Consider the following 72089-nt stretch of genomic DNA (forward strand, 5'->3'; position numbering starts at 1 on the left):
CTACACAAATGAGTCAGTCACTAGTTTTTCCAGAGCGTCGCAGGCAAAAATTGCTCAGTCCACGTGGCTTAAGGCACATGACGATCCAAGCGCTTTACTGATAACGCAAACAACATGAAATTAAAGAGAAAGCTCCAAACTAGACACTTTCTAACGTCAATAAACACCATCAGATTTTCAGACACCCTATGGAGCAAACACAAAAGAGATTTCTGAAGCTCTACAAGCCTTTCCAAAGGAAAGGTAAGCCAACTGCAAAGCCCTGGTGAGAACTCACCTGTAGTAGCATCCGACCTAAACCTCCCTGACGCAACTTCAGGCCATTGCCTCTCGTCCTATCGCTAGGATCTTTGGTGACATGGCTCTCTCCTCCACAAGGTTTTTCAGGGTAATTTCCAGCTCTGTGATGATTTCTGTGGCTCTGCCCACCAAGATAATCCTCCCTATGTCCCTGAGCATATGGTGAGTTTTCTCCTCCGGTCCCAGGTGTACCAAAGTCATCTGGAGAGAAGTTCTCTCTGTTTACTGGAGCTTGGCACTGAGTGCCAACAGCATAGCCCTCATAAAACTTTTCATACTGTTATGCTAAGGAATAAAAAGAGGAATCAAAATGTGAAATGCTAACTCAAATTAACCAGACTGTTGCTGCTATAGGTATTTTTGTAAAGCCCTGCCCTTACTAAGTTTAAAATAAACTATAGAGACTAAGAAACAGGGTTTTGAACAACGTTACTGTTTCATAAGAAGGATGTACCTGTCCTAAGGAAAACCAGAGAGCGATAATTCCTAGGAATAGCTAACGAGGTATGAAAAGCTGCTGAGATTACCAAAAGAAACAGGTAACTAGGGGAAAGGCAACTCCAGCAGGGGGAGATTGATTGCGACCACAGACTCACGGACCACCTACCCCAATTCTACCCCAGACTCAAAAGATGAAGAAACCAAGCATGCATACTAATTTACATGCTGGACCAAGAGACTTTGACCAGATGCAGACAATCCAGCAACTACACCTATTTGGTTTCCAGCCTGCTCACGTTTGTCAGGAGGTGAAGGATGTCATTAGAGGGAAGCTTTAGTTAAAGAGACACCTGGTCCTCAAATCCTGTTACCAAATTGTAACTATCCTTTAACATTGATCACTGCCATATTTGATCTGGTAACCTGCACAGGAAACATCAAGTTTGGACTTTCTCTTTTCCCTGATAAAAGAAGTTTGGCCTGTAGTACAGTTATAGTTTGACCTGTATTACAAAAGGACATCAAGAAACAAAACATGGCCAATATGGGAAAAAGCATGCTGCAGGCAAAGGCAAAAGGTGAACATCCTATTTAAGCAAACCCAGTTCAGAACTCCTACAAGTTTAAGGAAAGTTTTAGAATTACATTTGTCTCCGTTTCGTTTGGCATGTTTACCATCTGCAATGAAAAAGTGTATGGGGAAAAAGGCTATGTCATTTTTGCTTGTGTTAGAGGCACTTAAACAGAATCACAGAATCACAGAAGGAAGGGACCTCTGTGGGTCATCTAGTCCAAGCCCCCTGCCAAAGCAGGGTCACCTAGAGCAGGCTGCACAGGACCTTGTCCAGGCGGCTTTTAAATACCTCCAGAGAAGGAGACTCCACAACCTCTCTGGGCAAGCGAGAATGCACATGCACAGCCCTTGCACACCAGCTCTGGGGAAGACCCTCGTAGAGCCCCTCACTCACCTCACTCCTGCCAGTCCCCCAGTAAGTGGTTTTGAGGACAGGCACTGTTCCTGCCCCAGTGCCTGCTGGCCCACACCCCCACTTGCTCCAGCAGCTGCACTGAGACCCCCCCCTCTGGCACACAGTCCTTTCAGTTCACACACACACAGCACAGAGAGCGAGATGCCACAGGGAGATAGTCAAGACAAGATTTAATAAGAAGCTAGAAGAAGACAGGACAGATGTCATCTGTGTCCTGCAACCAGTCACTTGCCTCTGGAGACTCTGGTGTCATCGGGTGGTCATCTGAGACTTCTTCAGCAAGATTAGAACTGTTGACTTCTGCCATTTCTCGCATGCCTTTCAGTTGTTGCTCTGTCTCTTCCAGCTGGATCTGACGACAGACGTTTGTTCAGGTGGCAGAATCTCACTCCTCTGCCACTCGCCTTAGGGGCCCTATCTGCCAAACCCATCTGCCCATGGAGGCAAGTGATTTCTTCAGCCAGTTGGGTGTTTTTGTTTGTCGTCTCCGTAAGCTGCACCTGTAACTCCTCACAAGTTGATAGCCCTCTTCATCTACAGCCACTTGTGCCTGAAGGTCCTCAGCTGCCCTCTGTGAGAAGTCATTCTGCTCGTCCTGTGCCAGCACAGCTCCAGTGGGTTCTCCCATTTCTGCAGCCCTCTGCTGAGGAAATGATGGCCTGCACAGTTCCTCAGCGGAGCTTTGGATGGGCAGTGGCACTTGAGTATTGACAAGTTGCCTGGCTATTCCTTGTAGCTGCTTGCTAATGAGACCCAGCTTAACCGTATTCTGCTTCAGCCTCTCCAGTACCTCCCAGTCTCTAGTATTGATCAGGGAAATGATGTTCTGCAGTTGCCTGGCTGTGTCTTGCAGCTGCTTGCTAAGGAGATGCACCTTAGTAGTCTTCTGCTTGAGCCTCTCTTCCTCTTCCTGCACTTCAGGAGAGCTTGCCTTCCTCAGAAGACTGTTTTCCTCTTGAAGGACACTGCATTGCCTCTCAAGCTCCTTTAGGGCACTCTGGAGGTGGGCGTTCTGCTCCAGCAGCCTGCTGTGACGGCCACAACGCAGGCAGTCGTCCTGCTGCCCGACAGTCTGAACACCCACCTCTGCCACAGACCGCTCGCTGCCGGCCCTTCCGTGTGGCAGGGAGCCAAAGCTGTGTGGCACCAAGTCTTGCCCCACAGCTTTCAGCAAAACCTCCACGCTGTTCCCTTCCTCCTGGAGACAAGCGTCTCTTAAGCTCTGGTGGGTTTTCTGCTGCGCATCTCCATCACAGGAGGAAGATGCCATGAGGCTCTCCAAAGAGCAGGGCCCAATGGCCCCAGTGCCCAGGAGGGTCGGTAGGCAGTGCCAGGCTCTAGCCTTGGTCCTGGCCTCGTTGCAGGAACTGATCTCCTCAAACTGCTCCGAGAGGTACTTTTGGAAGAGTCTCCTCCGCAGGAGCAGTTCCTCTTGGGGGCGGAGGATGTGAGCAGCCTGCTCGCCATTGGTCTCGCCGCACAGCTTTCTGAGGACGCCCTGGAGCTCACCATGGGCCTCGCTGCTCCCCCCGGCTCTTCTCCCCAGCTCCTTGGCCAGCTGCTGCTGCAGGTGCCGTGCCTGACGGACGGCATCATCGCGTGGCTGCTCCAGCTCCTTCTGCAGCTCGTGCAGCTCAGCCTCCTTCGAGCGCAGCAGATGGCAGATCTCCACTGACCGCTGTCGCCGGTTCAGCTCCTGCAGCCACTGCAGCTCCAGCTCCTGCCACTGCTCCCATGTGGCGTGCAGCCGTTGGGCCAGGAGCTGCTGCTCCCGCTTCACCGCATCCTTCATCTCGCGTGTCTCAGCGATGAAGCAGCGGAGCCGCTCGTGGCAGCGGCGTCGTTCAGCCTCCAGCTCAGCCCGCAGCCTCCCCAGCCGCTGCTCGTGCTCGTCACTCTGCGCCGGGCCCTGGCAGGGCGAGGGGCGGCTGCGCGGCGCAGAGCCCCGTCCCACACTGTCCCGGCTCATGGCTGCAGGGATGGCCAAATGCTGCCACCGACAGCCACCGACGTCGCCTGTCACTGCCTCTCACATCTGCGGCCAGGTGTGGCCGTGCAGGAGCAGAGACAGCGTCTGCAACCAGCCGGGGTGGGCGAGGGCGGCTCCATACACCTGGGCTGAGCTCACAAAGGAGGGGTGGGACACGTGGCCTTATGAGGTGTGCCCTGGCCATGAGCTCACAAAGCTGGTGTCACCTAATGCCATCTCCTGTAAATGTACAGTTGTGTTCATTGTCCTGTGAAGTCCTTTTGACTCGTCTGGCTTGGAACATCAGCAGACATTTTGGTGAATTTAATTGAAAATGCCATCTGCCGGGTTGTAAGAGCTGCCAGTTCCCCTCTCCACACCCTCAAACTCCACTGCCATGTCACATCACCCCGGGCCCCGTCACCTCCTGGGGCTCCCTGGGTCAGGAATGGTGGTGCTGGGACACCGGTGCCCACGGGGACCTGGTGGCCATGACATGTTGCAGAATCACAGAGTAGTAGGGGTTGGAAGGGACCTCTGTGGGTCATCTAGTCAAACCCCCCTGCCCAAGCAGGGTCACCTACAGCAGGCTGTAGAGGACCTTGTCCAGGTGGGTCTTGAATATCTCCAGAGAAGGAGACTCCACAACCTCCCTGGGCAGCCTGTTCCAGGGCTCCGTCACCCTCAGAGGGAAGAAGTTCTTCCTCATGTTCAGACGGAACTTCCTCTGCTTCAGTTTGTGCCCATTGGCCCTTGTCCTGTCACTGGGCACCACTGAAAAGAGCTTGGCGCCATCCTCTTGACACCCAAATGTTGGCCGCAATGGGGTGGGCCTTAGCCCCAGGCCTGGCTGACCCCATCGCCACAGTCCCTGGGGCCTTGCAACCCCCTCCCAGTGTCCACAGGGTCCTGACTGCCCCCTCCCACCACAGCATGGCCCCTCTGGGGACCAGCCGGGACAGGCACAGGGCACAGCACGGGGACGCTCCAGCCCTGCCACCCCTCTGGTCTTTCCCCCAATGTCCCCACAGTGCCAAGACCGCCTGCACCAGGCAAGAACATGGCAGAGAACTGAGGACACTGTCATGGCTGGAGAAATAGCTCAGGGAGGTGCAGGAGGAGCATGTGGGAAGGGGAGGAACGTCCTCCCGGGGGGGGCAGGAAGAGTTGTCTGTATAAAACAACCTCAGCCAAGGGCTTGGAGAGCAGCTTCTTACCCGTGACCCTGCAATTCCCTCCTGCCGACCTGCAGGAAAGTGCTTGAGGATCAGGGGATGCTTTGGGGGTCCAAAAGCAATGTTCTCATGGGCTGCAGTTTTCAGCACAGGAACTCATCCATAAGCCACTGGAGGTACTCCTCACCACAGTACGCACAGCAGGGAGAAAGGGTTGTAGAAGGAGGCCACATATTTTCTGAAGAAATCCACTGTCTTTGGAGAAAGGATGCACAGGTAATCTTTAGTTTTGAAGCCACTGTGAAATAATGAAGGCAAGTCTATTTGCTGAAAGGAGGAATTAAATAATACTTCAATCATTCTGTTATAGTATTTGCTGGCTTCATATATTTCGTGAGCCCTTAGTACATAGCTTTCATTTTGGTGAGCAAGTCCTAAACACATCACAACACTTCTTACACCTTTTTATAAAATCAAAACTAGCCACTGGCCAAATTCATCAAGATTATGAGAAGTTCGAGTCGTCCTCAGTAATACACAGTGCAGTCACTGACGCCTATGGATTTGGACAACAAACACTGAAACACCACAAACTGGAAGTATTTACCAACGTGACAGCCTAAGTTTTCAGCGCAGCAGGACCTGCACAGTATGAGCACCCTCGGTCTCAACCTGCCATCTGGTTCACCTCCGTTTCTATCTTGTCTCCTGTCTCTCCGTGCTCTTCCCTCTGCCAGGCACTCTTCCCAGTCACTCCATCACCTGCCAGTGCCTTTCTCTGTTCTCGTGTTTCGGTGGCAGGTGGTACCTTGAAAGCACTGTTCCACCCATGGGACCTGCACCTATTTCTCTCCTCCCGCCTCTTTGTGCTCTGCGTGACACTTTCTTTGACCTCAGAGGCCCCTTGTTCCTGGCTCTCTCCTGCTGCTAAAGCCTGTTCCTGCAAGAGAAGAGGCAATTAGTTGGTGTCTCCTCCCTGCTATCTCACCTGCATCTCTCTGGCCTGGGCAGCTGGTGGGAACTGTCACCATCAGCCCCAGCTGTCCTAGAAGTCCTCTCCTGGCTCTGGGTGTGCTTGGCATCGAACGTGGTTCCTGAAGGAGAAGAGCAAAACTCCAAGTAACCCCTGGGCACCAACCTGCTGGGAGAGCTCATTTGAAGGCAGGTTGGCAGCAAGCCCCAAGGCTGGTGCAGGGGTGCTCCCTGTCCCGAGCTCAGCCACAGGTCCCACACCCGGCTCTCTTGTTACCAAGAGGGATTTGCTTGCATTTTCCTTTTCTTCTAATTCATGCGCGGGCGCTGGGAAAAGAGGCAGCAGAAGGACACACTGGCTAAAACCCCTTCTTACTGCCAGCCATAAAGGTGCCTCTCAGCTGGGAGCACGAGAAGGACACCGTGTTACCACTCTCCATTCCTTACAGGCAGTCTGAAGACTATTCACATATTCATTTTCATACACCACCAAAGTTTTAGCCTCATGTCCCAGCAGTTTTTTTAGAAAAACGAACATTTTAAAAACGTTTCAGAATATCAAGACGCCATCTGAAGTCTCCAGCGATGTCTGAAATGTTTTGAGTTGGCTTTGTCCTGTTCCCTTAGATGCTGAAATGTAAGTTATAACAGCACCACACTCGATCACTTCTCTTTTTTTCACATGTCACACAGTGGAATAGAGACGAGAGATCTCCCAGGGAAGTGACAAAAAAGCGGGTCCTGAGCTGGAAGCCACGTGTGGCTGTGTCAGCATGGCACTGTGCTCAGAGCTAAAATCAGTACAATACATAGGCAACCAAGCAGCTCTTTCTGCAAGGTACAATTCCATGTCATACTGACTAAAGTAGATCGTGAGAGTGCCTTGCAATTCTTAAAATGCACAATATTGCATGGCATAGACATGTCTGTTGTCTTTGCCTGCAGCAGAAGGCTGGAGTGGAAGGAAGACACAGAGGGGACTCCTCACAGAGTCAACATGGAATGAGTAAGAAGAGGGGAAAAAAAGTCCCAGAAGGAAGGGTCAAACACATCACCAAGGCATTAAGCTTATTGGCTTGCGGTGCGGTACAGACTGCTTGTTTTCTTTAATAACACTTGATTTTGATTGTGATAAACCACAATACAAACCAAAACACCATACAGCAGTCAATGCAATAAAAAATACAGTACGTACAATAAACGCAACGCCAGGCCCTGCAATACATACCGTGCAACTCAACACATACGATACGTACAATACAACACATGCATTGCAATAATGCCGTAGCATGACATACAACACAATATAGGATACAACACCAGCACCACAACACGACACGCACAGCACATACAATAGAAAATACAACACACGCATCACATACAACACGTGCTACAGCATACACTGTGTACTGCATACAGTCAAATGCATACAGTACTAAAGACAATACAAACCAAAATACAATGCCTACAGCACAAACACAGGATATAGGCAAGGCAATCTACGCCGCACCATACAACACCGTATCATCCAATACCATACAACACACAGTAGGCACCACACGATGAACAATACAATACCGACACAGCAGGCAGCACATACAATGCCTGCATACAGTACAGTGCATACCCTAACCTTCATCAAATAGAATACAACAGATACAGTGCAGAACATAAAATACAATACACCATATACCATACGTGACACACAATGCAATGCATACTAGACAATACAAATCCCAGTAGTCGAGAAAATACAGTACAAGAAACACCATTCCATATATTATCTACAGAATAATACATACAATACCTACAATAAAATCAATGCCATACTGTACAATACATTAAAAAGAACACATAAAACACATAATGACACATAAAATCCATAAAATGAAATACAAAATGCAGTGTAACGTTATACCATACAATACCATACCATACCATGGATACCATACAGTACAATATAATACAAACTACAATACAAAGAATACAATAAAAACCAGCAGACCATACCATAGAATACAATAAACCCCATACTGTATATACCATGCAGCACATGCAATACTTACGAAAAATAAATACCATGCCATGCAATAGAATACATACAGAAAATGCCATACCATAAAATAAAGCGCAAAATCCACTCAGCCTTCTCTCCCTAGACTCAGGTTTGTGCCTGTGGATGGAGGCTGCCCATGCTTCACAGACTCCCATGCCCCATGGGCCAAGTGCCCACCCCTCCTCTGCCACTCCTTGGTACACTTCATGCTTCACACTTCTGATCTTCAGAGCACTGCACCAATATTAACTAATCTTCTCTCAAATTTCTTTTACCTTCTTCCACATACGCTTCCTGTGTTGTTGCCTCATGAAGATGTCTTTGGCCTGCTCTTGCCCCTGAATTGTTATTTTTTTACTTTGAATTTGATATGTTATATAATCTGTGGGGTTGATCCCGGGGTTTGATTTATCTTGAAGATCTCAAAATGCAATCCACCCTTACTATCGATCTATAACAAATGAAGGACTATCTTGACATTGCAATAATAGATAAAACAGACTGTCTGAAAGAGGCTTGTGTGCAGCTTGGGTATTTCGGAGGACTAGACTGAAGAAATTCAGAACTGTCATAACATGACTGCACTAACTTTTCTGGTAATTGTCTGAACCAGTATCAACTAAATTTTGAAAAAAAAAAGCATGTTGGAGGTTGATCATAGAATCACAGAATCACAGATGGTAGAGGTTGGAAGGGACCTCTGTGGGTCATCTAGTCCAACCCCCCTGCCCAAGCAGGGTCACCTACTATAGGCTGTAGAGGACCTTGTTCAGGTGGGTCTTGAATATCTCCAAGAAGGAGACTCCACAACCTCCCTGGGCAGCCTGTTCCAGTGCTCTGTCACCCTCAGAGGGAAGAAGTTCTTCCTCATGTTCAGACGGAACTTCCTGTGCTTCAGTTTGTGCCCGTTGCCCCTTGTCCTGTCACTGGGCACTACTGAAAAGAGCTTGGCCCCATCCTACTGACACCCACCCTGCAGATATTTGTAAGTATATATTAGGTGCCCTCGCAGCCTTCTCTCTTCAGGCTGAACAAGCCCAGCTCCCTTAGCCTCTCCTTATAGGAGAGATGTTCCAGTCCCCTCACCATCCTCGTAGCCCTCCACTGGACTCTCTCCAGTAGCTCTTCATCTTACTTGAACTGGGGAGCCCAGAACTGAACACAGTTCCAGATGGGGCCTCACCAGGGCAGTGTGAAGGGGAAGAAAATCCTCCCTCGACCTGGTGGCCACACTCCTCCTAATGCATCCCAGGATCCCATTGGCTTTCTTGGCAGCCATGGCATACTGCTTGCTCATGGTTAACCTGTCGTTCACCAGGACAACCAGATCCCTCTCCGCACAGCTGCTCTCCAGCAGATCCACTCCAAGCCTGTACTGATGCATGGGGTTGTTCCTCCCCAGGAGCAGGACTCTGCATTTGCCTTTGTTGAACCGCATCAGGTTCCTCTCTGCCCAACTTTCCAGCCTATCCAGGTCACGCTGAATGGCAGCACAGCCTTCTGGTGTATCTACCACACCTCCCAGTTTGGTGTCATCAGCAAACTTGCTGAGGGTACATTCAAACTCTTCATCCAGGTCGTTGATGAAGAAGTGAAACAAGGCTGGGCCTAGTACTGACCCCTGGGGGACACCACTAGTTACCGGTCTCCAACTAGACTCAGCGCCGCTGACTACAACCCTCTGAGTTCTGCCATTCAGACAGTTCTCTATCCACTTCACCAACCGCTCATCTAGCCCACACTTCCTGAGCTTCCCTAGGAGGATATTATGGGAGACTGTGTCGAAAGCCTTGCTGAAGTCAAGGTAGAAAACATCCACGGCTCTAACTTCATCTAGCCAGCCAGTCATGCCATCGTAGAAAGCTATCAGATTAGTCAGGCATGATTTCCCCTTGGTGAAGCCATGCTGACTACTCCTGATAACCTTCTTTTCCTCCACTTGCTTGATGATGGCCTCCAGGATAAGCTGCTCCATCACCTTTCCCGAGATGGAGGTGAGGCTGACCGGCCTGTAGTTCCCTGGGTCCTCCTTCTTGTCCTTTTAGAAGATTGGAGTGACATTGGCCTTTCTCCAGTCCTCGGGCACCTCTCCTGTCCTCCAGGACCTCTCAAAGATGATGGAGAGTGACTCAGCAATGACATCTGCCAGCTCCCTCAGCACTTGTGGGTGCATTCCATTGGGGCCCATGGATTTGTGGGTATCCAGATTGTTTAATCGATCCCTCACACAGTCCTCCTCAACCAAGGGAAAGTCGTCCTCTCTGTAGGTTTCTTCTCTTACCTCCAGGGCCTGGGATTCTTGAGGGCCTGCCTTGACACTGAAGACTGAAGCAAAGAAGGCATTCAGTAGCTCTGCCTTCTCTGCATCCTCTGTCACCAGGACACCCACCTCATTCAACAGCGGCCCCACATTGTCCCTAGCCTTTCTTTTGCTGCTGATGTACTTGAAGAAGCCCTTCTTGTTGTTTTTGACATCCCTTGCCAGCTCCAATTCCAAGTGGGTCTTGGCCTTCCTCGTCACATCCCTGCACGCTCTCACCACGTTTTTGTACTCTTCCCAAGTGGCCTGCCCCTCTTTCCACATTCCACGGACCTTTCTCTTCCACCTGATCTCCACTAGAATCTCCTTGTTCAACCATGCAGGTCTCCTTCCTCCTTTGTTATACTTCTTTCTCAGGGGGATGCACCGCTCCTGAGCGTGGAGGAAGTGACATTTAAACAGCGACCAGCACTCTTGGACCTTCCTGCCTTCGAAAGCCCTGGCCCATGGGATTCTTCCCAGTAGCTCCCTGAAGACGCCAAAGTTAGCCCTTCTGAGGTCCAAGGTTTTGATCCTGCTTATCGCCCTGCTTCCTCCATGCAGGATTCTGAACTCGACCATTCCATGGTCACTGCAGCTGAGTCTACCTCCGACCTTCACAGCCTCCACCAGTCCCTCCTTGTTTGTTAATACAAGGTCCAGCAGAGTGCCTTTCCTTGTGGGTTCCTTCACCACTTGCGTCAGAAAGTTATCGTCGATGCTCTGTAGGAACCGCCTGGATTGTGCCTGCCTAGCTGTATGGTCTTCCCAGCTGATGTCAGGGTGGTTGAAGTCCCCATGAGAACCAGGGCCTGTGATTTTGAAGCTGCTTGTAGCTGCCTGTAGAAAGCCTCATCAATTTCCTTCTCCTGGTCAGGTGGCACTGTAATGTCACCCGTGTGAGACTGTCCCTTAATTCTTACCCACAAGCTCTCAACTCGTTCCTCATTTGCCCCCAGGCCAACCTCAATGCATTCCAGTTGCTCCCTCACATATAGAGCAACTCCACCACCTCTCCTTGTTGGCCTGTCTTTCCTAAAGAGTCTGTAGCCATCCATGACAGCATGCCAGTCACGCGAGTTGTCCCACCACGTTTCTGTGATGGCGACCAAGTCGTAGCTGTCCTGCTGTATAATGGCTTCCAGCTCCTCCTGTTTTTGCCCATGCTACGTGCGTTGGTATAGACACACTTGAGCTGGGCAGCAAATCTCACCCCTGACCCTGGCACGCCAAACCTGGGCTCTTCCCTAGTGAGCTGGGTGATGTCCCCTTCCCCCTTTGAACCTCGTTTAAAGCCCTCTCAATGAGCCCCACCAGCTCTGTTTAAAGCCCTCTCAATAATCCCCACAGCCTGTCCGACCTTCTTCTTGAGAGCCATTCCACATCCTTTTCTGCGAGGCCCCGATCTGTACCTGCTAGAGGGGTGGGTCTAGCGGCCTGGCTGCTGGCGATGGCAGAAGGGAACACAGGTCATAGGGACCCCGCAGTTGGAAAGACCGAGTGTCTCGGGCCAGCTCCTGGTGGGAGCGCTGTGTGCGTGCGCAGTTCACTAGCAAACCTGAAGCTGGCCTAGCTCTCGAGCAAGAGGACAGAGACCCTTTCAGTCCCGTGGGTGGCATGTGGCTGCAGCCTACCTGACTGATCAGCCCCAGCGTTCACAGACCTTACAAGAGGACCAGGCCTGCCAACCACCGGCCACATCTCCGCCTGCTGGAGTCAGGAAGGACTTGGAGGTGCTTGACCACGCATACCCCGAGCTGCTTCCCACCTAGGCACGTCCCCTCTGCACTACCTGTTTGGGGGCTGTGGTGATTAGGGACAGGGCTCAGCCAAACAAGCAAAGCTGTCTCTGCCAGAGTGCTCTCCCCAGAATGACCCCAGCTCTTCCTTCAGATATTGCTGAAGTGTGGCCACCTCTCACACCATTCCCTCTTAACCACCTGCAAAATCTGCTGCTGGCGTCACAGAGTATCCACAGAAGACAAGTTACGTTCTCGAAGGCCATCTTCTGCCTGCTCTAAGCAGATATCGGGCACCACCTTCAGGTCAATTTTTGAAAACCAAAGCAGCGTGGAGTGCGGTTTGTTTGGGGACGTCTTCTAGTGCCTATGAAGCCATGCTGCTTCCAATTGCACATCTGTGACCACGCGTAGCAGGCAGTGCAACTGCCCGCACCAGTGTTGGCCCAGAAGAGCAATGTAGCTGGTAGACAGCAAGGACATGGAGCCTGTCAGAGGGCGTTGCGGTGGCAGACAGAGCCAGTGTGGAGCGTGCTCCATCTGTGTTTCGCTGTGCTTTGTGCAGGACAGGATGGCAGTGCTTGGCTATGCTTGGTTGATTTGGCTTGCACATCCCTGCTTGCCTGCCGCGGCTGTAAGCAGATTGGCTCTTTAGCCCGCAACCAGGTGCCTACTGCCTGTAGTAGTTCCGTTCTCCAGTGTCAGTTTCTTTGGCAAGGACCTGGTGGCAAGCGGCTGCGCAGAGCGGGGTGGCAGTGAACTTCCCAAAGAGGCTATGGTGCCACACTTGGTTTTCCCGGCTAGCTGTTAGCAGGCAGCACTGGGAGGCAGGCGCTGCTGCCTGCCACGAGGTCTGCAGAGCCTCGTCCCGCAAGCAGAGCATTCAGCGGGGGTCTGTTGGGGGTGTCCGAGCCCAGCTTCTGCCTCCCCTCCTGCTCGGAACCCTCCATGTTGCCCGCCCCCCCCTAGAATCCACCGTGCCCAGCACCCGGAACCAGCCACTCTGTGACATCAGCCACGGGGCCAAGGGTTCCCTGGGCAGCGGGACTGCTGCAGGCACTACGTCGGCTGCTGCACTGCTGGCCACCAGCTCTCGCTTCTTGCAGCTGCCACGTGCCGCTGGCAGCCATGAATTTTCTCCCCGTCCTGGTCCTGCTGGCCGTGTGCTGGCCGGCGTACGGCATGTGGGACAACTGTGGGTAAGTGGCCCGAGGCTCTGGGAGGGAGCTGGGGCAGCCCTTGTGGGCTTCACTGGCGGGTGCTCGCTTTTGCCCCTGGCCACACCAAAGCTTCCCAAACGCCATGTGGGAGCCTCAGTTCCTTGCCAGCAGCCAGGCCGCTGGCACAACTCGCCTATGGGGCTCAAGCACAAACAGGGGTAGATGGACGCATGCCCCACAGGGTTCCGCGGTCCTGCTGTCCATGCAGCGCCTGGTGGGGGGGAAGGGGGCTGACCTGCAGCCTCAACAGCAGCAAGCCACCGAGCAGGACATTCATCAGTTTCTGCTTACAGAGGGACCTGCGGGCACCGGCCCATGGATTCTTACTACGGCATGTCACGCGTCGTGGGTGGCACCGATGCCCAGCCAGGGGCCTGGCCCTGGATCGTCAGCATCCAGGATCCCAGCATAACAGGCACGGGGCATGTCTGCGGAGGGTCGCTCATCAGCCCACAGTGGGTGCTCACCGCAGCCCACTGCTTCGTTACGGCCAGGTAAGGAGGACCAGGGAACAGCCCCACAGCACTAGCACATGCCCGGTCCACAGCACCACGTGCTACTGCCATGCCGCTTCCTTGCAGCGCACCCAGTGCCTGGGCACTCCCAAGCCCAGCCGAGACACTGCTTGGGAGAGGGCTGGGCTCACGCCACGGCTTCCTCGCAGCCTCCCGCTCGACACTCCTTGTGCCCAAGGCGTGCTAGGGCAGTCGCACCCTCCGTAGCGCTGCCTTCCTCTCTGCCCTGTGCAGCACAAGGCAGGCAACTGCTGGGCTGCTTGCAGCACGTGGCTGCGCTCCCTCTGACCCCTCTCTCCACCTGCCTTGCAGGCACATCACCATGTGGCGCGTGATGATCGGGGCCACCCAGTTGACTTGGCTGGGCCCTGAGGCCCAAGTGCGCACTATTAAGCGGCTGCTGGTTCACGAGCACTACAGCAATATCACGCAGAGGAACGACATTGCCTTGCTGGAATTGGACCAGCCTGTCCAGTGCAGCTATTACGTGCAGCTTGCCTGTGTGCCCGACGCCTCGTTGAGAGTGTCGCAGCTGAGAAGCTGCTACGTCAGTGGCTGGGGTTCCACGATTGCAAGAGGTGAGTTCCCAAAAGGGAGTGGTGTCCTGAGCGCAGGCCGGGCACACTGGGGAGGAGGGGTGGGCTTCCTGACAGCAGAGGCGAAAGCCAGAGTCGGGCTGCGGGGTGCATGCCGATGGAGAGGTGGGCCTGGCCCATTACCCCAAGCAAGACAGAAGGGAGACAGCGGCACAGTGCGTCTGGAGACGCAAAGCCCAGCGCTAGGGCAGGGCTTCAGCCAGACGCGAGGGTGGGGGTGGGGAGAACTGGCAGCGGGCTGCTGGCTGTTAACTCCTTTCTGTGCTGACAGCTGGGGGACCAAGTGATGTCCTGCAGGAGGCCAAGGTCCGCCTCATCGATGCTTGGCTCTGCAACAGCAGCCGCTGGTACGGAGGGGCCGTCCACAGTCACAACTTGTGTGCTGGCTATCCGCAGGGCGGCATCGACACCTGCCAGGTAGGAGCGTGCTACAAGTCCACCCCCAACAGCACAGGCAGCCCTGTGGCAACCGCCCAAACCTGCCCCAGCGCGTGCTTTGCCTGGCAAGTCACCCTGCCACTGCTGGGTCCCCTCCACTCTTGGGGTTCACCTCCCCTTGCCCAGATGCAGGTCCTTGCCCAGGGGTGCCCTTGTCCCAGAGGCCTGGCTCTCTGCCCACAAAGCCCATCTAGTGCTCTTGGCAGCCCACAGCTCCAGAGCCCAATCCTGCAACATCCCCCTTCCACACATCCAGGATCACTGTGCAAAGAGGACAGAGAGAAAGCCCTGCCTGACTGGCCCACCACCCCCTGCCAGACAAGCTTCTGTAGGCTCCAGCACCTGAGCAGAGCCTTTCTGTGCAGTGAGGACAGCTCTGGCAGGTGCTGTGGGAGAGAAGGAGCCAGCCAGAGTGCTGACAGGGGCCACCCAACACCACCTTAACCCTCTCTCCTCCGCTGCAGAGTGACAGCGGTGGTCCTCTGGTCTGCAAAGATAACACCAACGACTACTTCTGGCTTGTTGGAGTGACCAGCTGGGGGAGAGGCTGTGCCAGACCAAACCAGCCTGGAGTCTACACCTCCACTCAGCACTTCCGCCACTGGATCCTGGTACAGATGGGACTGCGCCCAGCACTAAGGCCTACTCCAGCGCCACAGCCAGTCTCCACCTCAACCCCCTTTCAGAGGCCAAGGCCAAGGCCAACACCAACACAGTCGGGCAGCATTAGCTCCTGCCCATTTCCACGTCAGAAGCTGCTGCAATTCTTTAAAGTGCTGCAGGAGCTCCTGCAGTTCCTCAGGGGAAAAAAGGCTTGAGCAGCAGGATCAACAGGAGCCAGCGCAGGCTGCACTGGACCACCACCGTTTCCTTCTGGGGCAATGCCTGCTTTTCCAAAGGCAGCCTCAGCATCAAAGGCCTGCTCTGTGCTGCCCGCTCTCCTCTGAGTGCACACAAATGCTGAAGCTGACTTAGTTCTTGAAATTAAGTTGCCAGTTTTCACAGCTAACCATGTTGGAGTCCAATTCAGCCTCGTGTGCAAGGGCAAGGACTTCCGTGCCTGGCAAAATGAGGCTGCAGGCAGTCAAGGAGGGCACAAAGGGCAGGAGTCGGCTCAGAAGGGCTGGAACCATGCCTGGTCAGAGAGGAGGGTGTGGGTGCGGTGCAAGAAGTGAACACAGGTGACAGGGGACTAGAGGTCTTGGGGAGAGTATTTGGGAGCACAAAGTGTCCTAGGCTGGCTACTGGTGGGATCCCTCTGTGTGTGTGTGTGTGTGTGTGTGTGTGTGTGTAGAATTCCCTAGTGTGGTGAATGACTTCACGGACCCCAATCCTGTGCTTGATCAGAATCCTTTTATTGCTCAAGTGAATACCTTATGTACTAATACAACAGTTACTAGAGCCAATCAGCTTTGGATTCGTGGCTTTGTGAATGCCAGTTCACAGTTGCTGTTTTCCAGGATCTTTGTCAGGTGGATGTGTGAAAACAGCTTATGTCCCGAGAACAGAGAAGGGAGGCGCAGGACGCGCTGATCTTTCCGGGTCATGAGACAGTGCTGTTCTGTCTCGAATTATATGGTTTCCCACATCTCCCCCTTTTTTGTTTAGCCAGACGCTGTTGATGATAAGAGCTGACATAATTCGGCCTTCAGCTTGCTACCACTTTCTCAGAGGCCCACGCAAACTACAATACTAGAAACAGACATAAGAACACAAATGCCAATTGAAGACATAGAGATGTGAAGTGCATACCATAACCTGATGGGTGTAAAGAAAGATCAAATAAACTTTAGAATGATACATCTTGATGGCAAATCTGTTACCTAACATACGGGTGTAGATTGATTTACTTGCATCCAATTTTCTTCCTGTGTGGACGGTGGGACCCAAGCACCGCCTGACCACAACGTATCATTATTGCCAATTGGAGGGGATGCAACCCACTGTGTCAGGCGTCGAAATAAAAGTGGATCAATGATATAAGTTCAGTAAATTTGCACTTGGGTTATAGGCATACTCATCACACGTGCAAACATCCATAACAGTTAGTATTTGCTATTCATATTAATCACCCAGGCTAAAATCAATATATCTAAGGCTATAACTCATTAACTATACACAATCCCTGCAGAACTCACCAAACCAAAGACGCAAAGGCAGCTACTTCGTCCAGACAAATCCGTTAGATCACAGAAACCAAATAAATCCATCAGAACACAGAAATACAAACACTATGACAGCAAACACATAAAACCACACAATCATAGTTGCGACCGCACATGCACAAGCACACCAAGTTTTCAACATAAATCTAAATATTACAAATAGACAGAGACTTACAATAACATTCAACATTTAACAGACAAATTCCCGAGCCTCCGTTTCAGGAAGAGTACTCTCTTTTTAGTTTGCTTTAGGAAGGGTACTTTCTCTACTCCCCAGCGATATAGCCCAGTGCTGTGAAGCTTTCACTACAACTAACAGGTAAGCAACAAGAAATAATACTAGAAGTATGCCTTTACCTTATTGATGGTCCTTGCTCAGAACATCTCGGTCCAGGGATCAGAGGCTCTCCCCGAGAATCACTCGGTGCCGACGGGAGGTCCTGTGATCCCTCGGATCGTTGAGGTTCAGGAGCAGGGTCCCATCTGGGACGCCAAAATCTGTTACCAGAAAGCGGCAAAATAATTAACTCTCTAAAACTTAATTTTGGAGTTCTAGAAAGCAGGCATTCTTTACTGCAGTACTGGACGCACAGGGGATAGTTCTACCCAAATGCGTGTACTGAAAAGACACTACTACTAGATATTTATGTCATGTTAACATACATAATCATTACATTTCTGAGAAGTGCTTATCATTTTTCTCCCCCCTTTTTTTTTTTGGTATATATATGTGATAAATGAGGTAGTCCCAAACAGGGTTTCAATTAAAGTATCCAATTTATTAGCCGAATAAAGGCAAGCAAACAGTGCTGGGTGTGCCAGGAGTGTCTGCTCGAGCCGATCACCACGCGCCACATCGCTCACTGCCCCACGCCAAGGTGCCCGTCTCCTCCCCGGACAGCCTCACGGCGTCCCAGCCCCGGCCCCGGCCCCGGTGCAGCTGGGATCAGCTCGGGCTGCCGGTGGCCACCAGCCCTCTTCCCCGGGACCAGGGACTGGACACACGGGGTGAGCCCACAGCCCCTGGACCCAGGACGCGCTGAGGGCCAGTCTCTGGGAAGACCCCGCCGGCGGCAAACTGCCCTCGGCCGCAGCACCCAGCGGCCGGCTCAGCTCCCAGGAGGCCGCCGGCACCAGGCACCGAGCTGTGGCCCAGCGCGGTCCATGCCCGCCCTGTCCCATGGTGAACTACGACTCCCGGCATGACCCGTGGCGGTGCCGGGTCACGTGGCTGCCCGCTCCACGCCGGTGCCTGAGCTCTGCCGGCCGGGGGGCTGCCGGCTCTGAGTGGCGCGTGCCGGGCTCAGGCCGCACCCCATACTGAGCACGAGCGTCGGCGGGCCGCTGGGCCTGCCCGGGCAGCAGCGCCATGGAGCCACGGGGCCGGGGCCTGCCGTGGGTTCCGGTGCTGCTGGTCTGGTGTAGAGCGGCCGCCGCCCCCCTCCCAGCTTCGTCCTGGTGCTGGCGGAGGCACTTGGGCTTCGGGCTGCTTGCTTGTCTTGCCACTTCAAACTTCTAACGTAGCTTTGGGGGTCCGTGCAGGGTGCCTCCGTCAGCCCTGATCCCAAAATGCGAAAGTCTGAAGACAGCTTGCAGCCAGAAAGAGCTAGCCTGGAAAGCTGTTGCTCAGCCTCATCTGCCCATGGCACTGCTCGCACAGAGGCACAGAGACTGGGGCTGCTTGCTTGTCTTGCCCCCTCAAACTTCAAACTTATATTTGGGTGTCCATGCTGGTCGTCTGCGGCAGCCTTGCTCCCAAAATGTGAACGTCCGCAGATAGCTCGCAGGCAGAAAGAGCTAGCCTGGAAAGCGTGCGCACAAAGATGCCAGGTGGTCTCTATAACGCCATGTGCTCACTCAGATAAATGCCAGATGCCCACCAACATGTCAGGTGGCCACCAAATAGTCATGTGCCCAGGAAAATAAACACTGGGTGCCCAGCAAGACGCCAGGTGCCCACCAAAATGCAACATGCCCACCATAAGAAAGGCTTGGTCCTTACCAAATGTTGGTGCTCTCCAAAATACAGGCTGGGTGCCCACAAAAATGCCAGGTGGCACCCAAAATGCTAGGTGCCCACCAAAAGAAACTCTGGGTGCCCACAAAGAGGCCAGGTGACAACAAAAAAGCCATGTGTCAACCAACTAAAGTCTGGTTGCCTGTCAAGATGCCAGGTGGGCACAAAAAGAAACGCTGGGTGCCCACCAAGATGCCAGGTGGCCACCGAAAAAATGCCACGTGCCCAGCAAGATGACACCTGGCCAGCAAAAGAAATGCCAGCTGCCTACCAAAAGAAATACTGCGTGCCCACCAAAATGCCATGTGGCCACCAAAACACCAGATGCCCACATGAATAAGCGATTGGTGGCCAGCAAACACAATGCCAGGTGCCCACCAAAACAAACGGTGGGTGCCAACCAAGAAGCCAGGTGGCCAACAAAATAAAAGCTGGCTGCATACCAAGATGCCAGCTGGCCACCAAAAGAAACGCTGGGTGCCCATCAATATTCCAGGTGGCAATCAATACGCCAGGTGCCCACGAAAAGAAATACCAGGTGGCCACCAAAACACCACGTGCTCACCAAAACCAATGCTGGGTGCGCACAAAGATGCCAGATGGACACCAAAAAGCCATGTGCTCAGGAAAATAAATGCTGGGTGCCCACCAAGATGCCAGGTGCCCACAAAAATGTCACATGCCCACCAAAAGAAACACTGGGTGCCCATGAAGATGCCGGGTGCCCAAATAAATTACACATGCCCACCGAAAGAAACGCTGTGTGCCCACAAAGATGCCAGGGGGCCACCAAAACAAATGCCAGCTGCCCAACAAAATGCCACGTGCCAACCAAAATCAATGCCACGTGCTCACCAAAAGAAAACCTGGGTGCCACCAAAACACCATGTGGCCACCAAAACACCACATGCCTACAAGAATAGACGATGAGTGCCCAGCAAACGAAATGCCAAGTGCCCAACAAAACGCCAGGTGCCCACCAATAGAAATGGTGAGTGCAAACCACGATGGCTGGTGTCCACCAAAATAAATGCTGGCTGCACACCGAGACGCCAGGTGGTCACAAAAATACCACGTGCCCACCAAAACTAGTGCCGAGTGCCCACCAAGATGCCAGGTGGCCACCAAAATGCCTTGTGGCCACCAAAAGAAGTGCCAGGTGCCCACCAAGATGCTGCGTGCCCACCAAAAGGAACACCGATAGGTCACGAAGATGCCAGGTGACCACCAAAATGCCATCTGCCTGCCAAGAGAAACACCGGGTGCCCACCAAGATGCTATGTGCCCACCAAAAGAAACGCTGGGTGCCCACCAAGATGCTGGGTGCTCACCAAAATAAAGCTGGGTGCCCACCAAGATGCCAGGTGACCACCAAAATGCCATGTGTCTGCCAAGAGAAACACCGCGTGCACACCAAGATGCCATGTGCCCACCAAAAGAAATGCTGGGGGCCCACCAAAATAAAGCTTGATGTCCACCAAGATGCCAGGTGACCACAAGAACACCATGTGCCCACAAAAATAAATGGTGCGTCCCTATGAAGATGCCAGATGACCACCACAAGATGTGCAGGCTGCCCACCAAGATACCAGGTGGCCACCAAAACACCAGGTGTAAATTAAAAGAAACTCGAGGTGCCCACCAAGATGACAGCTGGCAACCAAAACACAACGTGCCCAGCAAAAGAAATGCCAGGTGCCTACCAAGATTGCAGGTGGCCACCAAAATGACACATGGCCACGAAAACAAACGCTGACTGCCCACCAAGATGAATGCCACGTGCTTAGCAACAGAAAAACTGGTTGTCAACCAAAGGACCACGTGCCCACCAAAAGAAATGCTGGGTACCCACCAAGATGCTGGGGGCCAATGAAAAGAAATGCTGGGTGCTTGCAAAGATGCTAGGTGGCCACCTAAGTGCTTGGTGGTGACCCAGAAAAATACCGGGTGCCCACCAAGACGGCAGCTGGCAACCAGAATAAACACCAGGTGTCCACCAAGAGCCCAGGTGGCCAGCAAAAACCAGGTGCCCACCGAAAGGAAATCTGGGTGCCCACCAAGATGCAAGGTGCCCGCCAAAATGCCACGTGGCCAGCAAAAGAAACACCGGGTTACTAAGAAGTAGCCAGGTGCCCCCCAAGATGCCAGGTGCCTACCAAAAGTGGCAGCGGATGTCCACTATGATGCCAGGTGGCCACAAAAATGCCCCATGCACACCAAAAGAATTGCCAGGTGCCCAGCAATCAAAAACCTGGGTGCCCACCATGATTAATGCCACATGCCCACCAAATAAGACACTGGGTACCCACCAAAAGACCACGTGACCAGCAAAATAAATGCTGCGTGTCCAACAAGATGTCAGCTTGTCACCAAAACGCCACGTACCCACCAAAAATATCACAGGGTGCCCACCAATATTCCAGGTGGCACCCAAAATGCCAGGTGGCCACCAAGAGAAACACCAGCAGCCCACCAAAGTAAATGCCACGTGGCCATCAAAATAAATGCTGGTTGCCTATCAAGATGGCAGTTGGCCCCGACAACGCGACATGCACAAGAAAAAAAATGCTGGGTTCCCACTGAGATGTCAGGTGCCCACCGAAGGAAATGCTGGGTGGTTAAGGAGATGCCAGGTGGCCACCTGGTGAAAAACTCGGCATAAGCATTTAGGTGGCCATCAAGATAAAGACTAGGTGCCCACCAAGATGCCAGCTGGCCACCAAAAGAAAAGCTTGCTGCTCATCAGTATTCCAGGTGGCAACCAATACGCCAGGGGCCCATGAAAGGAAATGCCAGGTGGCCACCTAAACACCATGTGGCCACCAAAACTAATGCTGCGTGCTCACAAAGATGCCAGGTGGTCCCTATAACTCCATGTGCTCACTCAGATAAATGCCAGATGCCCACCAAGATGTCAGGTGGCCACCAAATAGTCATGTGCCCAGGAAAATAAACACTGGGTACCCACCGAGATGTCACGTGCCCACCAAAGTAAATTCTGGGTCCTTACCAAATGTTGGTGCTCTCCAAAATACATGCTGGGTGCCCAGCAAGATGCCAGGTGGCACTCAAAATCACGGGTGCCCACCAAAAGATACACTGGGTGCCCATGAAGATGCTGGGTGCCCATCTAAATGTCACATGCCCACCAGAAGAAACGCTGGGTGCCCACATAGATGCCAGGTGACCACGAAAAAGCCATGTGTCCACCAAATAAATGCTGGTTGCGTGTCAAGATGGCAGGTGGGTACCAAAAGAAATGCCACGTGCCCAGCAAGATGACACCTGTCCAGCAAAAGAAATGCCAGCTGCCGACGAAAAGAAAACCTGCGTGCACACCAAAACGCCATGTGGCCACCCAAACACCACATGCCCACAAGAATAAGCGATGGGTGCCCAGCAAACAAAATGCCAGGTGCACACCAAAAGAAACGGTGGGTGTCCATAAATATTCCAGGTGGCAATCAATACGCCAGGTGCCCACAAAAAGAAATGCCAGGTGGCCACCAAAACACCACGTTCTCACCAAAACTAATGCTGCGTGTGCACGAAGATGCCAGATGGACACCAAAAAGCCATGTGCTCAGGAAAATAGATGCTGGGTGCCCACCAAGATTGCAGGTGTCCACCAAAATGCCACATGCCCACCAAAAGAAACACTGGGTGCCCATGAAGATGCTGGGTGGCCAACGAAATTCCACATGCACACCGAAAGAAACTCTGTGTGCCCACAAAGATGCCAGTTGGCCACCAAAATAAATGCCAGCTGCCCACCAAAATGCCACCTGCCAACCAAAATAAATGCCACGTGCTCACCAAAAGAAAACCTGACTGCCCACCAAATGATCATGTGGCCACCAAAACACCACATGCCCACAAGAATAAACCATGGGTGCCCAGCAAACGAAATGCCAAGTGCCCACCAAAAGAAACGGTGGGTGCCAACCAAGATGCCAGGTGGCCAACAAAATAAAAAATGGCTGCATAGCAAGATGCCAGGTGCCGACGAAAAGAAATGCCAGCTGCCCACCAAAATGCAACGTGCCAAACAAATTAAATGCCACGTGCCCAACAAAAGAAAACCTGGCTGCCCACCAAAACACCATGTGGTCACCAAAACACCACATGCCCACATGAATAAGCGATTGGTGGAAAGCAAACGAAATGCAAGGTGCCCACCAAAAGAAACGGTGGGTGCCAACCAACATGCCAGGTGGTCAACAAAATAAATGCTGGTTGCATACCAAGATGCCAGCTGGCCACCAAAAGAAACGCTGGGTGTCCATCAATATTCCAGCTGGCAATCAATACGCCAGGTGCTCACTTCAAGAAATGCCAGGTGGCCACCAAAACACCACGTGCTGACCAAAACTAATGCTGGGTAAGCACGAAATTACCAGATGGACACCAAAAAGCCATGTGCTCAGGAAAATAAATGCTGGGTGCCCACCAAGATGCCAGGTGTTCAATAAAATGCCACATGCCCACCAAAAGAAACACTGGGTGCCCATGAAGATGCCGGGTGGCCAAATAAATTCCACATGCACACCGAAAGAAACGCTGTGTGCCCACCAAGATGCCAGGTGGCCACCAAAATAAATGCCAGCTGCCCACCAAAATGCCACGTGCCAACCAAAATAAATGTCAGGTGCTCACCAGTAGAAAACCTGACTGCCCACCAAAACACCATGTGGCCACCAAAACACCACATGCCCACAGGAATAAACGATGAGTGCCCAGCAAACGAAATGCCAAGTGCCCAACAAAACGCCAGGTGCCCACCAATAGAAATGGTGGGTGCCAATCACAACGGCTGCTGTTCACCAAAATAAATGCTGGCTGCGCACCGAGACGCCAGGTGGCCACAAAAATAGCACGTGTCCACCAAAACTAGTGCCGAGTGCTCACCAAGATGCCATGTGCCTGCCAAGAGAAACACCGGGTGCCCACCAAAATGCCATGTGCTCACCAAAATAAAGCTGGGTGCCCACCAAGATTCCAGGTGGCCACCAAAACACAACGTGCCCAGCAAAAGAAATGCCAGGTGCCTACCAAGATTGCAGGTGGCCACCAAAATGACACATGGCCACGAAAACAAACGCTTTCTGCCCACCAAGATGAATGCCACGTGCCTACCAAAAGAAAAACTGGGAGCCAACCAAAGGACCATGTGCCCACCAAAAGAAATGCTGGGTACCCACCAAGATGCTGGGTGCCAATGAAAAGAAATGCTGGGTGCTTGCAAAGATGCTAGGTGGCCACCTAAGTGCTTGGTGGTGACCCAGAAGAATACCGGGTGCCCACCAAGATGCCAGGTGATCGCCAAAATGCCACGTGGCCAGCAAAAGATACGCCGGGTGACTAAGAAGTAGCCAGGTGCCCCCCAAGATGCCAGGTGCCTACCAAAAGTGGCAGCGAGTTCCCACTATGATGCCAGGTGGCCACAAAAATGCCACATGCCCACCAAAAGAGACACTGGGTACCCACCAAAAAACCACGTGCCCAGAAAAATCAATGCTGGGTGCCAAACAAGATGCCAACTTCTCACCAAAAAAGTCATGCACCCACCAAAAATATCACAGGGTGCCCACCAATATTCCAGGTGGCATCCAAAATGCCAGGTGGCCACGAAATGAAACACTGGCAGCCCACCAAAGCAAATGCCAGGTGGCCACCAAAAGAAAGGCTGGTTGCCTATCAAGATGGCAGTTGGGCACCACAACACGACATGCCCAACAAACAAAATGCTGGGTGCCCACCGAGATGCCAGGTGGCCATCAAAATGTCATGTGGTCACCAAAACTAATGCTGCGTGCGCACAAAGATGCCAGGTGGTCTCTATAACGCCATGTGCTCACCCAGATAAATGCCAGATGCCCACCAAGATGTCAGGTGGCCACCAAATAGTCATGTGCCCAGGAAAATCAACACTGGGTGCCCAGCAAGATGCCAGGTGCCCACCAAAAGAAAGGCTGGGTCCTTACCAAATGTTGGTGCTCTCCAAAATAGATGCCAGGTGGCACCCAAAATGCCAGGTGCCCACCAAAAGATACAGTGGGTGGCCATGAAGATGCTGGGTGCCCAACTAAAAGTCACATGCCCACCGAAAGAAACGCTGTGTGCCCACAAAGATGCCAGGGGGCCACCAAAACAAATGCCAGCTGCCCAACAAAATGCCACGTGCCAACCAAAATCAATGCCACGTGCTCACCAAAAGAAAACCTGGGTGCCACCAAAACACCATGTGGCCACCAAAACACCACATGCCTACAAGAATAGACGATGAGTGCCCAGCAAACGAAATGCCAAGTGCCCAACAAAACGCCAGGTGCCCACCAATAGAAATGGTGAGTGCAAACCACGATGGCTGGTGTCCACCAAAATAAATGCTGGCTGCACACCGAGACGCCAGGTGGTCACAAAAATACCACGTGCCCACCAAAACTAGTGCCGAGTGCCCACCAAGATGCCAGGTGGCCACCAAAATGCCTTGTGGCCACCAAAAGAAGTGCCAGGTGCCCACCAAGATGCTGCGTGCCCACCAAAAGGAACACCGATAGGTCACGAAGATGCCAGGTGACCACCAAAATGCCATCTGCCTGCCAAGAGAAACACCGGGTGCCCACCAAGATGCTATGTGCCCACCAAAAGAAACGCTGGGTGCCCACCAAGATGCTGGGTGCTCACCAAAATAAAGCTGGGTGCCCACCAAGATGCCAGGTGACCACCAAAATGCCATGTGTCTGCCAAGAGAAACACCGCGTGCACACCAAGATGCCATGTGCCCACCAAAAGAAATGCTGGGGGCCCACCAAAATAAAGCTTGATGTCCACCAAGATGCCAGGTGACCACAAGAACACCATGTGCCCACAAAAATAAATGGTGCGTCCCTATGAAGATGCCAGATGACCACCACAAGATGTGCAGGCTGCCCACCAAGATACCAGGTGGCCACCAAAACACCAGGTGTAAATTAAAAGAAACTCGAGGTGCCCACCAAGATGACAGCTGGCAACCAAAACACAACGTGCCCAGCAAAAGAAATGCCAGGTGCCTACCAAGATTGCAGGTGGCCACCAAAATGACACATGGCCACGAAAACAAACGCTGACTGCCCACCAAGATGAATGCCACGTGCTTAGCAACAGAAAAACTGGTTGTCAACCAAAGGACCACGTGCCCACCAAAAGAAATGCTGGGTACCCACCAAGATGCTGGGGGCCAATGAAAAGAAATGCTGGGTGCTTGCAAAGATGCTAGGTGGCCACCTAAGTGCTTGGTGGTGACCCAGAAAAATACCGGGTGCCCACCAAGACGGCAGCTGGCAACCAGAATAAACACCAGGTGTCCACCAAGAGCCCAGGTGGCCAGCAAAAACCAGGTGCCCACCGAAAGGAAATCTGGGTGCCCACCAAGATGCAAGGTGCCCGCCAAAATGCCACGTGGCCAGCAAAAGAAACACCGGGTTACTAAGAAGTAGCCAGGTGCCCCCCAAGATGCCAGGTGCCTACCAAAAGTGGCAGCGGATGTCCACTATGATGCCAGGTGGCCACAAAAATGCCCCATGCACACCAAAAGAATTGCCAGGTGCCCAGCAATCAAAAACCTGGGTGCCCACCATGATTAATGCCACATGCCCACCAAATAAGACACTGGGTACCCACCAAAAGACCACGTGACCAGCAAAATAAATGCTGCGTGTCCAACAAGATGTCAGCTTGTCACCAAAACGCCACGTACCCACCAAAAATATCACAGGGTGCCCACCAATATTCCAGGTGGCACCCAAAATGCCAGGTGGCCACCAAGAGAAACACCAGCAGCCCACCAAAGTAAATGCCACGTGGCCATCAAAATAAATGCTGGTTGCCTATCAAGATGGCAGTTGGCCCCGACAACGCGACATGCACAAGAAAAAAAATGCTGGGTTCCCACTGAGATGTCAGGTGCCCACCGAAGGAAATGCTGGGTGGTTAAGGAGATGCCAGGTGGCCACCTGGTGAAAAACTCGGCATAAGCATTTAGGTGGCCATCAAGATAAAGACTAGGTGCCCACCAAGATGCCAGCTGGCCACCAAAAGAAAAGCTTGCTGCTCATCAGTATTCCAGGTGGCAACCAATACGCCAGGGGCCCATGAAAGGAAATGCCAGGTGGCCACCTAAACACCATGTGGCCACCAAAACTAATGCTGCGTGCTCACAAAGATGCCAGGTGGTCCCTATAACTCCATGTGCTCACTCAGATAAATGCCAGATGCCCACCAAGATGTCAGGTGGCCACCAAATAGTCATGTGCCCAGGAAAATAAACACTGGGTACCCACCGAGATGTCACGTGCCCACCAAAGTAAATTCTGGGTCCTTACCAAATGTTGGTGCTCTCCAAAATACATGCTGGGTGCCCAGCAAGATGCCAGGTGGCACTCAAAATCACGGGTGCCCACCAAAAGATACACTGGGTGCCCATGAAGATGCTGGGTGCCCATCTAAATGTCACATGCCCACCAGAAGAAACGCTGGGTGCCCACATAGATGCCAGGTGACCACGAAAAAGCCATGTGTCCACCAAATAAATGCTGGTTGCGTGTCAAGATGGCAGGTGGGTACCAAAAGAAATGCCACGTGCCCAGCAAGATGACACCTGTCCAGCAAAAGAAATGCCAGCTGCCGACGAAAAGAAAACCTGCGTGCACACCAAAACGCCATGTGGCCACCCAAACACCACATGCCCACAAGAATAAGCGATGGGTGCCCAGCAAACAAAATGCCAGGTGCACACCAAAAGAAACGGTGGGTGTCCATAAATATTCCAGGTGGCAATCAATACGCCAGGTGCCCACAAAAAGAAATGCCAGGTGGCCACCAAAACACCACGTTCTCACCAAAACTAATGCTGCGTGTGCACGAAGATGCCAGATGGACACCAAAAAGCCATGTGCTCAGGAAAATAGATGCTGGGTGCCCACCAAGATTGCAGGTGTCCACCAAAATGCCACATGCCCACCAAAAGAAACACTGGGTGCCCATGAAGATGCTGGGTGGCCAACGAAATTCCACATGCACACCGAAAGAAACTCTGTGTGCCCACAAAGATGCCAGTTGGCCACCAAAATAAATGCCAGCTGCCCACCAAAATGCCACCTGCCAACCAAAATAAATGCCACGTGCTCACCAAAAGAAAACCTGACTGCCCACCAAATGATCATGTGGCCACCAAAACACCACATGCCCACAAGAATAAACCATGGGTGCCCAGCAAACGAAATGCCAAGTGCCCACCAAAAGAAACGGTGGGTGCCAACCAAGATGCCAGGTGGCCAACAAAATAAAAAATGGCTGCATAGCAAGATGCCAGGTGCCGACGAAAAGAAATGCCAGCTGCCCACCAAAATGCAACGTGCCAAACAAATTAAATGCCACGTGCCCAACAAAAGAAAACCTGGCTGCCCACCAAAACACCATGTGGTCACCAAAACACCACATGCCCACATGAATAAGCGATTGGTGGAAAGCAAACGAAATGCAAGGTGCCCACCAAAAGAAACGGTGGGTGCCAACCAACATGCCAGGTGGTCAACAAAATAAATGCTGGTTGCATACCAAGATGCCAGCTGGCCACCAAAAGAAACGCTGGGTGTCCATCAATATTCCAGCTGGCAATCAATACGCCAGGTGCTCACTTCAAGAAATGCCAGGTGGCCACCAAAACACCACGTGCTGACCAAAACTAATGCTGGGTAAGCACGAAATTACCAGATGGACACCAAAAAGCCATGTGCTCAGGAAAATAAATGCTGGGTGCCCACCAAGATGCCAGGTGTTCAATAAAATGCCACATGCCCACCAAAAGAAACACTGGGTGCCCATGAAGATGCCGGGTGGCCAAATAAATTCCACATGCACACCGAAAGAAACGCTGTGTGCCCACCAAGATGCCAGGTGGCCACCAAAATAAATGCCAGCTGCCCACCAAAATGCCACGTGCCAACCAAAATAAATGTCAGGTGCTCACCAGTAGAAAACCTGACTGCCCACCAAAACACCATGTGGCCACCAAAACACCACATGCCCACAGGAATAAACGATGAGTGCCCAGCAAACGAAATGCCAAGTGCCCAACAAAACGCCAGGTGCCCACCAATAGAAATGGTGGGTGCCAATCACAACGGCTGCTGTTCACCAAAATAAATGCTGGCTGCGCACCGAGACGCCAGGTGGCCACAAAAATAGCACGTGTCCACCAAAACTAGTGCCGAGTGCTCACCAAGATGCCATGTGCCTGCCAAGAGAAACACCGGGTGCCCACCAAAATGCCATGTGCTCACCAAAATAAAGCTGGGTGCCCACCAAGATTCCAGGTGGCCACCAAAACACAACGTGCCCAGCAAAAGAAATGCCAGGTGCCTACCAAGATTGCAGGTGGCCACCAAAATGACACATGGCCACGAAAACAAACGCTTTCTGCCCACCAAGATGAATGCCACGTGCCTACCAAAAGAAAAACTGGGAGCCAACCAAAGGACCATGTGCCCACCAAAAGAAATGCTGGGTACCCACCAAGATGCTGGGTGCCAATGAAAAGAAATGCTGGGTGCTTGCAAAGATGCTAGGTGGCCACCTAAGTGCTTGGTGGTGACCCAGAAGAATACCGGGTGCCCACCAAGATGCCAGGTGATCGCCAAAATGCCACGTGGCCAGCAAAAGATACGCCGGGTGACTAAGAAGTAGCCAGGTGCCCCCCAAGATGCCAGGTGCCTACCAAAAGTGGCAGCGAGTTCCCACTATGATGCCAGGTGGCCACAAAAATGCCACATGCCCACCAAAAGAGACACTGGGTACCCACCAAAAAACCACGTGCCCAGAAAAATCAATGCTGGGTGCCAAACAAGATGCCAACTTCTCACCAAAAAAGTCATGCACCCACCAAAAATATCACAGGGTGCCCACCAATATTCCAGGTGGCATCCAAAATGCCAGGTGGCCACGAAATGAAACACTGGCAGCCCACCAAAGCAAATGCCAGGTGGCCACCAAAAGAAAGGCTGGTTGCCTATCAAGATGGCAGTTGGGCACCACAACACGACATGCCCAACAAACAAAATGCTGGGTGCCCACCGAGATGCCAGGTGGCCATCAAAATGTCATGTGGTCACCAAAACTAATGCTGCGTGCGCACAAAGATGCCAGGTGGTCTCTATAACGCCATGTGCTCACCCAGATAAATGCCAGATGCCCACCAAGATGTCAGGTGGCCACCAAATAGTCATGTGCCCAGGAAAATCAACACTGGGTGCCCAGCAAGATGCCAGGTGCCCACCAAAAGAAAGGCTGGGTCCTTACCAAATGTTGGTGCTCTCCAAAATAGATGCCAGGTGGCACCCAAAATGCCAGGTGCCCACCAAAAGATACAGTGGGTGGCCATGAAGATGCTGGGTGCCCAACTAAAAGTCACATGCCCACCGAAAGAAACGCTGTGTGCCCACAAAGATGCCAGGGGGCCACCAAAACAAATGCCAGCTGCCCAACAAAATGCCACGTGCCAACCAAAATCAATGCCACGTGCTCACCAAAAGAAAACCTGGGTGCCACCAAAACACCATGTGGCCACCAAAACACCACATGCCTACAAGAATAGACGATGAGTGCCCAGCAAACGAAATGCCAAGTGCCCAACAAAACGCCAGGTGCCCACCAATAGAAATGGTGAGTGCAAACCACGATGGCTGGTGTCCACCAAAATAAATGCTGGCTGCACACCGAGACGCCAGGTGGTCACAAAAATACCACGTGCCCACCAAAACTAGTGCCGAGTGCCCACCAAGATGCCAGGTGGCCACCAAAATGCCTTGTGGCCACCAAAAGAAGTGCCAGGTGCCCACCAAGATGCTGCGTGCCCACCAAAAGGAACACCGATAGGTCACGAAGATGCCAGGTGACCACCAAAATGCCATCTGCCTGCCAAGAGAAACACCGGGTGCCCACCAAGATGCTATGTGCCCACCAAAAGAAACGCTGGGTGCCCACCAAGATGCTGGGTGCTCACCAAAATAAAGCTGGGTGCCCACCAAGATGCCAGGTGACCACCAAAATGCCATGTGTCTGCCAAGAGAAACACCGCGTGCACACCAAGATGCCATGTGCCCACCAAAAGAAATGCTGGGGGCCCACCAAAATAAAGCTTGATGTCCACCAAGATGCCAGGTGACCACAAGAACACCATGTGCCCACAAAAATAAATGGTGCGTCCCTATGAAGATGCCAGATGACCACCACAAGATGTGCAGGCTGCCCACCAAGATACCAGGTGGCCACCAAAACACCAGGTGTAAATTAAAAGAAACTCGAGGTGCCCACCAAGATGACAGCTGGCAACCAAAACACAACGTGCCCAGCAAAAGAAATGCCAGGTGCCTACCAAGATTGCAGGTGGCCACCAAAATGACACATGGCCACGAAAACAAACGCTGACTGCCCACCAAGATGAATGCCACGTGCTTAGCAACAGAAAAACTGGTTGTCAACCAAAGGACCACGTGCCCACCAAAAGAAATGCTGGGTACCCACCAAGATGCTGGGGGCCAATGAAAAGAAATGCTGGGTGCTTGCAAAGATGCTAGGTGGCCACCTAAGTGCTTGGTGGTGACCCAGAAAAATACCGGGTGCCCACCAAGACGGCAGCTGGCAACCAGAATAAACACCAGGTGTCCACCAAGAGCCCAGGTGGCCAGCAAAAACCAGGTGCCCACCGAAAGGAAATCTGGGTGCCCACCAAGATGCAAGGTGCCCGCCAAAATGCCACGTGGCCAGCAAAAGAAACACCGGGTTACTAAGAAGTAGCCAGGTGCCCCCCAAGATGCCAGGTGCCTACCAAAAGTGGCAGCGGATGTCCACTATGATGCCAGGTGGCCACAAAAATGCCCCATGCACACCAAAAGAATTGCCAGGTGCCCAGCAATCAAAAACCTGGGTGCCCACCATGATTAATGCCACATGCCCACCAAATAAGACACTGGGTACCCACCAAAAGACCACGTGACCAGCAAAATAAATGCTGCGTGTCCAACAAGATGTCAGCTTGTCACCAAAACGCCACGTACCCACCAAAAATATCACAGGGTGCCCACCAATATTCCAGGTGGCACCCAAAATGCCAGGTGGCCACCAAGAGAAACACCAGCAGCCCACCAAAGTAAATGCCACGTGGCCATCAAAATAAATGCTGGTTGCCTATCAAGATGGCAGTTGGCCCCGACAACGCGACATGCACAAGAAAAAAAATGCTGGGTTCCCACTGAGATGTCAGGTGCCCACCGAAGGAAATGCTGGGTGGTTAAGGAGATGCCAGGTGGCCACCTGGTGAAAAACTCGGCATAAGCATTTAGGTGGCCATCAAGATAAAGACTAGGTGCCCACCAAGATGCCAGCTGGCCACCAAAAGAAAAGCTTGCTGCTCATCAGTATTCCAGGTGGCAACCAATACGCCAGGGGCCCATGAAAGGAAATGCCAGGTGGCCACCTAAACACCATGTGGCCACCAAAACTAATGCTGCGTGCTCACAAAGATGCCAGGTGGTCCCTATAACTCCATGTGCTCACTCAGATAAATGCCAGATGCCCACCAAGATGTCAGGTGGCCACCAAATAGTCATGTGCCCAGGAAAATAAACACTGGGTACCCACCGAGATGTCACGTGCCCACCAAAGTAAATTCTGGGTCCTTACCAAATGTTGGTGCTCTCCAAAATACATGCTGGGTGCCCAGCAAGATGCCAGGTGGCACTCAAAATCACGGGTGCCCACCAAAAGATACACTGGGTGCCCATGAAGATGCTGGGTGCCCATCTAAATGTCACATGCCCACCAGAAGAAACGCTGGGTGCCCACATAGATGCCAGGTGACCACGAAAAAGCCATGTGTCCACCAAATAAATGCTGGTTGCGTGTCAAGATGGCAGGTGGGTACCAAAAGAAATGCCACGTGCCCAGCAAGATGACACCTGTCCAGCAAAAGAAATGCCAGCTGCCGACGAAAAGAAAACCTGCGTGCACACCAAAACGCCATGTGGCCACCCAAACACCACATGCCCACAAGAATAAGCGATGGGTGCCCAGCAAACAAAATGCCAGGTGCACACCAAAAGAAACGGTGGGTGTCCATAAATATTCCAGGTGGCAATCAATACGCCAGGTGCCCACAAAAAGAAATGCCAGGTGGCCACCAAAACACCACGTTCTCACCAAAACTAATGCTGCGTGTGCACGAAGATGCCAGATGGACACCAAAAAGCCATGTGCTCAGGAAAATAGATGCTGGGTGCCCACCAAGATTGCAGGTGTCCACCAAAATGCCACATGCCCACCAAAAGAAACACTGGGTGCCCATGAAGATGCTGGGTGGCCAACGAAATTCCACATGCACACCGAAAGAAACTCTGTGTGCCCACAAAGATGCCAGTTGGCCACCAAAATAAATGCCAGCTGCCCACCAAAATGCCACCTGCCAACCAAAATAAATGCCACGTGCTCACCAAAAGAAAACCTGACTGCCCACCAAATGATCATGTGGCCACCAAAACACCACATGCCCACAAGAATAAACCATGGGTGCCCAGCAAACGAAATGCCAAGTGCCCACCAAAAGAAACGGTGGGTGCCAACCAAGATGCCAGGTGGCCAACAAAATAAAAAATGGCTGCATAGCAAGATGCCAGGTGCCGACGAAAAGAAATGCCAGCTGCCCACCAAAATGCAACGTGCCAAACAAATTAAATGCCACGTGCCCAACAAAAGAAAACCTGGCTGCCCACCAAAACACCATGTGGTCACCAAAACACCACATGCCCACATGAATAAGCGATTGGTGGAAAGCAAACGAAATGCAAGGTGCCCACCAAAAGAAACGGTGGGTGCCAACCAACATGCCAGGTGGTCAACAAAATAAATGCTGGTTGCATACCAAGATGCCAGCTGGCCACCAAAAGAAACGCTGGGTGTCCATCAATATTCCAGCTGGCAATCAATACGCCAGGTGCTCACTTCAAGAAATGCCAGGTGGCCACCAAAACACCACGTGCTGACCAAAACTAATGCTGGGTAAGCACGAAATTACCAGATGGACACCAAAAAGCCATGTGCTCAGGAAAATAAATGCTGGGTGCCCACCAAGATGCCAGGTGTTCAATAAAATGCCACATGCCCACCAAAAGAAACACTGGGTGCCCATGAAGATGCCGGGTGGCCAAATAAATTCCACATGCACACCGAAAGAAACGCTGTGTGCCCACCAAGATGCCAGGTGGCCACCAAAATAAATGCCAGCTGCCCACCAAAATGCCACGTGCCAACCAAAATAAATGTCAGGTGCTCACCAGTAGAAAACCTGACTGCCCACCAAAACACCATGTGGCCACCAAAACACCACATGCCCACAGGAATAAACGATGAGTGCCCAGCAAACGAAATGCCAAGTGCCCAACAAAACGCCAGGTGCCCACCAATAGAAATGGTGGGTGCCAATCACAACGGCTGCTGTTCACCAAAATAAATGCTGGCTGCGCACCGAGACGCCAGGTGGCCACAAAAATAGCACGTGTCCACCAAAACTAGTGCCGAGTGCTCACCAAGATGCCATGTGCCTGCCAAGAGAAACACCGGGTGCCCACCAAAATGCCATGTGCTCACCAAAATAAAGCTGGGTGCCCACCAAGATTCCAGGTGGCCACCAAAACACAACGTGCCCAGCAAAAGAAATGCCAGGTGCCTACCAAGATTGCAGGTGGCCACCAAAATGACACATGGCCACGAAAACAAACGCTTTCTGCCCACCAAGATGAATGCCACGTGCCTACCAAAAGAAAAACTGGGAGCCAACCAAAGGACCATGTGCCCACCAAAAGAAATGCTGGGTACCCACCAAGATGCTGGGTGCCAATGAAAAGAAATGCTGGGTGCTTGCAAAGATGCTAGGTGGCCACCTAAGTGCTTGGTGGTGACCCAGAAGAATACCGGGTGCCCACCAAGATGCCAGGTGATCGCCAAAATGCCACGTGGCCAGCAAAAGATACGCCGGGTGACTAAGAAGTAGCCAGGTGCCCCCCAAGATGCCAGGTGCCTACCAAAAGTGGCAGCGAGTTCCCACTATGATGCCAGGTGGCCACAAAAATGCCACATGCCCACCAAAAGAGACACTGGGTACCCACCAAAAAACCACGTGCCCAGAAAAATCAATGCTGGGTGCCAAACAAGATGCCAACTTCTCACCAAAAAAGTCATGCACCCACCAAAAATATCACAGGGTGCCCACCAATATTCCAGGTGGCATCCAAAATGCCAGGTGGCCACGAAATGAAACACTGGCAGCCCACCAAAGCAAATGCCAGGTGGCCACCAAAAGAAAGGCTGGTTGCCTATCAAGATGGCAGTTGGGCACCACAACACGACATGCCCAACAAACAAAATGCTGGGTGCCCACCGAGATGCCAGGTGGCCATCAAAATGTCATGTGGTCACCAAAACTAATGCTGCGTGCGCACAAAGATGCCAGGTGGTCTCTATAACGCCATGTGCTCACCCAGATAAATGCCAGATGCCCACCAAGATGTCAGGTGGCCACCAAATAGTCATGTGCCCAGGAAAATCAACACTGGGTGCCCAGCAAGATGCCAGGTGCCCACCAAAAGAAAGGCTGGGTCCTTACCAAATGTTGGTGCTCTCCAAAATAGATGCCAGGTGGCACCCAAAATGCCAGGTGCCCACCAAAAGATACAGTGGGTGGCCATGAAGATGCTGGGTGCCCAACTAAAAGTCACATGCCCACCGAAAGAAACGCTGTGTGCCCACAAAGATGCCAGGGGGCCACCAAAACAAATGCCAGCTGCCCAACAAAATGCCACGTGCCAACCAAAATCAATGCCACGTGCTCACCAAAAGAAAACCTGGGTGCCACCAAAACACCATGTGGCCACCAAAACACCACATGCCTACAAGAATAGACGATGAGTGCCCAGCAAACGAAATGCCAAGTGCCCAACAAAACGCCAGGTGCCCACCAATAGAAATGGTGAGTGCAAACCACGATGGCTGGTGTCCACCAAAATAAATGCTGGCTGCACACCGAGACGCCAGGTGGTCACAAAAATACCACGTGCCCACCAAAACTAGTGCCGAGTGCCCACCAAGATGCCAGGTGGCCACCAAAATGCCTTGTGGCCACCAAAAGAAGTGCCAGGTGCCCACCAAGATGCTGCGTGCCCACCAAAAGGAACACCGATAGGTCACGAAGATGCCAGGTGACCACCAAAATGCCATCTGCCTGCCAAGAGAAACACCGGGTGCCCACCAAGATGCTATGTGCCCACCAAAAGAAACGCTGGGTGCCCACCAAGATGCTGGGTGCTCACCAAAATAAAGCTGGGTGCCCACCAAGATGCCAGGTGACCACCAAAATGCCATGTGTCTGCCAAGAGAAACACCGCGTGCACACCAAGATGCCATGTGCCCACCAAAAGAAATGCTGGGGGCCCACCAAAATAAAGCTTGATGTCCACCAAGATGCCAGGTGACCACAAGAACACCATGTGCCCACAAAAATAAATGGTGCGTCCCTATGAAGATGCCAGATGACCACCACAAGATGTGCAGGCTGCCCACCAAGATACCAGGTGGCCACCAAAACACCAGGTGTAAATTAAAAGAAACTCGAGGTGCCCACCAAGATGACAGCTGGCAACCAAAACACAACGTGCCCAGCAAAAGAAATGCCAGGTGCCTACCAAGATTGCAGGTGGCCACCAAAATGACACATGGCCACGAAAACAAACGCTGACTGCCCACCAAGATGAATGCCACGTGCTTAGCAACAGAAAAACTGGTTGTCAACCAAAGGACCACGTGCCCACCAAAAGAAATGCTGGGTACCCACCAAGATGCTGGGGGCCAATGAAAAGAAATGCTGGGTGCTTGCAAAGATGCTAGGTGGCCACCTAAGTGCTTGGTGGTGACCCAGAAAAATACCGGGTGCCCACCAAGACGGCAGCTGGCAACCAGAATAAACACCAGGTGTCCACCAAGAGCCCAGGTGGCCAGCAAAAACCAGGTGCCCACCGAAAGGAAATCTGGGTGCCCACCAAGATGCAAGGTGCCCGCCAAAATGCCACGTGGCCAGCAAAAGAAACACCGGGTTACTAAGAAGTAGCCAGGTGCCCCCCAAGATGCCAGGTGCCTACCAAAAGTGGCAGCGGATGTCCACTATGATGCCAGGTGGCCACAAAAATGCCCCATGCACACCAAAAGAATTGCCAGGTGCCCAGCAATCAAAAACCTGGGTGCCCACCATGATTAATGCCACATGCCCACCAAATAAGACACTGGGTACCCACCAAAAGACCACGTGACCAGCAAAATAAATGCTGCGTGTCCAACAAGATGTCAGCTTGTCACCAAAACGCCACGTACCCACCAAAAATATCACAGGGTGCCCACCAATATTCCAGGTGGCACCCAAAATGCCAGGTGGCCACCAAGAGAAACACCAGCAGCCCACCAAAGTAAATGCCACGTGGCCATCAAAATAAATGCTGGTTGCCTATCAAGATGGCAGTTGGCCCCGACAACGCGACATGCACAAGAAAAAAAATGCTGGGTTCCCACTGAGATGTCAGGTGCCCACCGAAGGAAATGCTGGGTGGTTAAGGAGATGCCAGGTGGCCACCTGGTGAAAAACTCGGCATAAGCATTTAGGTGGCCATCAAGATAAAGACTAGGTGCCCACCAAGATGCCAGCTGGCCACCAAAAGAAAAGCTTGCTGCTCATCAGTATTCCAGGTGGCAACCAATACGCCAGGGGCCCATGAAAGGAAATGCCAGGTGGCCACCTAAACACCATGTGGCCACCAAAACTAATGCTGCGTGCTCACAAAGATGCCAGGTGGTCCCTATAACTCCATGTGCTCACTCAGATAAATGCCAGATGCCCACCAAGATGTCAGGTGGCCACCAAATAGTCATGTGCCCAGGAAAATAAACACTGGGTACCCACCGAGATGTCACGTGCCCACCAAAGTAAATTCTGGGTCCTTACCAAATGTTGGTGCTCTCCAAAATACATGCTGGGTGCCCAGCAAGATGCCAGGTGGCACTCAAAATCACGGGTGCCCACCAAAAGATACACTGGGTGCCCATGAAGATGCTGGGTGCCCATCTAAATGTCACATGCCCACCAGAAGAAACGCTGGGTGCCCACATAGATGCCAGGTGACCACGAAAAAGCCATGTGTCCACCAAATAAATGCTGGTTGCGTGTCAAGATGGCAGGTGGGTACCAAAAGAAATGCCACGTGCCCAGCAAGATGACACCTGTCCAGCAAAAGAAATGCCAGCTGCCGACGAAAAGAAAACCTGCGTGCACACCAAAACGCCATGTGGCCACCCAAACACCACATGCCCACAAGAATAAGCGATGGGTGCCCAGCAAACAAAATGCCAGGTGCACACCAAAAGAAACGGTGGGTGTCCATAAATATTCCAGGTGGCAATCAATACGCCAGGTGCCCACAAAAAGAAATGCCAGGTGGCCACCAAAACACCACGTTCTCACCAAAACTAATGCTGCGTGTGCACGAAGATGCCAGATGGACACCAAAAAGCCATGTGCTCAGGAAAATAGATGCTGGGTGCCCACCAAGATTGCAGGTGTCCACCAAAATGCCACATGCCCACCAAAAGAAACACTGGGTGCCCATGAAGATGCTGGGTGGCCAACGAAATTCCACATGCACACCGAAAGAAACTCTGTGTGCCCACAAAGATGCCAGTTGGCCACCAAAATAAATGCCAGCTGCCCACCAAAATGCCACCTGCCAACCAAAATAAATGCCACGTGCTCACCAAAAGAAAACCTGACTGCCCACCAAATGATCATGTGGCCACCAAAACACCACATGCCCACAAGAATAAACCATGGGTGCCCAGCAAACGAAATGCCAAGTGCCCACCAAAAGAAACGGTGGGTGCCAACCAAGATGCCAGGTGGCCAACAAAATAAAAAATGGCTGCATAGCAAGATGCCAGGTGCCGACGAAAAGAAATGCCAGCTGCCCACCAAAATGCAACGTGCCAAACAAATTAAATGCCACGTGCCCAACAAAAGAAAACCTGGCTGCCCACCAAAACACCATGTGGTCACCAAAACACCACATGCCCACATGAATAAGCGATTGGTGGAAAGCAAACGAAATGCAAGGTGCCCACCAAAAGAAACGGTGGGTGCCAACCAACATGCCAGGTGGTCAACAAAATAAATGCTGGTTGCATACCAAGATGCCAGCTGGCCACCAAAAGAAACGCTGGGTGTCCATCAATATTCCAGCTGGCAATCAATACGCCAGGTGCTCACTTCAAGAAATGCCAGGTGGCCACCAAAACACCACGTGCTGACCAAAACTAATGCTGGGTAAGCACGAAATTACCAGATGGACACCAAAAAGCCATGTGCTCAGGAAAATAAATGCTGGGTGCCCACCAAGATGCCAGGTGTTCAATAAAATGCCACATGCCCACCAAAAGAAACACTGGGTGCCCATGAAGATGCCGGGTGGCCAAATAAATTCCACATGCACACCGAAAGAAACGCTGTGTGCCCACCAAGATGCCAGGTGGCCACCAAAATAAATGCCAGCTGCCCACCAAAATGCCACGTGCCAACCAAAATAAATGTCAGGTGCTCACCAGTAGAAAACCTGACTGCCCACCAAAACACCATGTGGCCACCAAAACACCACATGCCCACAGGAATAAACGATGAGTGCCCAGCAAACGAAATGCCAAGTGCCCAACAAAACGCCAGGTGCCCACCAATAGAAATGGTGGGTGCCAATCACAACGGCTGCTGTTCACCAAAATAAATGCTGGCTGCGCACCGAGACGCCAGGTGGCCACAAAAATAGCACGTGTCCACCAAAACTAGTGCCGAGTGCTCACCAAGATGCCATGTGCCTGCCAAGAGAAACACCGGGTGCCCACCAAAATGCCATGTGCTCACCAAAATAAAGCTGGGTGCCCACCAAGATTCCAGGTGGCCACCAAAACACAACGTGCCCAGCAAAAGAAATGCCAGGTGCCTACCAAGATTGCAGGTGGCCACCAAAATGACACATGGCCACGAAAACAAACGCTTTCTGCCCACCAAGATGAATGCCACGTGCCTACCAAAAGAAAAACTGGGAGCCAACCAAAGGACCATGTGCCCACCAAAAGAAATGCTGGGTACCCACCAAGATGCTGGGTGCCAATGAAAAGAAATGCTGGGTGCTTGCAAAGATGCTAGGTGGCCACCTAAGTGCTTGGTGGTGACCCAGAAGAATACCGGGTGCCCACCAAGATGCCAGGTGATCGCCAAAATGCCACGTGGCCAGCAAAAGATACGCCGGGTGACTAAGAAGTAGCCAGGTGCCCCCCAAGATGCCAGGTGCCTACCAAAAGTGGCAGCGAGTTCCCACTATGATGCCAGGTGGCCACAAAAATGCCACATGCCCACCAAAAGAGACACTGGGTACCCACCAAAAAACCACGTGCCCAGAAAAATCAATGCTGGGTGCCAAACAAGATGCCAACTTCTCACCAAAAAAGTCATGCACCCACCAAAAATATCACAGGGTGCCCACCAATATTCCAGGTGGCATCCAAAATGCCAGGTGGCCACGAAATGAAACACTGGCAGCCCACCAAAGCAAATGCCAGGTGGCCACCAAAAGAAAGGCTGGTTGCCTATCAAGATGGCAGTTGGGCACCACAACACGACATGCCCAACAAACAAAATGCTGGGTGCCCACCGAGATGCCAGGTGGCCATCAAAATGTCATGTGGTCACCAAAACTAATGCTGCGTGCGCACAAAGATGCCAGGTGGTCTCTATAACGCCATGTGCTCACCCAGATAAATGCCAGATGCCCACCAAGATGGCAGGTGGCCACCAAATAGTCATGTGCCCAGGAAAATCAACACTGGGTGCCCAGCAAGATGCCAGGTGCCCACCAAAAGAAAGGCTGGGTCCTTACCAAATGTTGGTGCTCTCCAAAATAGATGCCAGGTGGCACCCAAAATGCCAGGTGCCCACCAAAAGATACAGTGGGTGGCCATGAAGATGCTGGGTGCCCAACTAAAAGTCACATGCCCACCAAAAGAAACGCTGGGTGCCCACATAGATGCCAGGTGGCCACGAAAAAGCCATGTGTCCACCAAATAAAGGCTGGTTGCCTGTCAAGATGCCAGATGGCCACCAAAACAAATGCTGGGTGCCCACCAAGATCCCAGGTGGGCACCAAAAGAAATGCCACGTGGCCAGCAAGATGACAGGTGGCCACCAAAAGAAATGCCAGCTGCCCACCAAAATGCCACGTGCCAACCAAAATAAATGCCAGGTGCTCACCAGTAGAAAACCTGACTGCCCACCAAAACACCATGTGGCCACCAAAACACCAGATGCCCACAAGAAGCAGCGATGGGTGCCCAGCAAACAAAATGCCAGGTGCCCACCCAAAGAAACGGTGGGTGCCAACCAAGATGCCAGTTGGCCAACAAAATAAAATCTGGGTGCCCACCAACATTCCAGGTGGCAATCGATACGCCAGGTGCCCACAAAAAGAAATGCCAGGTGGCCACCAAAACACCACGTGCTCACCAAAACTAATGCTGAGTGCGCACAAAGAGGCCACATGGACACCAAAAAGCCATGTGCTCAGGAAACTAAATGCTGGGTGCCCACCAAGATGCCAGGTGCTCACAAAAATGCCACATGCCCACCAAAAGAAACACTGTGTGCCCATGAAGATGCTGGCTGGCCAGAGAAATTCCACATGCCCACCGAAAGAAACGCTGTGTGCCCACAAAGATGCCAGGTGGCCACCAAAAGAAATGCCAGCTGCCCACCAAAATGCCACGTGCCAACCAAAACAAATGCCACGTGCCCACCAAAAGAAAACCTGGGTGCCCACCAAAACACCATGTGGCCACCAAAACACCACATGCCCACAAGAATAAACGATGGGTGCCCACCAAACAAAATGCCAAGCGCCCAACAAAACGCCAGGTGCCCACCAATAGAAATGGTGGGTGCCAACCACGATGGCTGATGTCCACCAAAAAAAATGCTGGCTGCGCACTGAGACACCAGTTGGCCACAAAAACACCAAGTGCCCACCAAAACTAGTGCCGAGTGCCCACCAAGATGCCAGGTGGCCACCAAAATGCTATGTGGCCACCAAAAGAACTGCCAGGTGCCCACCAAGATGCTGCGTGCCCACCAAAAGGAACACCGGCTGGTCAACAGGGTGCCAGGAGACCTCCAAAATGCCATGTTCCTGCCAAGAGAAACACCGGGTGCCCACCAAGATGTCATGTGCCCACCAAAATAAATGCTGGGTGCCCACCAAGATGCTGGGTGCTCACCAAAATAAAGCTGGGTGCACACCAAGATGCCAGGTGACCACAAGAACACCATGTCCCCACAAAAATATATAGTGCATCCCTATGAAGATGCCAGATGGCCACCACAAGGAGTGCTGGGTGCCCACCAAGACACCAGGTGGCCACCAAAACACAAGATGCCCAGAAAAAAAAAGCCAGGTGCCTACCAAGATTGCAAGTGGCCACCAAAATGACACACGGACACGAAAGAAACACTGTGTGCCCAACAATACGAATGCCATGTGCCTACCAACAGAAAAACTGGGTGCCAACCAAAGGACCATGTGCCTGATAACTGTAAATGTAACAAATGTAACATGTAGGGGATGTTATCACTTCAGGTGGTCAGAAACAAGTCTTGGTTCTTTGTGAATAATTCGGACGGTTGCAAGACAACGGTCTCCTTAATAATCCCTTTAGGCGCCTGGGCCTTGGGAGAACAGTTATGCAAACTACAGAGATAAGGAGGCTGCAGGATAATCTGAAGACCCCTGCTGAGAGACGCCAAACAAACATGTGCGATGGACATTACCATATATTAATGAGTTCTCGGAAAAGCCATTACTATCATAAACATTTCTTGGAAATGTAATGAATATGTATGTTAACATAGCATAAATACCTAGTAACTGTGTCTCTTTGGTGCACACGTTTGGAGGAGAGATCCCCCGTGTGCCCGGCGCCGCAATAAAGAATACCTGCTTAATAGTCTGCCGACTATTGAGTCTTCAATTCCGGCTTTTCACGGCATCAATACCAGGTGGCCACCAAAACACCAGGTGTAAATTAAAAGAATCTCGAGGTGCCCACCAAGGTGCCAGGTGGCCACCAAATAAAATACTGGGTGGTGAAGGTAATACCAGGACGCCACCTGGTGAAACACTCGGGGTAAGCATTTAGGTGGCCATCAAGATAAAGTCTAGGTGCCCACCAAGATGCCAGCTGGCCACCAAATTAAAGGCTTGCTGCTCATCAGTATTCCAGGTGGCAACCAATACGCCAGGGGCCCATGAAAGGAAATGCCAGGTGGCCACCAAAACACAATGTGGCCACCTAAACTAATGCTGCGTGCGCACAAAGATGCCAGGTGGTCACTATAACGCCATGTGCTCACCCAGATAAATGCCAGATGCCCACCAAGATGTCAGGTGGCCACCAAATAGTCATGTGCCCAGGAAAATCAACACTGGGTGCCCACCAAGATGCCAGGTGCCCACCAAAATGCCACATGCCCACCAAAAGAAAGGCTGGGTCCTTACCAAATGTTGGTGCTCTCCAAAATAGATGCTGGGTGCCCAGCAAGATGCCAGGTGGCACCCAAAATGCCACATGCCCACCAAAAGATACAATGGGTGCCCAGCAAGATGCTGGGTGGCAAACTAGATGTCACATACCCAGCAAAATAAACAGTGTGTGCGCACATAGATGCCAGGTGGCCACGAAAAAGCCATGTGTCCACCAAATAAAGGCTGGTTGCCTGTCAAGATGCTATGTGGGCATCAAAAGAAACGCTGGGTGCCCACCAAGATGCCAGGTGTCCACCAAAAGAAATTGCACGTGCCCATCAAGATGACACGTGGCCAGCAAAAGACATGTCAGCTGCCCACCAAAAGAAATCCTGCATGCCCACAAAAACGCCATGTGGCCACCAAAACACCACATGCCCACAAGAATAAGCGATGGGTGCCCAGCAAACAAAATGCCAGGTGCCCACCAAAAGAAACGGTGGGTGCCAACCAAGATGCCAGGTGGCCAGCAAAATAAAAGCTGGCTGCATAGCAAGGTGCCAGGTGCCCACGAAAAGAAATGCCAGCTGCCCACCAAAATGCAACCTGCCAACCAAAATAAATGCCACGTGCCCAACAAAAGAAAACCTGGCTGCCCACCAAAACACCATGTGGCCACCAAAACACCACATGGCGACTAAAACATCACATGCCCTCAAGAATAAATGATGGGTGCCCAGCAAACGAAATGCCAAGTGCCAAACAAAATGCCAGGTTCCCACCAATAGAAATGGTGGGTGCCAACCATGATGGCTGGTGTCCACCAAAATAAACGCTGGCTGCGCACCGAGACGCCAGGTGGCCACAAAAATACCACGTGCCCACCAAAACTAGTGCCGAGTGCCCACCAAGATGCCAGGTGGCCACCAAAATGCCATGTGGCCACCAAAAGAAGTGCCAGGTGCCCACCAAGATGCTGCGTGCCCACCAAAAGGAACACCGGCTGCTCACCAAGATGCCAGGTGACCACCAAAATGCCATGTGTCTGCCAAGAGAAACACCGGGTGCCCACCAAGACGCCATGTGCCCACACAAATGAAATGCTGGGTGCCCAACAAGATGCAGGGTGCTCAGCAAAATAAAGCTGGGTGCCCACCAAGATGCCAGGTGACCACAAGAACACCATGTGCCCAACAAAATAAATGGTGCGTCCCTATGAAGATGCCAGATGGACACCACAAGAAGTGCTGGGTGCCCACCAAGATACTGTTAACTGCAAATGTAACAAATGTAACTTGGGGGATGTTATCACTTCAGGTGGTCAGAAACAAGTCTTGGTACTTTGTGAATAATTCAGATGGTTGCAAGACAAGGGACTCCTGAATAATCCCTTTAGGCGCCTGGGCCTTGGGAGAACAGGTATGCAAACTACAGAGATAAGGAGGCTGCAGGATAATCTGAAGACCCCTGCTGAGAGACGCCAAACAAACATGTGCGATGGACATTACCATATATTAATGAATTCTCGGAAAAGCCATTACTATGATAAACATTTCTTGGAAATGTAATGAATATGTATGTTAACATAGCATAAATACCTAGTAACTGTGTCTCTTTGGTGCACACGTTTGGAGGAGAGATCCCCTGTGTGCCCGGCGCCGCAATAAAGAATACCTGCTTAATAGTCTGCCGACTATTGAGTCTTCAATTCCGGCTTTTCACGGCATCATTTCTGGCACCCCAGATGGGACCCACTCTGCTTGGCTGCAGGACCCGCTGAGAACAGGACTCCCTAGGGTACCCCCGGGATTTCCCGGAGGGACTCCTCGCCTCACTCGGATCACTGCGGGAGCAGACAAGGACCATCTAAACGAGTACAGGCATTCTTTTTTTTCCTTTCTTTCTCTGTTTTGGTATGTGAGACCGGTCATTTGGAGAGTTCTCATAAGTCATAGGAGACGTCCTACGCTGAGCGCTGTACACCAGGCTACTAGTGCCTGAGGGTGTACGTCTTGGTATGTTGGTGCAAGCATGTGTTGTGCTTTGCACTTCTGTAATACGTGCTTTTGGTAGTTGTGCGTTGGTGCAGTCACGGGTTGTGCTTTGCACTTCTGTAATAACGTGCTTTTGGTAGTTGTGCGTTGGTACAAGCATGGGTTAAGCTTTGTACTTCTGTAATAACGTACATTCGGTATGGTATGCTTAGGAAACCCACTTAAGTTGTACTTCTGGCGATACGGATTTGTTGGTATTGAACTCGGATATCGGATATCTTGGATACTGGCTTGTTAACATACCCATCAGGCATTGTAAAACAAAACAAAACAAAACAAAACAAAAACCCACAAAAAACCTTGCACAGTGAACCTCTTTTCTCCTGACCAGAATATTAATTGTGACATTTTTGGAACATGGTCAGAGCGGGACAGAAGGGGACAACAGATTAAAATTGTTAAGATAAAGACTAACAGAGGTACAGAATCGGCAAAGTAAAATGGGGGACAGAAAAGCAGTGGTATTTTAAAGAAAAGCCCCTTAGGATGTATTCTAGCACGTTGGAAAGCTTGTGTGACTGTGTATGAAGCCTCTGTGTGAAAGACAAATAAGTCAAAAAAAAAAAAAAAAAAAGAAAGAAAGAAAAAAAAAAGGAAAAAAAAAGAGGAAAAAAATAGGAAAAAAATGTTTGGTCCGTTCTGCTGATTTCCGGTTTTTGACTTGGGACTGTTGTATTTGAACTCTGATTCATCGGGGCCGTGGTTTCTGATTTCTTATGTATCAGTGCAGGTTCTTCCCGTGGGGGGGATTTTGAGAGTCTCTCCCAGGATCTAGATGGCAACATTGGGAAAAGTAGGGGGAGACCCCCCACTTGACAACATCTTAATAATGTATGGGGTTTGGTTTGCTTAAAGAAAATAGGCATGATTTAGGAATTGAATTGGGAATTTGGGGATAGGTTTTAAAATACTTAGAAGTTGGTACATATTGTGGGGTTACAAGTTCTCTAGTTATTTGGCATTGATCGATCATTTAGGGACTCTGGTTTTGGGGTATGTATTCAATATACTGTATATATTGTTTTGAAAGAGCTCTATGTATATAAACATGTTAACTGAAGTGGTTTGCCTGTATATATTGTTGTACTTAGGTGATACAGTTTGTAAACAGAAGCATTTTAAAAGATCGCTCCTAGGTTGTGTGTGTGTGTGTGTGTTGTGTTAACCGATTGGTGGAGAAGCTGAGAAGTTATTTTATTGTAACATGAGCTTCGGAGGGAGGTGATGCCCTCACAAACAATTAATTGAATTATGATATGTTGTTAGAATTGATGCGGTTTTGTGGACAGTTAATAAGTATTGGAGATGAAAAGTTTCACGGGATATTGAAAAGAAAAAAAAAAAAATCCAAAGGAAAACCCCTCTGGATTTTACAGAGGCTTGTGTAAAGTGATTAGAACAGAAAGGTATCAAGTTACAAGATGCTTTGCTAGCTGCTGCTCTAAATGAAAAAAAAAAAAAAAGAAGCAAAGTTCTTAGAAGTTAAGCAACAGAAAAACAAAATGAAAAAGAGGGGAAACAAGGTAACTTTTTACAGTATGGACTACTAGTGGAGTGTGAATCAGAATACAATACTCCTGTGTTACCAGTAAAAAAAAAAAACAAAAACAGGTGGAACTTATTGGGTAGTACAGGATTTAAGAGAAGTGAATAAGATTGTTAGGGACGTACACCCTGTGGTAGCAAGTATGGTTTACGGTATTGGATTTAAATGATGCATTCTTCTGTCTGCCTTTAGCCAAAGAAAGTCTGAATTTATTTGCATTTGAGTGGGAAAATCCTACCATGGGTAAAAAACCCCAGCTTGCCTGGACAGTGTTACCCCAAGGTTTTAAGCATAGCCCAGCGATCTTTGGAAATCAACTAGCATGAGAACTTGAAGCAAGGAACCCGCCCTCCAGAGATGGAATCCTTTTACAGCATGTAGATGACATTAATAGCAACTGAAACAAAACCTGACTGTATACAGTAGACTATCAGTTTGTTAAAGTTTTTGAGATTAAATGGGTATCAAGTCTCTCAACAGAAAACTCAGATGGTGCGGCAACGGGTAACCTACCTTGGATGCAAGCTGTCTGGACAAAGAGAACTAGGAACAGAACAGAATGAAGCCATCTGCAGGACTCCCCTCCGTCAGATGGTAAAAGAGCTCAGGACCTTTCTGGGACTGACAGGTTGGTGCTGGTTACGGATTTATAATTACGGAATAATAGTGAGACCCTTATGTGAACTTTTGAAAAACAACCCCACCCGATTGATCTGGTCCAAAGAAGCTCAAAACGCATTTCAGACACTTAAACAAGATCTAATGAAGGCCCCGGCTCTGGGCCTGCCTGATGTTATTAAACACTTCTGGCTGTTTTCTTCTAAACAGCTGGATGGAGTAAGCAAAGGATGGCCAGGATGTCTGCAAGCTGTGGCGGCGGTCTTGAATATTCAGGAAGTCCGAAAATTCACCTTGGGCCAAAAGATCACAGTACCGATCTCACACAGAGTATCAGCTATACTGCAACAAAAAGGGAACTACTGGCTTTCCCCATCCCAATTTCCATTGTAATTGAATCAGAGAGTATTAATATCGAAGTAACTAATATTACGAACCCAGCTTCTTTTCTCAGCGGGACAATCTCTGAACCATCGGTACATGATTGCTTAGAAACTATAGAGACTGTGTAGTCCAGCAGACCGGATTTGAAAGAGGAACCCTGGAAGATGCCCAGGACTCCTGGTTCACAGATGGAAGCAGCTTTGTCTGACAAGGTATTCGAAAGGCCGGGTACGCAGTGACAACCACAGACAAAGTAGTTGAGTCTCGGTCACTACCTGCTGGAACATCAGCTCAAAAGGCTGAAATTATTGCCCTAACGGGGGCTCTGGAGTTAGCAAAAGGAAAAAGATAAATATATGGACAGATTCCAAATATGCCTTTGGAGTTGTCCACGCTCATGGGGCAATTTGGAAGGAGCAAGGACTACTAACTGCACAAGGGAAGCAGATTAAATATGCTGAGGAAACCCTTCGCCTGCTAGAAGCTGTTCAGCTACCAACAAGAGTTGCCATCATGCACTGCCGAGGGCACCCGAAGGGTGACACTGACCAGGAGAGAGGTAACAGGTTGGCTGACTCTGAAGCTAAACAAGTGGCAGAGAGAATGCAAGGGATTTTGGCCTTAATCCCAGACAACAGAAGTAGAAACTTAATTGACCAAGAAAATATTAAGTATTCTAAAGATGATGAAGAATTAATAGAGGGATTAGAAGGACAGATTCCATCCCAGGGATGGGCCTACTCAAGTGATGGCAGAATCATAATCCCTGCTAAACAGATATGGGGGGTGGTTAAAGAAGAACACAATAGAACACACTGGAGAGCAGACTCCCTGTATAAATTTTTAAATCAGAAATTAATAGAGAAAAATTTATATACTACAGTCCGACAAGTAATCCAACAGTGTGAAATATGTTTAAAAAATAACCCCAACACAGGTAACCGGGTACAATTAGGAAGTATTGGAAAAGGAAGTGTACCAGGAGACCATTGGCAAATTGATTTCTCTGAACTTCCAAGAAAAGGAGGGTACAGGTACTTATCAGTACTTATGGATACCTTTTCACGTTGGCCAGAAACATTCCTTTGTAAAAGAAACAAAGCAAGAGGAGTAAATAAAGTATTATTAAACGAAATAATACCTCGGTTTAGAGTACCAACAGTTATCTCCTCAGATAAGGGGGCACATTTTTATGTAGAAGTAGTGCAACAGGTCAGCAGACTATTAGGAACTGATGGGCAGTTACATACGCCCTACAGACCACAAGCCAATGGGCAAGCAGGAAAGATGAACCACATGATAAAATAACAGATAGCAAAAATATGCCAAAAAGTGAATCTATATTGGTACCAAGCATTGCCTATTGCACTACTTCGGATACGTGTCAAACCTGGGACCAAAGAAAATCTGAGCCCTTTTGAGATACTATATGGGAGACCATATCAGGCTAAATATCAAGGGAAAAATTTGAACCAGTTGGGAAATCAGTATCTACAGAATTATGTTGTATCACTAGAAAAATATTTAGAAAAGATTAGTAAAAATGTTTTAAGTATCAGGGCTAAAGGGTTAGATCACTCGATCCATCCATTTAGCCCTGGACATTAAGTTTAGGACAAATTATTTTTTCAGGTGACCCACTGAGAGAGGAGTGGAATAGACCTTACCAGGTACTGCTGACCACTTTCACTGCAACCGAGATTCAAAAACAACCGGCCTGGACCCATTATGCCCCAGTGAAGAATGCTCCTGAACCAAGATGGACCGTCAAAAAGGCTGGCGGTTTGAAACTACGATTACGGCGGTAACTTTGTTAAACCTAGGCTTATTAATGAACACTTGGAGCGAGAACTTCTATTACAACGCAACTCGGATGATAGGGAACACCACAGGAGCTAAGGATTGTTGGATTTGTACTGCCTTACCAAAAGGTGCCAGGAGACTCCCTTTATACGGGGTAGGGTCTACTCCTTGGAACTGTGACAATAACACTTGGCCTGAGTTTCGGAGAAGACACGATGCAGGATACTGCGATTACGACAACTCGACCTACATGACAGGGCCAAGATTTGACCTACAGATATTAAACAACACCACCCAGATATTGGTCAGCAATAATTGTTGCCTATGGAAAGCAAGATCCAACACTTGTTCGTGCTGAAGCCCCTTCCATACACACAAAAATTGTACTTGCAGGGATGGGTGGAAGGATTATTGGATCAACAAAACTACAGTAGAAGTGGGGACTTGAGATTTGAAAGGGACAGGTGTAGTATATATTGATTTTTGTAACAGAACCCAATTAGAAACCTATAGCCCCTCGAACTGGGATTATTTTAGGAATGTATCAGTCGGCTGGGTAAACTGCAGAACATTTTACGGAGCTGATCTCACAGCCACTGATGGGCCCTGTAAATTACCCGATGGGTACTGGTGGCGATGCAGCGATGGCATTAGCAGAAAGCGACTCTCTGCGGGTTGGAAGGGAATGTGTACCACAGGTCACCTAGTCAGCCAGGAGCGAATATAGAACCAGTCCAAATACCTAAAGGCATATTGAGAGCATCATGGAGACGAGCCAAACGGGAAGAAAACCCACTTGTAAGTAGGGGGACAAAATTTCATAGCTTTGTCAAATGATTTTTGCCACGGCTAGCAGTAAGCAAACTAGAGAAAGCCATAGTAAACATTTCCACAGTTTAAAAAAAAATAAAAATAAAAAATTTACAGACAGAAGTATCATCCCTTAGTAAAGTTGTGCTACAGAACCGAATGGCATTACATTTATTGACCGCCAAAGAAAGGGGAGTGTGTACGATCATTAATACCAGTTGCTGTGCAGATATCAATACAGACAGACAGAGAGAAGCAGATCTGAATATGCTCTGGCAGAAAACACGAGTGTTCCATAAAATACCTTTGGATGATACTTCCTTGGGGTTTCGAGATTTATGGGATAAAGAAACCGCTTGGCTCCCTAATGTAGCATGTTTAAAACAATTATTGATGGGATTAATCACCCTGATGGCTTTAAGAATACTTGTTTGCATATCTCTCAAATGTTTCCTTTGGTGTTGTCAGGATTCTGTTGCGACACACAGTGATTGGAAAAGGAACAAGATTAGGCACCAAATAGAAACCGGAAAATACTTTTCCCAGACGCTTGGAATAAGAGACTGAAGAAATTTGCAAATATACCTACAAAATACAATAGTGAAGATTCATAGCTTTCTAGCTACAAATCCTCAAAAGAAAAGGAGGGATCTGATACCTGTAAATTTAAAATTTCCACTTCCCAGAGTGATTGTAATTAAACTAAACTAGATCCTTGCTGTTTTGAGAAGACAGGAAAGCTCTAAGACAGAGAGGCTCCTCAATAATTCTACCCCAGACCGCTCAGCCTTGGGAGGGCAGATGCACCAAGCTACAGAGAGAAAGAGGCACCAGGAGGGCAACAAGACCGGAGCAAAACAACCTGGAAGGACACAGGATATGTGATCTTAGAACGGAGTCTGCGCAGAAACAAAGGTCGGCCAGCGGACACTGTAATAGACTAGAAGATGATTCCTGTCGAGTGCACATATTGTGCAACCGTGGAAACCAGCATCCTGTGAAATAACAAAACCACCTCAGGCATGGAACAATAGACAGGACAGCTGTGGGTTTGAGACCGGGCTAACTATATCGCTTGTGCAAGAAAAAAACCAAGTGTGCATGCACTTATAGGAAAAGGACATTTAGAGGACACCGAGGAAGAAGAGACTCTTCATCCCGAAGACTGCCAGAAGAACTATAAAGACCACCAACATCATAAAATGCACGCGTCAATAAATGATGCCACGTAAGCACAGAGAATCGAAAGGAGGAGGAGACTTCGTGGAAACAAACAGCTCGGAGAGAATATAAAGACCGCAGGTGCCAGGAGCAGGTGTGCGCGTTCGTGGAGCAGTGACTCCCCGCGCACCCAGCGCTGTTTGCTTGCTTTTTATTGCCTTAAATATTAATAAAGAAAAAGATAACGCGAATGGCTTATTGTCATCTATAACAACACTGTGACGAGGAGTATGAGTCTTCATCTTGAGACCTCCAAAGACCACCCAGGACTCTAACAGACACGCCTGAAAGATATTAACTTATGCTAATTCATTCTTGTAAAAGCCATGAATATGCTAAGCATTTCTCGGAAATATAATGAAGATGTGTATTGTGATTGTGTTTAACCTGAAACGATGGGGTGTTTGGGGTGCACGTTTGGAGGAGAGATCCCCCGTGTGCCCGGCGCCGCAATAAAGAATCCCTGCTTCATAGCCCTCTGACTATGGAGTCTGCAGCTCTGGCTTTTCACGGCATCAGGTGTGTCTGCTGAACAAGGCATCCACGAGACACTGTCCTTGTGGATCCCGCAACGGGTGTTTTGCCTGTGCTGCACCAAATCTGTGTGTGAACAGCAAGGGAAGAGGAGATGTCAGCACATGCCAGCAGGGAGTTTTACCAAGTTTTTTCCCAGTTTATTCCATGGCGTTTTTGCTCCAGGGATCCAACATGGACATTGTTGAGACTGACGTGGCAGAGAGTCACACGGCTTGGCCGAGTCCCCGGTCAGGGGCGAGGAGGTCTTTGTGGACGTGGTGCCCTTGTCACCGAAAATCCTGGCATAAAACCTCGTAACACCACTGTAGAGTTAACAGGCAGGCATGCTTTATTGCAGCGCTGGATGCACGGGGGATAATTCCACCGAACGTGCATACCTCATACTGCTTCCATGCAATCTATATAAATCAAAAATATACACATTTATTTTATTCATGCATATTCAATATTATTCTCTTTGGCGATTGGTGTAAACTTCTCTCGCTTCACGTTTAAAGGTATAGTTCACAAAAAATCGAGAGCTCAGACTCGAAGAGGGGTGGTCGCACCTCAGAGGCGGGGAGCCTTCGGGATGGAGGTGTGTTTTGGTATTAAAATGATATTGAAATGAGCAAAGTTCACGAGAGGATAGCACTTTGGCAAGGTTTCAAAAACCTGTTGGCTCAGGGGGCCAGATGAGCTGCTTATCAGTTCTAGAGGACCATTTCTTCCCACTGTATCATCACGGAACGTGGTCATGGAATCTGCACTGCGCTCCATCCTTTATGGTGTGTTGCAGGGAGTTGCTGTGTGAGTGGATTCCTCGCGTGCCTGCTGCAGCTGTGTCCCACTCCATCAGTTCCCTTGACAAAAACACAGTGACTTACTATGGTTGGCATTAATGGTGACCTAGAGAACAGACCCTCCGTCCTACTGCCCAGGTGTGTCGGGCTGTACCAGGAACACAGCAGCACAGTTCGTGTTTATGGTCAGCTGATTCCATCACCCTGGTTACAGCCTGTGCCAGGCCCCGGCCGTGTGTTCTGACGGGCTCGTGCCCGTCCGGTTGCTGGGAAGAGGCTCCTCTGGGGGGAAAAGCCAAGGGGGAACCGAACCTGGCACCGGCCAGGCCTGGCCACTCCTGCGCCGAGCTGTGCGGGGGCTCAGCCCTCCCCGCAGCCCCGAGCCCTCCCTCTCCCCCCGCGTCGGGGCTGTGTCGGGCCAGGCAGCGCCGGGCGGCTGGGCCGGGCCTGGCCCGGGGCTGGCGAGGGGCCGGGCCGGGCAGGAGGGCCAGGGCCCAGCTGGGCCTGTGGGCCCTGTCGCCTAGCAACGGTGGCAGGGCGCTCGCCATTGGCCGCGCCCAGAGGCATCGAGGCTGCCGGCCAATGGGGCGGCGCGGTGCCGCAGGAGAGAGAGGCTGGAGCGGTCGCCAAGGCGACGGGGACGCGGCGGAGCCCCTCGGGGGAAGCTGCCCGCGAGCGGCGAGGCAGGGCCCGGGCAGGCTCGGCCCGGCCCTGCCCGTCCCGTCCCGTCCCGTCCCGGGAGAGCCGGCCTGGAGGCCGTGCCCGGGGCTGCGGGAGGGCGGAGCCGCCTGGGCGAGCCCTCCCCAGGAGCGGCCGGAGCAGGTCAGCAGCGCGGGGCTGGGGCTTGGCCCCGGCGGGGCTTCAGGTGGATCCGGGGCCGGGCCAAGGGGCTGCCGGGGCCGGGCCCAGGGGCCGCTGGGGCTGGGCCGGGCCGGGCTCCCCTGTGCTGCCCCGCGTGGCCCAGCTCTGCCCCCGGGCCGGTCCTGGGGCCGAGCTCTGCTGCGAGCGCCGCTCTCTGCCCGCGGTGTCCGCTCCTGCCGGAGGTGCGGGCGGGCACTGCCTGGCGGGAAGCTCTGCCGGGCCTCTCTCGCCTCTGGCCAGGGCTGTCGGTGCCCCCTTCCTCCGCGGCTCCCCCCATTCCCCCCCACCTCCTCCCGCTCCGCTCTCCCCGGGGTCGGGTGCGCGGCTTCGGGAAGGTTTGGGGGCAACGGCCGGCGCAGGGCAAGCAGGCGCGTGGGAGGCAACGGCCGTCGCGGGGCGCTGGGGGCGAAGCTGCGGGCGGAGCTGGGGGTGGTGCGGGGCGGTCGCGGGGCGAAGCGGCGGTGCCTGGCGGAGGAGTGGGCGGTGTCAAGGGGGCGGCGGGGGCCGAGGTGCCGGTGAGGTGGGGGGAAGCCGCTTCCGTGCAGGGAGCGGGCGGCGGGCAGCCCGGCCCTGTCCCGGCTGTGGGCGCGCTGCGGGCCAGGGAGCCGGGGCGTCTGGCCGGGCGCTCGGAGCCCGGGGTGCCCGTGGTTCCGCGGCTGAGCGCGGGAGCCGGAGTCTGGGGCCCGAGGTGCCGCCTGTTTGCACCCGGCAGCGATCGTGACAGTTGTGTGGTGGCCGTCCGTGTCTGCCCCAGGCCCTCGGGTGAGGAAACGCAGAGAGCTGGGCACGGCCTTGGTGCTGACGCAGGGGCAGGTCAGAAGGTTCCTAACCGAGAGCTGAGAGGTCTGGGGGGCAGAACCCAGCCGAAGGCCCCGTGGTTGGGGAGCTGCAGCCGAGCAGATGTGGGCGTGGGGAGCAGGGTCCTGGCTTGGTCAATAGCCGTGGCCGTGGCCATGGCAGCCGGGCCAAGCAGCGGCTGCCTGAGCAGACTTTGTTCTGGCACTGCCCCGCTGTGCAGAGCTGGACTGGAAAGGCGGTGTGGAGTGTTCTTCTGGCAGCAGCGTCACAAATGCGCCTGTGCTGGTGGTGTGGGTGCCTGTTGCTGTTGCACACCTGCTGCTGGTGGGAGGAGGAGGGGACTGGCTTTCGGAGAGGCCGCCCTGCCCTGATGCTCGTGAAAGTCTTGTAGGGTCTCGTCTAAAGCGCGTTGGCTTGCGCACTGCTGAGTACCCGTTCGCAGAACTCGCTGCGCTCTGGTGTCTGGCAGCCGGGCAATGAGTCTCGCTGCTTGGGTTTTCTTCTGTATCGTAACGTCATGGTGCTGCTTGTCTCTTGCAGCATCTTCTGACGAGCTTGCAGTTGAGACGAGGAGACTCGAGCAGAGTGGTCACCAAGTCACTTCTCAGCGATACGCCGCAGGGTCCCGTTCTTGGATGACTTTCAGGCTTGATGGTAAGAGACTCAAGTTGCACCGCAGAGTTGTCTTTGCCTCGCGCCTTTGCACCGCAGAGGATCTCTTTGCCTCACATCTTTGCACTGCAGTGGATCTCTTTGCCTCACATCGTTACCCCACAGAGGATGTCTTTGCGTCGCGTCGTTGCACCGCAGAGGATCTCTTCACGTCACGTCGTTACACCACAGAGTATCTCTTTGCATCACATCGTTGCATCGCAGAGGATCTCTTTGCCTCATTGCCCCGCAGAGGATCTCTGTGCCTCGCGTCGTGGCACCACAGAGGATCTCTTTGCGTCGTATCACCGCAGAGAATCTATTTGCCTCGCGTCGTTGCCCTGCAGAGGATCTCTTTGCCTCGTGACACCGCAGAGGATCTCTTTGCGTCGTTGCATCTCATAGGATTGCATCACGTTGCGTCCTTGCGGCATAGAGGATGTTGTCGCGTCGCGTCTTTGTACCACGCGGCGTTACAGAGGAGTTCTTTGCGTCGTGTCATTGCACTTCGCCGTAGAGAACTTCGCAACGCATTGTGGCAGCACGCCTCAGAGGATTTATTTGCTTCGTTGCACCTCAGAAACTTATACCACGTCGTGGCACGGCAGAGGATGTCTTTGCGTCGCGTCGTTGCACCACAGAGGATCGCTTTGCATCGTTGCACCGCAGAGGATCTCTTTGACTTGCGTCATGGCGCGGCAGAGGATCTATCTGCGTCGTTGCACAGCATAGGATCTCTTTGCCTCGTGTCTTTGCCCCGTAGAGGATCTCTTTGTGTCGTGGCACCGCAAAGGATCTCTTTGCGTCGTGGCACCACAGAGGATCTCTTTGCGTCGTGGCACCTCATAGGATTGCATCACGTTGCGTCCTTGCGCGGCAGAGGATGTTTTCGCGTCGCGTCTTTGTACGGCGCCGTGTTGCAGAGGCGCTCTTTGCGTCGTGTCATTGCACTGCGCCGCAGAGAACTTCTTGGCAGTGCGTCATGGCAGCACGTTGCAGAGGATTTCTTCGCTTTGTTGCACTGCAGAAACTTATGCCACATCGTGGCGATGCAGAGGATCTCTTTGCGTCGCATGTTTGCACCGCAGAGGATCTCTTTGCGTCGCGTCGTTGCCCCGCAGAGGATCTTTTTGCCTCATTGCCCCGCAGAGGATCTCTTTGCATCATGGTGATAACTGTAAATGTAACAAATGTAACTTGTAGGGGATGTTATCACTTCAGGTGGTCAGAAACAAGTCTTGGTTCTTTGTGAATAATTTGGACGGTTGCAAGACATGGGACTCCTGAATAATCCCTTTAGGCTCCTGGGCCTTGGGAGAACAGGTATGCAAACTACAGAGATAAGGAGGCTGCAGGATAATCTGAAGACCCCCGCCGAGAGACGCCAAACAAACATATGCATCGGACATTACCATATACTAATGAGTTCTCAGAAAAAACATTACTATGATAAACATTTCTTGGAAATATAATTAATATGTATGTTAACATAGCATAAATACTTAGTAACTGTGTCTCTTAGGTGCACACGTTTGGAGGAGAGATCCCCCGTGTGCCCGGCGCCGCAATAAAGAATACCTGCTTAATAATATGCCGACTATTGAGTGTTCAATTCCGGCTTTTCACGGCATCATTTCCATGGCAGAGGACATCTTTGCCTCGCATCGTTGCCCCACAGACGATCTCTTTGCGTCGTGTTGTGGCACCGCAGAGGATCTCCTTGCCTCGCATCGTTGCACCGCTGAGGATCTCTTTGTGTCATGTCGTGGCACAGCAGAGGATCTCTTTGCATCACGTCGTTGCCCCGCACAGGATCTCTTTGCATCATTTCCCGTAGAGGATCTCTTTGCGTCGTGGCACCACAGAGGATCTCTTTGCGTCGTTGCACCTCATAGGATTGCATCACGTTGCATCCTTGCACGGCAGAGGATGTTTTCACGTCGCGTCTTTGTACGGTGCCGTGTTGCAGAGGCGTTCTTTGCGTCGTGTCATTGCACTGTGCCGCAGAGAACTTCTTGGCAGCGCGTTGTGGCAGCACGTTGCAGAGGATTTCTTCGCCTCGTTTCACCGCAGAAAGTTATGCCACGTTGTGGCATCGCAGAGGATTTCTTTGTGTCGCGTCGTTGCACCACAGATGATCTCTTTGCCTCGCTTCGTTGCACCTCAGAGGATCTCTATGAGTCGCATGATTGCATTGCACTGGATCTCTTTGCATTGCGTCGTTGCACCACAAAAGATCTCCTTGCGTCGCGTTGTTACCGTGCATAGGATCTCCTTGAGTCACATCGTGGCACCGCAGAGGAACTCTTTGCGTCACTTCGTTTCACGGCAGAAGATCCCTTTGCATCGCGTCGTGGCACCGGAGAGGATCTCTTTGCGTTGCGTCGTTGCACCACAGAAAATCTCTTTGCATTGTTGCACTGCAGAAGATCTCTTTGCATCATTGCCCCGCAGAGGATCTCTTTGCGTCCTGTCACTGCACCGCAGAGGATCTCTTTGCCTCACGTCGTTGCCCCGCAGAGGATCTCTTTTCATCGTTGTCCTGCAGAGGATCTCTTTGCGTCGTTGCCCCGCACAGGATCTCTTTGCGTCATGGCACCACAGAGGATGTCTTTGCATCGTTGAATCGCAGAGGATCTCTTTGCGTCATGACACCGGAGAGGATCTCTTTGTGTCGTGGCATCGCAGAGGATCTCTTTGCATTGTTGCAACGCAGAGGATCTCTTTGCGTTGCTTCATGGCACCGCACAGGATCTCCTTGTGTCGCGTCGTTGCCCCGCAGACGATCTCTTCGCATCGCGTCATTGCCCCGCAGAGGAACTCTTTGCTTCGTTGCCCTGCAGAAGATCTCTTTGCGTTGTGGCACCGCATAGGACGTCTTTGCCTCGCATCATTGCCCCACAGAGAATCTCTTTGCCTTGCATCGTTGCCCCGCAGAGTATCTCTTTGCGTCGCGTCGTTGCACCACAGACAATCTCTTTGCCTCGCGCCATTGCACCGCAGAGGATCTCTTTGTGTCACGTCGTGGCGTCACAGAGGATCTCTTTGCATCATTGTCTTGCAGAGGATGTCTTTGCCTTGCGTCGTTGCACCACAGAGTATCTCTATGTGTCGTGGCACCGTAGAGGATCTCTTTGCATCGTTGCCCCGCAGAGGATCTCTTTGCGTCACGTCGTTGCACCGCAGAGGATCTCTTTTCGTTGTGGCACCGCAGAGAATCTCTTTGCATTGTGGCATTGCGGAGGATCTCTTTGCGTCGCATCGTTGCCCCACAGAGGATCTGTTTTCATTGTTGTCCTGCAGAGGATCTTATTTCGTCGTAGTCTTGCAGAGGATCTCTTTGCGTTGTTTCCCCGCAGAGGGTCTCTTTGCATCGTGGCACCTCATAGGATTGCATCACGTTGCGTCCTTGCGCTGCAGATGGTGTTGTGGCGTTGCGTCTTTGTACCGTATCGCGTAGCAGAGGAGTTCTTTGCGTCGTGTCATTGCACGCTCTGCAGAAAACTTCTTGGCACTGCGTCGTGGCAGCACGTGTCAGAGGAATTCTTCGCTTCGTTGCACCGCAGAAATTTATGCCACGTCGTGGCACCACAGAGGATCTCTTTCCCTCGCATCGTTGCACAGCAGAGGATCTCTTCGTGTCGCGTCGTTGCACCAGAGAGGATCTGTTTGCGTTGTTGCCCCGCAGGGGATCTTTTCACGTCGCATCGTTGCCCCGCAGAGGAACTCTTCTCGTTGTTGTCATGCAGAGGATCTTTTTTCGTCGTTGTCCTGCAGAGGATCTCTGCGTCGTTGCCCCGCACAGGATCTCTTTGCGTCATGGCACCGCAGAGGATGTCTTTGCATCATTGAATCGCAGAGAATCTCTTTGCGTCATGACACCGGAGAGGATCACTGTGCGTCGTGGGACCACAGAGGATTTCTTTGCGTTGCTTCATGGCACCGCAGAGGACCTCTTTGTGTCGCGTCATTGCCCCGCAGGGGATCTCTTTGTGTTGCGTGGTTGCACTGCAGAGAATCTCTTTGCTTCGCGTCGTGGCACCGCAGAGGATTTCTTTGCCTCGCGTCATTGCACGGCAGAGGATCTCTTTTCGTCGCGTCGTTGACCAACAGAGGAACTCTTTGCATCGTTGCCCCGCAGAGGATCTCTTTACATCGTGGCACCGCATAGGACGTCTTTGCCTTGCATCTTTGCCTTGCAGAGGATCTCTTTGCGTCCCGTCATTGCCCCGCAGAGGATCTCTTTGCCTCACGTCGTTGTCCCGCAGAGGATCTTTTTTCGTCGTTGTCCTGCAGAGGATCTCTTTGCGTCGTTGCCCCGCACAGGATCTCTTTGCGTCATGGCACCGCAGAGGATGTCTTTGCATCGTTGAATCGCAGAGGATCTCTTTGCGTCATGACACCGGAGAGGATCTCTTTGTGTCGTGGCACCACAGAGGATCTCTTTGCGTTGCTTCATGGCACCGCAGAGGATCTCCTTGTGTCGCATCTTTGCCCTGCAGACGATCTCTTCGCGTCGCGTCATTGCCCTGCAGAGGAACTCTTTGCTTCGTTGCCCCGCAGAGGATCTCTTTGCATCGTGGCACCGCATAGGACGTCTTTGCCTCGCATCTTTGCCTTGCAGAGGATCTCTTTGCGTCGCGTCGTTGCACCGCAGAGAATCTCTTTACGTCGGGGCACCGCAGAGGATCTCTTTGTTTCACGTCATTGCCCCGCAGAGGAACTCTTTTGGTCGTTGTCCTGCAGAAGATCTTTTCTCGTTGTTGTCCTGCAGAGGATCTCTTTACGTCGTTGCCCCGCAGACGATCTCTTTCCGTTAGGCACCGAGGAGGATGTCGTTGCGTTGTTGAATCGCAGAGGATCTATTTGCGTCGTGACACCGGAGAGGATCTCTTTGCCTTGCGTCGTTGCATCGCAGAGGATCTTTTTGCGTCATGGCACTGCAGAGGATCTCTTTGCGTTGTTTCCCCGCAGAGGATCTCTTTGCATTGTTACACCTCATAGGATTGCATCACGTTGCGTCCTTGCACCGCAGGTGATATTGTGGCGTTGTGTCTTTGTACCGTATCGCATTGGAGAGGAGTTCTTTGCGTCATGTCATTGCACTGCACCGCAGAAAACTTCTTGGCAGCACGTCATGGCAGTACGCCGCAGAGGATTTCTTCGCTTTGTTGCATCACAGAAACTTATTCCACATCATGGCACCGCAGAGGATGTCTTTGCGTTGCGTCGTTGCCCCGCAGAGGATCTCTTTGCATCGCGTAGTTGCCCTGCAGAGGATCTCTTTGTGTCATTGCACCTCATAGGATTGCATCACGTTGCGTCCTTGTACCGCAGAGAATCTCTTTGTGTCGTGTCATGGCATCACAGAGGATCTCTTTGCGTTGTTGCCTTGCAGAGGATCTCTTTGCCTCGCGCCGTTGCACCGCAGAGGATCTCTTTGCCTTGCGTCGTTTCACCACAGAGGATCTCTTTCCATTGTGGCAGCGCAGAGGATCTCTTTGCATCGTGGCACCGCAGACGATCTCTTTGCCTCACGTTGTTGCCTCGCAGAGGATCTTTTTTCGTCGTTGTCCTGCAGAGGATCTCTTTGCGTCGTTGCCCCGCACAGGATCTCTTTGCGTCATGTCACCGCAGAGGATGTCTTTGCATCGTTGAATTGCAGAGAATCTCTTTGCATTATGACACCGCAGAGGATCTCTTTGCGTCGTGGCATTGCAGAGGATCTCTTTGCGTCGCGTCGTTGCCCCGCAGAGTATCTATTTTCATTGTTGTCCTGCAGAGGATCTTATTTCGTTTTTGTCTTGCAGAGGATCTCTTTGCGTCGTTGCCCTGCAGAGGATCTCTTTTTGTTGTGGCACCGCAGAAGTTCTCTTTTCGTCGTGGCACCGCAGAGGATCACTTTGTGTCCTGGCACCTCATAGAATTGCATCACATTGCATCCTTGCGCCTCAGATGATGTTGTGGCGTTGCGTCTTTTTACTGTATCGTGTGGCAGAGGAGTTCTTTGCGTCGTGTCATTGCACGCGCCGCAGAAATCTTCTTAGCAGCGTGTCGTGGCAGCACGTGTCAGAGGATTTCTTCACTTCGTTGCACCGCAGAAAGTTGTGCCACGTCGTGGCACTGCAGAGGATGTCTTTGCCTCGTGTCGTTGCACCGCAGAGGATCTCTTTCCATCGCGTCGTTGCCCCGCAGAGGAAGTCTTTGCATCGTTGCCCTGCAGAGGATCTCTTTGAGTCGTGGCACCGCATAGGACGTCTTTGCCTCGCATCGTTGCCATGGAGAGGATCTCTTTGTGTCATGGCACTGCATAGGACGTCTTTGCCTCGCATCATTGCCTTGCAGAGGATCTCTTTGCCTCGCGTCGTTGCACCGCACAGGATCTCTAGCAGAGCACAGCGATGATGGAACTGGACCTGGTTTTCAACAACTGGCATCCAGCAACTTCATTAAGATCAACATCTCCTGCAGACCGTGGGCACAGGCCACACCAGATACATCAGCCGTGAGCTCCAGATGCAGCAAGTGACCGCTCACCACCACACATCACCTCTCCTGCCACAGAAGTCCATTACGACAGATGGAGCCTGAAGTCATGGATTAAATGAACTCAACGGACACTTTAGAGTGATGATCCATAGACTAAGGGAATGATATCTGGAGACATGAGAAGTGGTGGTGATCAACTGGACCATGGGGGACCTGGGCATGACGTAGATGGTATGGAATAAGGGGTGGATAATGTCCTGGGTTTGGCCAAGACAGGGTTAATTTTCACCGGACTCCAGGAAGGGGCACAGCTGGGGGGTGGGGGCTGACCCCACCTGGCCAAACAGAGCCCGGTATTCCATACAATGGGACGTCACGATGAGTTCCGGTGGGGGGGGGGGTGGCACGGCGGGAGCTCACTTGCGGCTCGGGAGCGTGCGGCACCGGTGCAGTCCGAGAGAGCGAGTCTGTTTTTGTCGTGTTTTCTCCTTATCTGTATCGTTGTTGTTGCTGTTTCCCTCTGTTTGCTGTTCTGTTAAAACTGCCCTTATCCCGACCCACCAGTTTCTGCCTGTTTCTTTCCATTCTCCTCCGCACGCCGGCGGGGGGAGGGGCGGCCGTGTGGCGCTTTTGTTGCCGGCGGCAGCCGAAACCAAGACACCCGGGAACAAACATGGCCGCCTGGCAGCAGCCCCAGGCCAACAGCTCTTGCCATGCAACGAGAACCAACATGGCCGCCGGGCAGCCCCACGCTCACAGCTCCCGCCTTGCCCTGGGAACCAACATGGCCAACAGCAGCCCGGGGCACACAGCTTCAGCCATGCCCCGAGGTCCAACATGGACGCCTGACAGACCCAAAAACTACAGCTCTTTCCAAGCCCCAGGAAAAAACATGGCCACCTGACAGCAGCCCCAGGCCCACAGCTCCCGCCATGATCTCGGAACAAATATGGCCGCCAGGCAGCCCTGGGCCCACAGCTCCTGCCATGCCCTTTGAATCAACATGGCCACACAGCAGCCTTGAGCCCACAGCTCCCGCCATTCCCCGGGAACCAACATGGCCGCCCGACAGACCTAGGCCCACAGCTCCGATTATGCCCTTAGAACCAACATGGCCTGCTGGCAGCAGCCCCAATCCTACAGCTCTTTCCATGCCCTGGGAACCAAAATGACCGCCTAGCAGAAAGCCCAGGCACACAGCTGCCACCATGCACCGAGAACCAACATGGCGGGCCAGTAGCCCCAGGCTCAGAGCTCCCGCCATGCCCTGGAAACCAACAAGGTTGCCAGACAGATCTGGGCCCACAGCTCCCACCATGCCCCGGAAACCAACATGGCCACCCGTCAGTCCCGAGCCCACAGCTCCCGCCATGCACCGGAAACCAACATGGCCACCTGGCATCCCAGGGCCCACAGATCCCGCCATGCCCCGGTAACACACATGGCCGGCAGCAGGACGGGGCCCACAGCTCCCGCCATGCCCCGAGAACCAACATTGCCGCCCGGCAGCCCTGGGGCCACGGCTTCCGCCATGCCCTGGGAACAAACATGGCCGGCGGCAGCCCTGAGACAAAAGCTCCTGCCATGCCCCGAGGTCCAAAATGGACAGCAGAAGCCCCGGGCCCACTGCTCCCGCCGTGCCCCGGGAACAATCATGGCCGCCTGACAGCCCCAACCCTCAGCTCTTTCCAAGCCCCGGGAAAAAACATGGCCGCCTGACAGCAGTCCCAGGCCCACAGCTCCTGCCATGCCCTGGGAACAAACACGGACGCCAGGCAGCCCTGGGCCCACTGCTCCCGCCATGCCCTGGGAACCAATATGGCCACCCAGCAGCCTTGAGCCCACAGCTCCCGCCATGCCCCGGAAACCAACATAGCCAACCGGCAGCCCTGAGCACACAGCTCCTGCCATGCCCTGAGAACCAATATGGCCACCCGGCAGCGTCAGACTCACAGCTCCTGCCATGCCCTGGGAACCAACATGGCCGCCTGGCAGTCCTGGGCCCACAGCTCCTGCAGTGCCCTGGGAACCAACATGGCTGGCGGTAGCCCCCGACCCACAGTTCCCGCCATGCACCAGGAAACAACATGGCCGTTCAACAGTCCCGGTCCCACAGCTCCAGCAATGCCCTGGACACGAACAAAGCCGCTGAACAGTCGCGGGCACACAGGTTTCACCATGCCCCAGGAACCAACATGGCTGCCCGACAGCCCCAAACCTACACCTCTTTCCATGCCCCGGGAACCAACATGGCCGCCTGGCAGCAGCCTTAGGCCCAATGCTCCCGCCATGCCCTGGGAAACAACATGGCCGCCCAGCAGCCCTGGTCCCACAGCTCCCAATACACCCCGGGAACCAACATGGCCGCTCAGCAGCGTCAGACTCACAGCTGCCACCATGCCGTGGGAACCAACATGGCCAACAGGCAGCCGTGGGCCCACATCTCCCGCCATGCCCCGGGAACCAACATGGCCACCTAGCTGCCCTGGGGACCACAGGTCGCGCCATGCCCCGGGAACCAACATGTCTGGCGGCAGCCCAAGGCCCACAGCTCCCGCCATATCCCAGGAACCAACATAGCCGAAGGCACCCCCGGACCCACAGCTGCTGTCATGCCCCGGGAACCAACATGGCCAGCAGCAGACCCGGGTCCACATCTCCCACCACGTCCCTGGAACAAACATGGCCGGCGGCAGCCCCAGACCCACAGATCCAGCCATGCCCCGGGAACCAACATGGCTGGCGGCAGCCTTGGGCTCATGGCTCCTTCCATGCCCCGGGAACCAACATAGCCGGCGGCAGCCGTGGGCCCACAGCTCCCGCCATGCCCCAGGAACCAACATGGCAGGAAGCAGACCCGGGACAACAGCTCTTGCCATGGCCTGGGAACGAACATGGCCGTCCGGCAGCCCTGAACTCACAGTTCCTACCATGCCCTGGAAACCAACATGGCCACCCAGCAGCCCTGGGCTCACAACTGCCGCCATGCCGCGGGAATCAACATGGCTGGCAGCAGTCCCAGGCCCACAACTCCCGCCATGCCCCAGGAACCAACATGGCCTCCGGCAGCCCTGGGGCCACTGCTCCCGCCATGCCCCGAGATCCAACATGGCCGGCAGAAGCCCCAGGCCGACAGCTCCCGCCATGCCCCGGGAACCAACATGGCCGCTAGGCAGCCCTGGGCCCACAGGTCCAATCATGCCCCGGGAACCATCATGGCCGGTGCAGACCCGGGCCCACAACTCCCGCCATGCCCCGAAAATCAACATTGATGGCGGCAGCCCCAGGCCCACAGCTGCCCCCATGCCCCGGTTACCAAAATGGCGGCCCAGCAGCCTTGGGACCAAAGCTCCCGCCATGCCCTGGAAACCAACATGGCCGGCGGGAGCCCTGGGCCCACAGCTTCTACCATGCCCCGGGTACCAACAGGCCGCCTGGCAGCCCACGGATAAAAGCTCCCGCCATGCCCCGAGGTCCAACATGGCTGGCAGAAGCCCTGGGTCCACAACTCCCACCATGCCCCGGGAACCAACATGGCCAGCGGCAGCCCCAGGCCAACAGCTCCCGCCATTCCCCGGGAACCAACATGGCCGCCTGGCAGCAGTTTTAGGCCCAAAGCTCCCGCCATGCCCTGGGAACCAAAATGTCCGCCCAGCAGCCCCAGACCCACAGCTTCTATTACACCCCTGAACCAACATATGCGCCCGGCAGCCCCAGTAGACAACTCACGCCATAGCCTGGGAAACAACGTGACCGCCTGGCAGCCCCGGGCACACAGCTCCCGCCATGCCCCAGGAACCAACATGACCGCCTGGCAGCCCCGGGCCCACTGCTCGCACCATGCCCTGGAACCAACATGTCTGGTGGCTGCCCCAGGCCCACAGCTACCGCCATACCGCAGGAACCAACATAGCCGAAGGCACCCCCAGGCCCAAAGCTCCCGTCATGCCCCAGGAACCAACATGGCCAGCAGCAGTCCCGGGCCCACAGCTCCCGCCAAAACCCTGGAAAAAGCATGGCCGCCTGGCAGCCCTGGGCCCATAGCTCCCGCCATGGCCCGGGAACCAACATGGCCGGCGGCAGCGCCAGACCCACAGATCCACCAATGCCCCGGGAACCAACATGGCCAGTGCAGCCACGGGACCACAGCTCCCGCTATGCCCCGGGAATGAATATGGCCACCCCGCTGCCACAGGCCCACAGCTCCCGCCATGCCCCGGGAACCAACATGACTGGCAGCAATCCTGGGACCACAGATCGCGCCATGCCCTGGGAACCAACATGGCTGGTAGCAATCCTGGGACCACAGATACTGCCGTGCCCTAGGAACCAACATTGCCGTCCCTCAGCCCCTGGCCCACAGCTCCCGCCATGCCCCGAGTACAAACATGGCTTCCTGGCAGAACAGGGCACAGTACCCCCGCCATGCCCTGGGATCCAACATGGTCGCCTGGCAGCCCAGAGTCCACAGCTCCCGCCATGCCCCGGGAACCAACATGGCTGCCGACAGCCCCGAGACCACAGTTCCCGCCATGCCCCGGGAACCATCATGGCCGGAGCAGCCCCAGGCCCACAGCTCCCGTCATGCCCCGGGAACCAACATAACCGACGGCACCCTTGGGGCAACATCTCCCGCCATGCCTTCGGAACCAAAATGGCCGGCAGCAGCCCTGCGAAAACAGCTCTTGCCATGCCCTGGAAACCAACATGGCCACCCAGCAGCCCCGGGCACACATCTCACGCCATGCCCTGGGAACCAACATGGCTGTCGGCAGCCCCAGGCCCATAGCTCCCGCCATGCCATGTGAACCAACATGGCCGACGGCACCCCCGGGGCCCACAGCTCCCGCGAAGCCCTGGTAACCAAAAAGGCGGCCCAGCAGCCGTGGGACTAAAGCTCCCGCCATGCCCTGGGAACCAATGTGGCTGGCGGGAGCCCTGGGCCTACAGCTCCTGCCATGGCCCGGGAACCATCGTGGCAGGTGGCAGCACCAGGCCCAGAGCTCCCGCCATGCCATGGGAACCAACATGGTTGGTGGCAGCTCCGGGTAAACGGCTCCTGCCATGCCCTGGGAACCAACATGGACGGCCGCAGCCCCGGGCCCACAACTCCCGCCATGCCCCATGAACCAACATGGCTTCCTGGCAGCCCTGGGGCCACTTCTCCCACCATGCCTCGGGAACCAACATGGCCGGCGGCAGCCCCGTGCCCACAGCTCCCGTCATGCCCCTGGTACCAACATGGCCTCCTGGCAGCAGTTTTAGGCCCAAAGCTCCCGCCATGCCCTGGGAATCAAAATGGCCGCCCAGCAGCCCCAGACCCACAGATCCTAATACACCCCTGAACCAAAATGTCCGCCCGGCAGCCCCAGGCCGACAACTCCCAACATAGCCTGGGAAACAAAATGACTGCCTGGCAGCCCTGGGCCCACAGCTGCCGCCATACCACGGGAACCAACATGGCTGAGGGAAGCCCCGGGCCCACAGCTCCCACCATGTCTTGGGAACCATCATGGCCAGTGCAGACCCGGGCCCACGGCCCCTGCCATGTCCCGGGAACCAACATTGCTGGCTGCAGCCCCATGCCCACAGCTCCCGCCATGCTCCGGGAACCAACATGGCCGGCGGCAGCCCGGGTCCTCAGCTCCTGACATGTCCTGGCAACCAACATGGCTGCCGCCCGGCAGACCCAGGCTCACAGTTCCCACCATGCCCCAGGAACGAACATGCACGTCAGCACTCCCGGGTCAACAGCTCCCGCCTTCCCTTGGAAACCAATATGGCGGCCCAGCAGCCGTGGGAGCAAAACTCCCGCCATGTCTTGGGAACCAACATGGCCGGCGATAGCCCCAGGACCACAGCTCCCGCCATGCCACGGGAACCAACATGGCCGACAGCAGCACCAGGCCCACGGCTCCCGCCATGCCCTCGGAAACTACATGGCAGTTCGGCAGCCCCGTGACCACAACGTCCGCCATGCCCTGGGAACCAAACTGGCCGGCAACAAACCCGGGCCCACGGCTCCCGCCATGACATGGAAACCAACATGGCCGACGGCACCCCCGAGCCCACAGCTCCGGTCATGTCCAGGGAACAAACATGGCCGCTAAGCAGCCATGGGAAAAAAGCTCCCACAATGCCCCAGGAACCAACATGGCCACCCGGCACCCCCTGGCCCACAACTCCGAACATGCCATGGGAACAAACTTGGCCTCATGGCAGCCCTGGTCCCACAACTCCCGCCATGCCCTCGGAACCAACATGGCCGGCAACAGCTTCGGGACCACAGCTCCCACCATGCCCCAGGAACCAACATGTCTGGCGGCAGCCCTGGGCTCACGGCTCCTCCCATGCCCCGGGAACCAAAATGGCGGCCCAGTAGCTTCACGCCCACAGCTCCCGACATGCCCCAAGAACCAACATGGCCGGGGTCAGCCACGGGCCCACAGCTCCCGCCATGCCCTGGAAACCAACATGCCCGTCCGGAAGCCCTGCGCTGACAGTTCTTACTATGCCCCGGAAACCAACATGGCCGCCCAGCAGCCTTGGGCCCAAAGATCCTGCAATGCCCCGGGAACAAACATGGCCGCACGTCAGCCTTGGGACCACAGATCCCGCCATGCTCCGAGAACCAACATGGCCGCATGGCATCCCTGGGACCACAGATCACTCCATAGCCTGGGAATCAACTTGGACGCCTGGCAGCCCCGGGACCACAACTCCCGCCATGCCCTGGGAACCAACATGGCTGTTGGCAACCCTGGGCCCACAGATCCTGCCATGCCCTGGGAACCAACATGGCCGGCGGGACCCCAGGCCCACAGCTACTGCCATGACCCGGGAACCAACATGGCCGGCAGGAGCCTTAGGCCCACAGCTACCGCCATGCCGAGGGAACCAACATGGCTGACCGGTAGCCCCGGGCCCACAGCTCCCGACATGCTCCAGGAAACAACATGGCCGGAAACAGCACCAGGACCACAGCTCCCACCATGACCTGGGAACCAAAATGGTCGCCAGGAAACCCTGTGCCACAGCTGCCGAAATGCCCTTGGAACCAACATGGCCAGCGGCACCCCAGGCCCTGAGCTCCCTCAATGCCATGGGAACCAACATGGCCGACGGCACCCCCGAGCCACAGCTCCGGCCGTGTCCACGGACCAACATGGCCGCTAAGCAGTCGTGGGAAAAAAGCTCACGCCCTGCCCCGGGTACCAACATGGCCGCCTGGCAGCCCCTGGCCCACAGCTCTCAGAATGCCCCGAGAACCAACATGATCACCCGGCAGCCCGAGGCTCACAGCTCCCGCAATGCTCTGGGAACAAACATGGCCGATGGCAGCCCCAGGTTCACGGCTCCTGCCATGGTCCGGGAAGCAACATGGCTGTCTGGCAGTCCTGGGCTGACAGTTGTTACCATGCCTTGGAAACCAACATGGCCACCCAGCAGCCCTGAGCCAACAGCTCCCGCCATGCCCTGGGAACCAACATGGCCACCTGGCAGCCCTGGGCCCACAGCTTCCACCATGCCCCGGGAACCAACATGGCTGGCGGCAGCCCCAGGCCCACAGCTCCTGCCATGACCCGGGAACCAACATGGCCGACAGCACCACCGAGCCCACAGCTCAGGCCGTGCCCTGGGAACCAACATGGCCACCAAGCAGCCATGGGAAAAAAGCTCCCACAATGCCCCGGGAACCAACATGGCCGCCTGGTAGCCCTGGGCCCACAGCTCCCGCTTTGCCCTCGGAACCAACATGGCCGGCAGCAACTTCGGGACCACAGCTGCCGCCATGACACAGGAACGAACATGTCTGGCGGCAGCCCTGGGCTCATGGCTCCTCCCATGCCCCGGGAACCAACATGGCCGGCAGGAGCCCAGAGCACACAGCTCCTGCTATGACCCGGGAACCAACATGGCCGACGGCACCCCCGAGCCACAGCTCCGGCCGTGTCCAGGGAACCAACATGGCCGCCAAGCAGCCATGGGAAAAAAGCTCACGCCCTGCCCCGGGAACCAACATGGCCGCCCGGCAGCCCCTGGCCCACAGCTCTCAGAATGCCAGGGGAACCAACATGGCCACCCGGCAGCCCCTGGCTCACAGCTCCCGCCATGCCCTGGGAACCAACATGGCCGATGGCAGCCCCAGGTTCACGGCTCCTGCCATGGTCCGGGAAGCAACATGGCTGTCTGGCAGTCCTGGGCTGACAGTTGTTACCATGCCTTGGAAACCAACATGGCCGCCCAGCAGCCCTGGGCCCACAGCTCCCACCATGCCCCGGGAACCAACATGACTGGCGGCAGCCCCAGGCCCACAGCTCCTGCCATGACCCGGGAACCAACATGGCCGACAGCACCACCGAGCCCACAGCTCAGGCCGTGCTCTGGCAACCAACATGGCCGCCAAGCAGCCATGGGAAAAAAGCTCCCACAATGCCCCGGGAACCAACATGGCCGCCCGGCAGCCCCTGGCCCACAGCTCCAAACATGCCCTGGGAACAAACATGGCCGCCTGGTAGCCCTGGGCCTACAGTTCCCGCCTTGCCCTCGGAAGCAACATGGCCGGCAACAGCTTCGGGACCACAGCTCCCGTCATGCCCCTGGTACCAACATGGCCGCATGGCGGCAGTTTTAGGCCCAAAGCTCCCGCCATGCCCTGGGAACCAAAATGGCCGCCCAGAAGCCCCAGACCCACAGCTCCTAATACACCCCTGAACCAAAATGTCCGCCCGGCAGCCCCAGGCCGACAACTCCCGCCATAGCCTGGGAAACAACATGACCGCCTGGCAGCCCCGGGACCGCAGCTCCCACCATGCCTTGGGAACCATCATGGCAGGTGCAGAACAGGGCCCACAGCTCCTGCCATGCCCCGGGACCCAATATAGCCGAAGGCACCCCCGGACCCACAGCTGCCGTCATGCCCCAGGAATCAACATGGCCAGCAGTAGACCCGGATCCACATCTCCCACCATGTCCCTGGAACAAACATGGCCGGCGGCAGCCCCAGACCCACAGATCCAGCCATGCCCCGGGAACCAACATGGCTGGCGGCAGCCTTGGGCTCATGGCTCCTGCCATGCCCCGGGTACCAACAGAGCCGGCGGCAGCCATGGGCCCACAGCTCACGCCATGCCCCAGGAACCAACATAGCAGGAAGCAGACCTGGGACAACAGATCTTGCCACGGCCCGGGAATCAACATGGCCGTCCGGCAGCCCTGGACTCACAGTTCCTACCATGCCCTGGAAACCAACATGGCCACCCAGCAGCCCCGGGTTCACAGCTCTCGCAGTGCGCTGGGAACCAACATGGCTCTCAGGCAGCGCCGGAGACCACAGCTCGAGCCATGCCCGGGGAACCATGATGGCCGGTGCAGTCCCGGGTCCACAGCTCCCGCTATGCCCCGGGAACCAACATGGCCACCCGCTGCCCCGGGGCAAACAGCTCCCGCCATGCCCCGGGTTTCAACATGGCTGCCGGCAGCCCCAGGCCCACAGCTCCCGTCATGCCCCGGGAAACAACATAACCGACGGCACCCCAGGGCCCACAGCTCCCGCTATGCCCCGGGAAACACCATGGCCGGCAGTAGCCCTGCGAAAACACCTCTTGCAATGTCCCGGGAACCAACATGGCCGTCCGGCATCCCTGGGCTCACAGTTCCTACACCATGCCCTGGAAACAAACTTGGCCACCCAGCAGCCCCGGGAACACAGCTCCCGCCATGCCCCAGGAATCAACATGGCTGCCGGCAGTCCCGGGCCCACAGCTCCTGCCATGACCCGGGAACCAATATAGCCGACGGCACCCCCAGGCCCACAGCTGCCGACATGCCTCGGGAATCAACATGGAGGGTGGCAGCCCTGAGAACACAGCTGCCGCCATGCCCCGGGAATCGACATGGCTGGCGGCAGACCCAGATCCACAGGTGCTGCCATGCCGCGGGAACCAACATGGCGGGC

The sequence above is a fragment of the Opisthocomus hoazin genome, chromosome 10 (assembly GCF_030867145.1).
Source record: "Opisthocomus hoazin isolate bOpiHoa1 chromosome 10, bOpiHoa1.hap1, whole genome shotgun sequence".
NCBI classification, from domain to species: Eukaryota; Metazoa; Chordata; class Aves; order Opisthocomiformes; family Opisthocomidae; genus Opisthocomus; species Opisthocomus hoazin.